The sequence below is a fragment of the Aquarana catesbeiana genome, linkage group LG02 (genome assembly GCF_042186555.1).
Source record: "Aquarana catesbeiana isolate 2022-GZ linkage group LG02, ASM4218655v1, whole genome shotgun sequence".
Lineage (NCBI taxonomy): Eukaryota > Metazoa > Chordata > Amphibia > Anura > Ranidae > Aquarana > Aquarana catesbeiana.
In genome coordinates this window covers 517,414,768-517,486,856 of record NC_133325.1, presented here as the reverse complement: position 1 = coordinate 517,486,856, position 72,089 = coordinate 517,414,768, and positions in this window count along the sequence as shown.

The following is a 72,089-nucleotide window of genomic DNA, read 5'->3' as shown; positions in this document are numbered from 1 at the left end:
ACGCTATAACTTTTGCGCAAACCAATAAATATACGCTTATTGACATTTTTTTTACCAAAGACATGTGGCCGAATACATTTTGGCCTAAATGTATGACTAAAATTGAGTTTATTGGATTTTTTTTATAACAAAAATTAGAAAATATTATTTTTTTTCAAAATTTTCGGTCTTTTTCTGTTTATAGCGCAAAAAATAAAAACCGCAGAGGTGATCAAATACCATCAAAAGAAAGCTCTATTTGTGGGAAGAAAAGGACGCAAATTTTGTTTGGGTACAGCATTGCATGACCGTGCAATTAGCAGTTAAAGCGACGCAGTGCCAAATTGGAAAAAGACCTCTGGTCCTTAGGCAGCATAATGGTCCGGGGCTCAAGTGGTTAAATAACTTCATTATATTATAGAGTTAGGACAGGTAATGTATACATTATATGTTTTGCCGCATTAAAATATTAAAAACTCTTTTTTTCATCACATTTATGTTATCCATCATTAACCACTTCAATACCGGGCGCAATGACAATTGCGCGGTCAAGCAACACAGTACCCAAACTAAATTTTTATCATTTTCTTCCCACAAATAGAGCTTTCTTTTGGTGGTATTTGATCACCTCTGCAGTGTTTAATTTTTGCGCTATAAACGAAAAAATACCAACAATTTTGAAGCAAAAAAACTGATGGCCACTACTGATGGCCACTGATGGGCGGCACTGATGGCCACTGATGGGCGGCACTGAAGAGGAGCTACTGACAGGCATTACTGATTGGCACTTTGATGGGGCACTGTCGGGCATTACTGATAGGGCACTGATTGGCACTTATAGGCGTTTATAGACGGGGACAGGCTGGCAGGTGATGGGCACTATATGTCAGTGTTACATTGTATAACCCTGTATGTTGTGGTCGTTTAGGTGCTTATCTAATAGTTTTTTTAAACTATCGATGCTCTGCGCTGAGACCACCGCCTGTGGAAGGGAATTTCCCCATCCTTGCCAATCTTACAGTAAAGAACCCTCTACGCAGTTTAGGGTTAAACCTCTTATCTTATTTTAATGAGTGGCCACGTGTTTTGTTAAACTCCCTTCCACAAAAACGTTTTATCCCTATTGTTCCCCAGTGCTGGCAGCACTCATGCAGCCCCAGACCATGACACTCCAACCACCACGCTTGACTGTAGGCAAGACACACTTGTCTTTGTACTCCTGACCTGATTGTACTCCTCACCTTTTACTCCTCACCATCTGAACCAAATAAGTTTATCTTGGTCTCATTGGACCACAGGAAATGGTTCCAGTAATCCATGTCCTTAGTCTGCTTGTCTTCAGCAAACTGTTAGCAGGCTTTCTTGTGCATTATCTTTAGAAGAGGCTTCCTTCTGGGACGACAGCCATGCAGACCAATTTGATGCAGTGTGCGGAGTATGATCTGAGCACTGACAGGCTGACCCCCCACCCCTTCAACCTCTGCAGCAATGCTGACAGCACTCATACATCTATTTCCCAAAGACAACCTCTGGATATGACACTGAGCACAGAACATGTCCTGTTAAACCGGTGTATGGTCTGGGCCACTGTGCTACAGCTCAGTTTCAGGGTCTTGGCAATCTTCTTATAGCCTAGGCTATCTTTATGTAGAGCAACAATTCTTTTTTTCAGATCCTCCGAGAGTTCTTTTCCATGAGGTGACATGTTGAACTTCCAGTGACCAGTATGACAGTGAGAGCGATAACACCAAATTTAACACACCTGCTCCCCATTCACACCTGAGACCTTGTAACACTAACAAGTCACATGACACCAGGGACGGAAAATGGCTAATTGAGCCCAATTTGGACATTTTCACTTAGGGGTGTACTCACTTTTGTTGCCAGCGGTTTAGACATTAATGGCTGTGTTGAGTTATTTTGAGGGGACAGCAATTTGACACTGTTATACAAGCTGTACACTCACTACTTTACATTGTAGCAAAGTGTAATTTCTTCATTGTTGTCACATGAAAAGGTATGATAAAATATTTACAAAAATGTGAGGGGTGTACTCACTTTTGTGAGATACGGTATATAGGCAGCATTAACACAGCTTCATAGGTTGCAATGGCAACCCTGCCCATGCTCTAGGGGGCCGGTGTGGCTTCCCTGACTCATTCAGTTTTACACCTGGACAGGAGGGGTAGCATATACTGGAACCCTCCTGCAGCCGCTGAAAGCCTGCTTTTCTTCCTCTTCCTCCCACTGGCATTCAGCATCTGCAAGAGGAAAATGGAGGGGATCGGTTCCTGTATATGTCGCCTCCACCACCCCTCCTGTCCAGGTTACTTTTATTTCTGCTGCCTTGGCTCCTGGGTGCTCCCCTGTTCCTCCCTCCCCCCTCTCTTGCCAGCTGCTGCAAGGGATGTTTCAGGATGGAGAGTGGGGAAGGGGCCGGTAAATATGTCATTTACCGGGTCCTTCCTTTTCTGAATGGACACAGTGAGTGATCGATACCGATCACTCACTGTGCTCATTCATAACTGAAGCCTAGTAAACTTTGTTTACTAGGCTTCTGTTTGTGAATGAATGGGAAGCTCTGTACAGAGCTTACATTCCTGTTAATTCATCCTCTGCAGTTGAGGCTGCAAAAATTGAGATTTACGGCTGTGTCCTCAATATCTTTTCTTTGCCTCAAAAGTGATACATCAGGGGTCTGTTTAGCCCCCCATTTCACTAAAGCCCAATGGGGCTGCTAAAAAAAAATTGTAAAAAAGAATAAATAAATGTGTAAAAAATTATTTTAAAAAAATCCCAAAAATAAAAAACGACTGACACGGTCCACTGTCCTACTGACACTATCCACTGCTCTACTGACATAGTCTACTGCCCTACTGACACCGTCCACTGCCCTATTGACACTGTCCACTTTTGGCATTTGTGACATTTGTTTTACTATATGTTAGTTTTCCTTGCTCTGATAGATGGCCCTGCCTCTCTATACTCCCATAGACTTCAGTATACAGTATAGTACCCAGGATCCCTCTTTTTCATACTTTGACCACTTGACCTCCAAAAGATTTACCTCCCTTCATGACCGGGCCATTTTTTGCGATATGGCACTGCGTTACTTTAGCTGACAATTGCGCAGTTGTACAACGCTATACCCAAATAAAATGTATGATCTTTATTTCCCACAAATAGAGCTTTCTTTTGGTGATATTTGATTACCCCTGCTTTTTTTTTTTTTTTTTTTTTTTTTTTTTATAAACAAAAATTTCAATTTTGGGGGAAAAAAAATTCTTTACCTTCTGCTATAAAACATATCTAATAAAAAACATCTAATTTCTTTACCAACTTAGGCCAATATGTATTCTGCTACATATTTTTGGTGAAATCCCAATAAGCATATATTGATTGGTTTGCATAAAAGTTATAGTGTCTACAAACTATGGGATATTTTTATTTACTAGTAATGGGGGCAATCAGCATCTTATAGCGGAACTATGATATTGCGGCGGACACTTTTGGGGAACCAGTGACACTAACACAGTGCTCAGTGCTAAAAATATTCACTGTACTAATGACACTGGCTGGGAAGGGGTTAACATTGGGCGATCAAAGGGTTAACTGTATGCCTTACCAGTGTTTTTCTAAACTTTGGGAGGTGCTTTTACTAGGGGAAGACATGGTTCCTAGTCTGTGCTTTGCAGAGACACAGGATCCATGCCTTTCCCCTGTCAGGACAGCAATCTGTCTTGTTTACATGGGCAGATTGCAGTACTGTCTTTGGCTGATGATCGGCGGGTGCCGGCGGACATCAAGTCCGTGATACCCGCTGATCAGCTTCCGCTGTGTGTAGTAGTGTGTATATATACGTGACTCTGCACACAGCGGCTGCCCTATAGCAGTTTTTGAGCGGTCGGCAAGTGGTTATGTTTAAGAAAAGGAATTAGTATCTGCAATAACATACACAAGAAGAGAGTGTAAGATTCTCCCCATCCCTGCATTCCTGCCAATACATCAGATAAACTAGTTCCTTTTGACACTCTAGTAGTCTTTGTAACTCTTTTTACCCTTCATATGTAAAGAAATAACTTTAGAGGGACATCTAGTGGCCCTGAGCATATCTGCACTTGTGTAGAGAGAAACATTTGTGACCAATTGAACAGTAATGGGAAAATCTAAGGATATCTACTTTAGAAATGGGTATTGTAAATGTATTATGGGTAGAAGTCAAATGTGGTGAATACATCTGTAGAGGTTTATGATATATTTTTGATGCAGCAAACATATAATGTATACACTACCAGCCTTAAAGTGGTATTAAACCCAAAAGCAAACATTTATTATAGTGCACCTTTATAAATTCTTAAATGTGATGGCTGCATTTGTTTTGATTTTTAGGCTTTCTTTCCTTTTATTTTTTTTTAACTGGTTATCTAGCAAGCCAGTAACTCTGTTGTTTTTCAACAGAACAAGTTATCTTGCAAATGTAGCACATAGTGTGTTAAGACAAACCATTTACCCCTAAGAGCTGGTTCACACTGGGACGACTTGTCAGGCAACTTAGCCGCCTGACAAGTCGCGTTCCGTTCTGTACAATGGAACCGTTCTAATAGGAGCGACGCAAGTCGTTCCGACTTAGAAAAAGGTTCCTGTACTACTTTGGGGGCAACTTGAGGCGACTTGCATTGACTTCTATAAAGAAGTCGTTTTGCAAGTCGCCGCTGCTGTCGTGTCCAGGTCACCTGAGGCAGTCGCGCTGCAAGTCATGCTGCCTCGGTGTGAACCGGCTCTAACAGGGGTGCTTACAATGATCAGCATTTATTGATATTTATATAGTTACATAGTAGGTGAGGCTGAAAAAATACACGAGTCCATCAAGTCCAACCTATGTGTGATTATATGTCAGCATTACATTGTATATCCCTGTATGTTGTGGTCATTCAGGTGCTTATCTAATAGTTTTTTTAAACTATCGATGCTCCCCGCTGAGACCACCACCTGTGGAAGGGAATTCCACATCCTTGCTGCTCTTACAGTAAAGAACCCTCTACGCAGTTTAAGATTAAACCTCTTTTATTATCTTAATGAGTGGCCACGTGTTTGTTAAACTCCCTTCCGCAAAAAAGTTTAATCCCTATTGTGGGGTCACCAGTACGGTATTTGTAAATTGAAATCATAACCCCTCTCAAGCATCTCTTCTCCAGAGAGAATAAGTTCAGTGCTCTCAACCTTATATCAGTACCCCCTTACATTATTGTATTTACATCATTGACTCCCCCCTCAGACTGGCCTGGCGGCGCTGTCACTGACTTCCTCTCAGGTGCACCTTGCAGGGATCAGTCAGTTGGCTCTAGCTTGGTGGTTCTGGTTTTCTTATAGTCTCCTCTCCACAGTCCACACATGTCTGACTTTTCCCATGACCCCCATCCCGGCGGTGCTCCCATTCTTAACTCCTCTCCAGACTCCCTCAGAGACTGCAGACATGATATAAGACAAGAGATGGTCAGAGGTTGCGGACATGATACAAGAGATTTTAGAGGCTGTGGACATAGTACAGGAGATGTCAAGATGTCAGAGGCTGCGGGCATGGTACAAGAGATGGTCAGAGACTGCGGACATGATACAAGAGATGGTCAGACTGCGGACATGATACAAGAGATCAATGTAGCCTCACCAGTGCCCATCAAATGCTGCCTCACCGTGCCCATCATTGCCACCTCACCATGCCCATCATTGCAGCCTTACCGTGCACTCATTGTAGCCTCCCTCACCATCATTGCCGCCTTACTGTGCCCTCATTGCAGCCTCCCTTACCATCATTGCCACCTTACTGTGCCCTCATTGCAGCCTCCCTCACCATCGTTGCCGCCTTACTGTGCCCTCATTGCAGCCTCCCTTACCTTCATTGCCGCCTTACTGTGCCCTCATTGCAACCTCCCTCACCATCGTTGCCGCCTTACTGTGCCCTCATTGCAGCCTCCCTTACCTTCATTGCCGCCTTACTGTGCCCTCATTGCAGCCTCCCTCACCATCATTGTATCACTGTACCAAACAATGTAGCCTCACCAGTCAGTGTGTGCATTAAGCACAGGGGGCATCTCCTGCTCCTGCTGTATCACGGAGCTCAGTGTTAAATGTTCGGCCGAGCTATGACAAAAGTCCCGCCCTCCTCCTAGACCAGCTTGTGTGATAGACAGAACGCTGCATCTATCACGCGAGCTGGTCTAGGAGGAGGGCGGGACTTTTGTCATAGCGCGGCCCAACATTTAACACTAGCTCCATGACACAGCAGTCTCCCGCTGTGTGTTACAACTAGGCAGGAGGAGCGCTGCAGCCACAGCATAGATTAAAGCAGCCCCAGGGCAGGCAGCCTACCGGGAAATGTCCCGGTATCCTGGTAGGCCAGTCCGGCCCTGGGCTTTTCTCCAATCAGCTGGTACCATTCCAGTCAGTAGAAATTAGGAACAATGGTCTGGAAATGACTTGACTGAGTTCCCTAAGTACCCTCGGATGCAAGCCATCTGGTCCCGGTGATTTATTAATGTTAAGTTTCCCAAGTCTAATTTTAATTCTGTCCTCTGTTAACCATGGAGGTGCTTCCTGTGATGAGTCATGAGGATAAACACTGCCGTTTTGGTTACTGAAGCCCCCCGATTTGCTTGTGAAGACTGAGGAGAAGAATAAATTCAATACCTTTGCCGTCTTCCCATCCTTTTTAACCAAATGTCCTTCCTCATTCCCTATGGGGACAATATGGTATGTTCTCCCTTTTTTACTGTTTACATACTTTAAAGAATTTCTTGGGATTTTTTTTGTTCTCCTCCGCTATGTGTTTTTCATGTTCTATCTTAGCCGCCCTAATTGCACCCTTACATTTCTTGTTGCATTCTTTATAAAGTCTGAATGCTGATGATGATCCCTTAACCTTGTATTTTTTTGAAGGACCTCTCCTTTGCTTTTATATGAATTTTTACATTGGAGTTAAGCCGTCCAGGACTTTTGTTCACTCTTTTAAAGGTATTACCCAATGGGATGCATTGGCTAATGCCCTTATTTAATATGCTCTTAAAGCAAACCCATCTCTCCTCCGTGTTCTTTGTTTCGTAAGATTTTATCCCAATTCATGCCTTCTAGCAAGGTTTGTAGTTTAGGGAAGTTGGCTCTTTTGACATTCAGTGTCTTTGTATTCCCCTTATGTTTCCTATTTGTGTGATTTTATACTGAAGCCAATTGACCTGTAATCGCTGTTTCCTAAATTGCCCCGTATTTCCACATCCGTGATCAGGTCTGTATCGTTGGTAATCAGTAGATCCAGTAACGCTTTATTTCTAGTTGGTGCGTCTACCATCTGAACCATGAAGTTGTCCTGCAAGACATTTAGGAACTGGCGAACCTTAGACGAATGTGTGGTTCCTTCCGCCCAGTGTATGTCTGGATAATTTAAAATCCCCCATTATGATAACACTTCCCATCCTTTCTGCTAATCCAACTTGTGATAGGAGATCCATCACCCCCTCCTCCCTCAGGTTAGGGGGCCTGTAACGAGCCCCTGCTCGCTCGGTTCCACTCTCCCAACACTCCTCTGCAGCTATTGAATCAGATTGCAACGTCTGATGGTTCGGTCATCCGATGCTTCGGGAATTGAACTAGAGCTATGTGCCAAATCCAGTTGTGATAGCTCAGAACAAACACCAGGCAGGCTGTATGTAAGTTCAACCAGGAATCTCTTTTATTGAAAGGAATACAGGCTCTTTTATACAGTAAAAGAGGAGGTGTATACCCCCTGCTCATATTACTCTGAACATACACCTGTGACCAGAAACCTAATTAACATGGGCTAATTAACTAATCCCTTTAGACAGCCTAGATGACTCAGACATGACCTTTAGGCCAGACTGGCCGTCTTGTAGCTCAGAAAACCCAATCAACATTATCACAAATCAACACCGAACTCTTCTTCACACAATAGCAGAGTTAATTAACACAAACAACAATGGGGATCTAATGACTCTTAGATCCCATACTAGACTTATTTACAATACACATTCTAGCAGGCAACAGACAGACAGGTGGTTGGAATTTACATCAGCATCTCCTAACAGTATTTGTCCCAGCATTATGAATCAGCCAGTATTTCTAATATGATAAATCCAGGGTCCCCAGAGTCTGTGTGTCCTGGGGGACCAGGACCCGAATCCACAGTAATTCCACCTCAAGGGTCCCCAGGCATACAGCTCACAAAGAGCACCGTTCCCCCAAATGCCAGGGCCCACGATCGATCGGCAAGAGGCTAGCATTCAGTCCCTTCCAAAAGTCTCTCTCCCGGCTAGGTCTGTCACAGGGCCTATAGCATACTCCCAGTATTTTCCCCTTAGCTTCATACCTCTGGAGCTCTACCCATAAGGATTCCACCCTCTCCCTAGCTCCCTTAGTGATGTCATCTCTCACATTCACTTGTACATTATTCTTGATATATAGGCATACCCCTCCCCTTTTTTACCCTCTCTATCCCTGCGATAAAGGGTATACCCTTGAATGGTTGCCAGCCAATCATGAGAGCTGTTGAACCAGGTCTCTGAAATTCTCACAAAATCCAAATCCTCTTTGTACAACAGTATCTTTAGTTCACCCATCTTGTCCGCCAGGCTCCTGGCATTGGTGAAGATGCCACGTAGTTTAGACCGGTCGCATACTATCCTCTTATTGGGTGTTCCGAGATTGCAACTAGGACTTGTTACTATACTTACCTTGGGTTCATGTGCTTTAGTCAACCTACCACTAATGCCCCCAATACTACCCTCTGGAATATGTTCCGTTCTGACTATCTCTACCTCTGGGCCCTCCCCCCGTCGCCTAGTTTAAAAACCCCTCTAACTTTTCGGCCATCTTCACTCCCAGCAGATCTGCACCATCCTCATTTAGGTGCAGTCTGTCCTTTCTACAGTAGTGGTGACCGACTGAGAAGGCGGCCCAGTCCTCCAGGAACCCAAACCCCTCTTTACTACACCAGTTCCTGAGAATACTACCTTGGAGGTCCTTTTTTCCTCAATTTAGCTCCCAAGTCCATAAAATCGTTCTTTAGGACACTCCATCTGCCTCTGACTTTGTCATTGGTGCCAACATGCGCCATGACAGCCCCTCCCAGTAATCTGTCCACCAGATCCGTGATGTGCCGAACCCGAGCACCCAGTAGACCACATACAGTTTGGCGCTTCAGGTCTTTGTTACAGATTGCCCTCTCTGTCTTTCTTCTAACAATTGAGTCCCCTACCACCAGAATCTGTCTTTCCTTTCCCTTCACTTCACCCCCCCCTCCCCCCACTCTCACTGGAGGAGTTCTTCCCCCGGCAGCTACAAAAATCCCCTTTTCCAGCAGTTCTGGTCCCTGACTGGTTTCACCAATGCCACTTAATGGAGTGTACTTATTGGGATGCTCTAAGCCCTGGATTATCCTCCCTGGCACTTCCCCCTCTACCCTTCCTGACTGTCACCCCTCCGCACTTTCCTAGTGCCTACACCTCTTTGTCTCCACCCGCCTCTGTGCTGGCACCTGCCATGTACGTTCCAGGCTCTTCTTTAGTATGGAGCGTCTTCTCAGTGCTGATAGTTGCTTCCCCAGATTCACAAACTGGGATTCCAGGGAAACAATGTGCTTACATTTTGCACAGCAGTATTCGCCCTCCATCGGATGATCAAGGAACGCATACATGCCGCAACATGTACACCGAGTCGCATCTCCACACCCGCCGGGCATCGTACCTACTAATTTAATGAGGATTGGGGATTATACCCTGTCCAAATTACCTAACTAGCTTCCTGACACTAATACTCGACAAGACAATAGACAGGTATTCGCAGACCCACGTGCACACAAGTACTAACAATCCACACACACTACTCAGACAACACTCAGGTACTCACAATACACAGGTACTGCCTGACACTAATACTTAATACAGCCCACGTGCACTCGTGTACTTATAATACACAGATACACACTCACCCTACACAGGTACTTGACCCTTGTTAAAACCTCTGGTTTTTAAATCACCACTTAGTCCAGTTCCACTAACTCTCGTTTTTAACTCACAACTTAGTCCAGCTCTACTTGGTCTAAGTTCCAGCAAGCTCAAAGATGAGTAGGCTCACAATGAGTTCTACAAAAAGTTATATAGACCTCAAGCACCTGTGACCAATTAACCACTCCCCTTAATTAGTAGGCTGAAGGAAGCAAAGAAAAAAAGGCCATTTAAAAAGTGACAGAAAATGGTGTTAAAAAGCTACAAGGAAAAGCCCCAAAAAGAACCTAAAATTGCAACACAGCAATCACCAGCAGTCAAAAGCAAAACTTGTTCACACTCTCCACTCAAGGTCCCCACTGTTTAGCTTCCAACCAGCAGTCTGCAGTCATGTAAAACTATTATCCCAAAAGACTGTTGCTGTGACTGTTTGTGTAACTGCAGTGTGAACTGGAGTTTGTCTTTAGTTTGTTAGTGTATCTAAACCTGCTGTATAGTCAGGTTGAAAAAGGCACTAGTCTATCTAGTTTAACATTAAAACACACACACACATTTTGGATATTTCCTGGAACAACTACCCCTGGTGTTATTACCTCTAAATATTAACATCCTGTTATAGTTTGTGCATTTGGGAATGCATCCAGCTCTTTAAAAAAAAAAAAAAAAAAAATCTACTGAGCTGGTCAGAACTAGTTCTTGAGGGAATATGTTCCACATTTTCACCACTCTTATGCCCCATACACACGATCGGACATTCCGACAACAAAATCCATGGATTTTTTTCCGACGGATGTTGGCTCAAACCTGTCTTGCATACACACGGTCACACAAATCTTGTTGGAAATTCCAAACGTCAAGAACGCGGTGACGTACGACGAGCTGAGAAAAGTGAAGTTCAATAGCCACGCGGCTCTTCTGCTTGATTCCGAGCATGCGTGGAACTTTGTGCGTCGGAATTGTGTACACATGATTGGAATTTACGACAATGGATTTTGTTGACGGAAAATTTGAGATCCAGATCTCAAATTTTATGTGACGGAAATTCCGATGGAAAATGTCCTATGGAGCCTACACATGGTCGGAATTTCCGACAACAAGCTCCCATCGAACATTTTCTGTCAGAAAATCCAACCGTGTGTATGGGGCATTACTGTGTGCCTTTCCATATGTGAAGGTTAAATTTTTCTCCAGATGCCCCCTACTCCTATGTAATGACCTGAAAGTGAGTAACTCTACACCAAACTCATTAAATGGACCACTTATGTATTTATACATGTTGATAATATCCCCCTTAATCGCCTCTTTTTAAGACAGAATACATTCAATTCAGCTAATCCTTCCTAATAGCTGAGCTCCTCCATGCCTCTTATCAATTTGGTCTCTCTGCACTTTAGCCAGTCCTCCCATTATCCCTTTTGTGAACTGGTGCCCAAAATTGCACTGCATATATTATAGATGAGTTATTACTAATGATTTGTACAGGGGCAAAATTATATCTCTCTCTCTGGAGTCCATACCTCTCTTAATACAAGAATGTATTTTGCTAGCTTTAGAATAGGGATGAGCCGAACCCCCCCAGTTCGCCCCAGAACCCGTGAATGGACCGAAAATTCGCACAACGTTAGAACCCCATTGAAGTCTATGGGACTCGAACGTTCGAAATCAAAAGTGCTTATTTTAAAGGCTAATTTGCATGGTATTGCCCTAGAAAGGGTTTGGGGACCCGGGTCCTGCCCCAGGGAACATGTATCAATGCATAAAAAAGTTTTAAAAAGGGCCGTTTTTTTCGGGAGCAGTGATTTTTAATGATGCTTAAAGTGAAAAAATACGTGAAATATTCCTTTAAATATCGTACCTGGGGGGTGTCTATAGTATGCCTGTAAAGTGGCACGTGTTTCCTGTGCTTAGAACAGTCCCTGCACAAAATGACATTTTTAAAGGAATAAAAGTAATTTAAAACTGCTTACGGCTTTAATGTAATGTCCGGTCCCGGTAATATGGATGAAAAGCAGTGAGACAAATGGCATGGGTACCCCTCCCCCCCCCCCCCCCCAGTCCATTACCAGGCCCTTTGGGACTTGTATGGATATTAGGGGAACCCCGCACCCAAATTAAAAAAAGGAAAGGCGTGGGGCCCCAGGCCCTCTGAACAGCAGTATACAGGCTGTGCAAACAAGACAGGGACTGTAGGTTTGTTGTTAAGTAGAATCTGTTTGTAATTTTGAACTGGTACATTTTTAAAGTGTAGCTCCAACCAAAAAATCTATTTTTAAGTTTTTGGAAAACATAGGGAAGGGTTATCACCCCTGTGACATTTGTTTTGCTGCCTGTGCACCTCTTCAGAAGATTTTACCTCACTTTCTGTCCCAATGACAAATGTTTTTTGACAATTTGGGGTTTTTAGTGAAACATGGATTGGTGATAAAGCATCAGTGGAAAGGAGACACATTTAAACCATATTAACTCTTACAGAAGAGAATTTCCCTTTCTAGGGGTAGTTTTCATCTCACTTCCTGTTGTCTCCTTCCGTTTGCAAGTAGGAGTTGTTTGTAAGTTGGATGTTTGAAAATAGGGGCCTGCCCTATATACTCTGCAGAAATTGGGGCCTTAGGTGTTGGTGTTGCCACAACACTGTAAGCCCTCACAGTTACTCTTGGTGGGCGCAGGAACGGGCTCTGCTGTGAAATATTAGATCAAGAATTGTAATTACATGCCCCTGTTGAACAGTGTCAGAAAAACTGGGCCTTTGGTGGTGGTAGTGCTGGTGCCACAACACTGTAAGCCCTCACAGTTACTCTTGGTGGGAGCTGGAACGGGCCCTGCTGTGAAATATTAGATCAAGAATTGTAATTACATGTCCCTGTTGAACAGGGGCAGAAAAATTGGGCCTTAGGCATTGGTGCCACAACACTGCAACCCCTCACAGATACTCTAGTTGGAGCGCAGGAATGAGCGCTCCTGTAAAATATTGCATCAAAAATTGTAATTACATGCCCCTGCTAAACAGGGGCTGAAAAATTGGGCCTTAGGCACTGGTGCTGGTGCCACAACACTGCAACCTCTCACAGATACTCTAGTTGGAGCGCAGGAACTAGCCCTGCTGCAAAGAATTGCATCAAAAATTGTAATTACACGCACCTGTTAAACAGGGGCTGAAAAATTGGGCCTTAGCCACTGGTGGCGGCGCCCAGAACCAAAAATATTCTTACAAGCTATCAGCATGATCATTGAGGAGGAAGAGGATAGTCACTCAGCATAACAGGATAGTCACTCAGCATCAGCATAGGCAGTCTTGAAGGGATCTGACATTTAAGAAAAAATTATTCGGTTACATCAGCATCAGGTGCTTGGTAGCTAGTGGTGATCCAAGACTGATTAATTTTTATGACCGTCAGTTGATCGACTGAGTCGGTGGACAGGCGCACCCTGTGATCGGTTACAAAACCTCCAGCAGCACTGAATGTGCGTTCCAAAAGAACGCTGGATGCAGGACAGGCCAGTAGATCAATTGCATACTGTGCAAGCTCTGGCCAGTGATCCATCCTCAATACCCAGTAACCCAGAGGATTTTAGGTGGGAAAGGTGTCCAAGTCAGATCTTGCCCCTAGGTATTCCTGCACCATGTAAAACACACACTGGCGATGGTTGCTGGAACTGATCATACCTTGGGACTGCGGAATAAAAAATTGTCTGAACGCATCGGTCAGATGGCCACCTTCTCCACTGCTCCTTCTTTGACTGACCGAAGCCTCAGCAACACGTTGTCCAGGAACAAGAGTTTGTAACCTCCCAGTCTCTGGGAACGCATTGCACAGACCTTTCTGCAAGGCCTCCCGAAGATGTTTCATCCTCTGCTCTCTCTGTGACGGCAAGATAAGGTCCGCAACCTTACCCTTGTAACGTGGATCAAGGAGGGTTGCCAGCCAGTATTGATCCCTCTCATTGATACCACAAATACGAGGATCCTTCCGCAGGCTTTGCAGGATCAGGGAGGCCATGCAGCGTAGGTTTGCTGAGGCACTCGGTCCGGAGTCCTCTGGGTCACTAGGGACGACATGATCTGCAGCCACCTCCTCCCAGCCATATACAAGTCCATGAGTTTCTTGGGACTGTAAATGATCCCTTTAAGACCGCTGCTGATGCTGAGTGCCAGGCTCCACCTCCATGCTGACACAATCCTCCTCTTCCTCTTCTTCCTCCTCCACGTCCTCTTTCTGTGTGATCGGTGGGCACGCAGGAAAACTGTCTGGATAAAGGGGGCTTTGAGAGCTAATGAAGTTCTCCTCTTCCTGCCTCTGTTCTGCCTCAAGTGCCCTGTCCATTATTCCACGCAGCGTGTGCTCCAACAGGTGGACAAGGGGGACAGTGTCACTGATGCATGCACTGTCACTGCTCACCATCTTCGTGGCCTCCTCAAATGGTGACAGGACAGTGCATGCATCCCTGATCATGGCCCACTGGCGTGGGGGAAAAAAAAACAAGTTCCCCTGACCCTGTCCTGGTGCCATAGTCGCACAGGTACTCATTGATGGCCCTCTGCTGCGTGTGCAGCCGCTGCAGCATGGCCAACGTTGAGTTCCGCCTGGTGGGCATGTCACAGATTAGGCAGTTCTTGGGCAGGTTAAATTCCTTTTGGAGGTCAGCCAGCTGAGCACTGGCATTATATGACCGGCAGAAATGCACACAGACTTTCCTGCCCTGCCTCAGGACATCCTGTAAGCCCGGGTACCTGCCCAAGAACTGCTGCACCACCAAGTTAAGGACGTGAGCCAAACAGGGCACATTTGTCCCTGTCGGAGGACGGAGAGGAGGTTGGTGCCATTGTCGCAAACCACCATTCCTGCCTTAAGTTGGCGTGGCATCAACCACCTCTGAACCTGCCCCTGCAGAGCTGACAGAACCTCTCCCCCATTGTGGCTCCTGTCCCCCAAGCACACTAGTTCAAGCACCGCATGGCATCTTTTGGCCTGCGTAGTTGTGTAGCCCCTTGAACGCCTACAGAGCACTGCTGGTTCCAAGGACAAAGCACAGGAAGAGGCCATGGAGGAAGAAGAAGAGGAGGTAGTGGAGGAGAGAGGTGTGTCAGAATCACCAGTAGTAGCATTTTGGAGGGGTGGTGGCGGAACAACCTCCAACACTACTGCACCTTGTCCTGCATCTTTCCCAGCTGCCAGCAGAGTCACTCAATGCGCCCTGAAACTTAAGTAACGTCCCTGTCCTTGCCTGCTGGACCATGAGTCAGCGGTAATATGCACCTTACCGCTGACTGCCCTGTCCAGCGAGGCATGGACATTGCCTTCCACATGCCGGTAGAGAGCCGGAATCGCCTTCCATGAGAAAAAGTGGTGTTTGGGTACCTGCCACTGAGGAACCGCACATTCCACAAACTCACGGAAAGGGGCAGAGTCTACCAACTGAAAAGGTAGCAGTTGAAGTGCTAGCAATTTTGCCAAGCTAGCATTCAACGACTGGGCATGTGGATGGCTGGGAGCAAACTTTTTTCGGCGGTGCAGCAGCTGGGGCAGGGAAATTTGCATGGTCCAATCTGACGTCGCTGTACCGATAGCAGATTGCCCACAAGTACTTGGCTGTGACACACGTAATTCTATACCTTCATTCCTCTTAGTGCAGGTCTCAGAGAGGACTGAAGGTATAGTGGGGTTGGAGATCTCAGCTGATGAGGAGCAAGGAGAGGTCCTCTTTGTTCTTTGGTGTGGGTCTTTTAGGTACGCTTGCCAATGAACTGCATGGCAGGTTAACATATGTCTGGTCAAGCATGTGGTGCCCAAGCGGGAGATGTTTTGGCCATGCGAGATATGCTTGAGACATATGTTGCAATCTGATGCACTCAACTCAAAAAAGGCCCACACCAAAGAACTTTTGGAATAACGCGCAGAGACAGCAGCGCCCTGCACATGCAGAGCTTTGCGGTGTGATGCAGTCAGTGTGCTGACCTTAAGCTGGCCCCTGGAGGGCATCCTGCCTTGTTGGTGATGTGCCTCCTCCTCCTCCTCCTCCTCCTCTCTCCTATCAGGCACCCATGGGGAGTCAGTGACCTCATCATCCTCTTCCTCCTCATCACTGGAGCAAACCTGGCAGTATGCTGCAGCAGGGGTAACATGACTGCCAGATTGCTGTCCTTCTTGGGCACCCCCTCTGTCTGGGCTCACGTTACTGCCTTCCTCTAGTTGAGTACCATCATCGGAGCCTTTAAAACGCTGGGCATCCTCCTGGAGCATGTACCCAACACTGGTCAAACAGTTCGGGGGACTCCTCAGGAGGACATGGTGGGGCTAGGGAAGGAGTGACTGATTCCATTGAGCCAAGGGAAGAGGCCGGGTTGGCAGCTGCTTTGCCAAAGTACCCTGAGCATGGGTGAGAGGATGAGGAGGATGAGGACGGCTTGGTCATCCACTTGACCAAGTCTTCCGCATGTTGTGGCTCAACATCGCCAGCTGCAGAAAAAAAGGCCAAGCGTGTCCCACGGCCACGTGCTGATGAGGATGCACCGTGTCCACGACCAGCACATATATATATAATGTAGCTGCCTGCGGTAGTGATAGGATCAGAAAAACACCAACAATCTTCTACAGGTAGCTTTAGCTGAACACTGTGCAGAGGTCGCACTACACTAACTTGTAGCTTTAGCGGAACAGTGTGCAGAGGTCGTAATACACTAACTTGTAGCTTTAGCTGAACACTGTACAGAGATCGCACTACACTAACTTGTAGCTTTAGCTAAACACTGTGCCGAGGTCGCACTACACTAACCTGTAAATAATGTAGATGCCTGCGGTAGTGATAGGATCAGAAAAACACCACCAATCTTCTACAGGTAGCTTTAGCTGAACACTGTGCCGAGGTCGCACTACACTAACATGTAAATAATGTAGCTGCCTGTGGTAGTGATAGGATCAGAAAAACACCACCAATCTTCTACAGGTAGCTTTAGCTGAACACTGTGCAGAGGTCGCACTACACTAACTTGTAGCTTTAGCTGAACACTGTGCAGAGGTCGCACTACACTAATGTGTAAATAATGTAGCTGCCTGCGGTAGTGATAGGATCAGAAAAACACCACCAATCTTCTACAGGTAGCTTTAGTTGAACACTGTGCAGAGGTCGCACTACACTAACTTGTAGCTTTAGCTGAACACTGTGCAGAGGTCGCACTATACTAACTTGTAGCTTTAGCTGAACACTGCGCAGAGGTCGCACTACACTAACGTGTAAATAATATAGCTGCCTGCGGTAGTGATAGGATCAGAAAAACACCACCAATCTTCTACAGGTAGCTTTAGCTGAACACTGTGCAGAGGTCGCACTATACTAACTTGTAGCTTTAGCTGAACACTGTGCAGAGGTCGCACTACACTAACGTGTAAATAATATAGCTGCCTGCGGTAGTGATAGGATCAGAAAAACACCACCAATCTTCTACAGGTAGCTTTAGCTGAACACTGTGCAGAGGTCGCACTATACTAACTTGTAGCTTTAGCTGAACACTGCGCAGAGGTCGCACTACACTAACGTGTAAATAATATAGCTGCCTGCGGTAGTGATAGGATCAGAAAAACACCACCAATCTTCTACAGGTAGCTTTAGCTGAACACTGTGCCGAGGTCGCACTACACTAACATGTAAATACTGTAGCTGCCTGCGGTAGTGATAGGATCAGAAAAACACCACCAATCTTCTACAGGTAGCTTTAGCTGAATACTGTGCAGAGGTCGCACTACACTAACTTGTAGCTTAAGCTAAACACTGTACAGAGTTCGCACTTCACTAACTTGTAGCTTTAGCTGAACACTGTGCCGAGGTCGCACTACACTAACCTGTAAATAATGTAGATGCCTGCGGTAGTGATAGGATCAGAAAAACACCACCAATCTTCTACAGGTAGCTTTAGCTGAACACTGTGCCGAGGTCGCACTACACTAACATGTAAATAATGTAGCTGCCTGCGGTAGTGATAGGATCAGAAAAACACCACCAATCTTCTACAGGTAGCTTTAGCTGAACACTGTGCAGAGGTCGCACTACACTAACTTGTAGCTTTAGCTGAACACTGTGCAGAGGTCGCACTACACTAACTTGTAGCTTTAGCTGAACACTGTGCACTGTAAATACTGTAGCTGCCTGACTTTGATACTAATAGGATCAGGAGAACACCAGCAATTTTCTTCAGGTAGCTGTAAATACTGTAACAACACCTGCCTGCCTATCAGTAGGAAGATAATAACAGGAATGGATCTAGCTAAACTGAATACAGTGTGTGTGTGTATGTGTATATATATATATATATATATATATATATATATATATATATATATATATATATATATATATATCTATCCTGGGATGCATATATATATATATATATATATATATATATATATATATACACAATACACTGTAAGTGCAGCTAACTGACTGACTGTCCTGCCTAATCTATCTAACTTAAATCAAATGACACTGTCTCTCTGTCTCTCAATGCTGGAACACACTACAGGGCCGACGTGCAGGTGGCCTTATATAGTGTGGGGCGTGTACTGAACCCCCTGAGCCATAATTGGCCAAAGCCACCCTGGCTTTGGCCAATTACAGCTCGCTGTACAGATGGCGCTGTGATTGGCCAAGCATGCGGGTCATAGTGCATGGTTGGCCAATCATCAGCCAGAAATGCACTGCGATGCTGCAGTGAATTATGGGCTGTGATGCGTCACTCGAATTTGTCGCGAACAGCCCATATCGTTCGCAATTCGGCGAACGACCGAACAGACATGGGTTCTACTCTAACACAAAGCTCATCCCTACTTTAGAACCTGCAGCTTGGCATTGCATGCTATTGTGTATATTATCTACCAGAACCATTGATTCCCCCAGCTGTACTCCTCCTAGTATGTATGATGCATGCATATTTTTAGCCCCCAAGTGCATAACTTGACACTTATCAATAGTAAGTGTGGCCTCATTTGCCACATACAGTAGCTGCCCAATTAACTACTTGCCGACCAACCGCCGCAGTTTTACTGCGGCAGAATGGCACGGCTGGGTGAAACAACGTTATGTAACGTCGCTTCGCCCTGTGGCAACTAGGGGAGTGCCCGCTGCTCTCCCCCAGAGCCGATGCGAGTGCCCAGCAGCCGCCATCACCGCCGGGCTCCCGCGATTGCTGCTGACACACTGAGAACCGGGATCTGTGTGTGGGTGTAAACCGTTTCCGGTTCTCTGAGGGGAGAAGTGACTGATCGTCTGTTCATACAAAGTATGAACAGCGATCTGTCATCTCCCCTAGACAGTCCCCTCCCCCCCTTCAGTTAGAACACAGAGGTAACACAACCCCTTGATCGCCCCCTAGTGGTTAACCCCTTCCCTGCCAGTGACATTTTTTACAGTAATCCATGCATTTTTATAGCACTGATCGTTGTGTAAGTGCCAATGGTTCCAAAAGTGTTCGATGTGTCCGCCATAATGTCGCAGTCCTGATAAAAATCGCAGATTGCCACTTTTACTAGTAAAAAAAAATATATAATAATAAAAATGCCATAAAATTATCCCCTATTTTGTAGACGCTATAACTTTAGCGCAAACCAATCAATATACGCTTATTGCGATTTTTTTTTTTTTTTCTCCAATATATGTAGAATACATATCGCCTAAACTGAGGAAAAAAATAGTTTTTTTTATATATTTTTGGGGGGATATTTGATATAGCAAAAAAGTAAAAAATATTGCTTTTTTCTTTTTCAAAATTGTCGCTCTTTTTCTTTATAGTGCAAAAAATAAAAACCGCAGAGGTGATCAAATACCACCAAAAGAAAGCTCTATTTGTGGCAAAAAAGGACATCAATTTTGTTTGGGTGTAACGTCGCACGACCGCGCAATTGTCAGTTAGTGATGCAGTGCCGAAGGTCAGGAAGGGGGTAAAACTTCCGGGGCTGAAGCGGTTAAACTGTGCATTGAGGTCAGCTTGTAAATTGGAGACATCCTGTAAGGACGTCATTCTACAGCATACACATAGTGTCATCTGCAAATACTGAAATGGTACTTTTAATCCCAGACTCTATATCATTTATAAATATGTTAAAAAGTAAGGGTCCCAACACTGAGCTTTGATGTACATCAGTTATAACCGTAGGCCATTCTGAGTATGAATCATTAACCACTTCCCGCCCAGCCTATAGTAACATGACGGCCAAGTGGGAGCACTGCTATCCAAGGTGAATGTCTTATGATATCCTCCCAGGATTGTGCCTTGCGTGCACCCCACGGGCCGCGCTGCGGCACGATCTGTCACCAGTCATCTGTCTACCAGACACATGATGACAGATCAGTGTACCAGGCCACTGCCGGTAACATGTGACTGCTGTGACCAATCACAGTAGATCAAATGGCAATTGTACACAATGAATGGCTTCCATTCATAGCAATTCATTGTGTACTATTGTGTTGATTTCTGTGATTGCTTGGTACAGACAGAGCCAAATCGCAATGCATCTGTACCATGTGATAGCTGTGGCCAATCACAACTTCACAATAGTATACACTTTCCAAAAAGGGGTCATTTGGGGAGTAAATGTCATTGAAAGTGTGACAGCATTGAAAGCTGAATATTGGTCTGGGCAGGAAGGGGGTGAGCGTCCGATATTGAAGTTGTTAATCACTACTCTGAATACAGACTTTTAGCTAGTTTTCTATCCATTTACAATCTGAATTTTCTAAACTTGTAGACTTTAATTTATACATTAGTCGCAGGTGGGGGAACTGTGTCAAATGCTTTGCCAGAATCCAAGTATACTACTGTATATCCACAGCCACTGCTTTGTTTAAGTTGTTGCTTACCTCCTCCTAAAAAGAAATCAGATTTGTTTGACAACTTTGGTCTTTCATGAATCCATGGTGATTATTGCTTAAAATATTTGCTAGCTAAAACTCTTCTATATGCAAAAAAAACTCTTCTATGTGGTCTTTAAAATAAACTCTCCAGTATCTTCCCCACTTTTGAAGTTAAACTACTGGTCTTTAGTTACTGGGTAAAGACTTTGATCACTTTTTAACCACTTGCTGACTGTATACTGTAAATATACAGCAGCAAGGCGGCTCCTCTTGGTAGGATCACGTACTTGTACGCCATACTGCACTTTCAGGTCTGGGGCGTGCAGGTGCGCTTCCGACAACCCGCTCCTGCTGTGATTGGACACAGCAGGAGTCAATTAGCATATCCGGTGGATGCGATGTCTGCTGGGACCCGCCGATCGTTCGGGACACAGACAGAATGGCCTATATAATGGCCTATATAATCAAGCCTGTAGCTATACTGCTGGTCTCTTCCTCCCTATTATTATACATATGGAGCTAAACCCAAGAAATATAATTACCAGAGGGAGAGTTTTGTTTATCATACTATCTTTTCCTTCTGATATGTGTCATTTTGAGTCTGAATTTTGGGATTATTAATGACAATATAATTAATGATGTTAACCCTTTCTAAAAAGCAGTGGCATAATAATAAAAAATACCATCAGCTTTATGGCTATAACCTAGAGCCTCTCACTCTGCTTGATATCATATAGAAAGTAGTTTATAACAACCTAGAATGCTTATAGCAGTCAAATGCGATTTATTAATTCATATAAATCCCCCCCTCTCCCCCCCCCCCCTTCGCCCCTTTTTTCAGAGTTACAGTGAGGATTTGGCAGGGCCTTCCTCTCATTTGGGGGCCTTTGCGGAGCTATCCCTGAACCCAGGGGAGAGCCGCCATGCCCAGTTTTCTGGTTAATTGGTGACCACCGCTTTTTAGCAATCACCTCTTTCGATTAATACAAAAGTCTGCGTTTTTGCACTTTCTGTGCACAGCATTTTTTTTTCTTTAAGGACTGGATTCTGGTATGTATGTTGGACATTGTTGTTATGAATTGTCCATTTTACACAATATCCCAAATATGTAAAACTGTTCTTACTTGTCTTTTCAGAATACGCCTTCTCTTTAATATATAACTTCTCTTGACAATACGCCTCTGAAGAAGGGACATCATCCTGAAACATGTCAGGCCTATAGAGAAATATGTATTTACGGATAAAAGTATACAATGTTCAGTATGAAAGGAAGTTTACTGTATAGGCACTTTTGTGCAGATGTATGTTTAGTCTGTCCTGTTTTTATGCTTCTTTTTTCTAACAAAATAAATAAGAATTTTATTATAAAACGCAATTGTTCTGTTCGCCCAAAAAGTCCCGCCGTACTGGGGGGTACGTTGATCCCCTTTTAGGGTTCCTACTCTTCTATAAGAGTAACTATGAGGGGTTACAGTGTTGTGGCACCACCATCAAAGGCCCAATTTTTCTGCCCCTGTTCAACAGGGGCATGTAATTACAATTCTTGATATAATATTTCACAGCAGGGCCTGTTCCAGCACCCACCAAGAGTAACTGTGAGGGCTTACAGTGTTCTGGTACCACCAACACCTAAGGCCTGATTTTCTGCAGGGTATATAGGGCAGGCTGTATAGTATATACAGGCGATCCCCTACTTTCAAACATCCAACTTATAAACGACTCCTACTTACAAATGGAGGGAGACAACAGGAAGTGAGAGGAAATCTACCCCTAGGAAGGGAAATTCTCTCCTGTAAGAGTTAATATGGGAAAAAGGTGTCTCCACTGATGCTTTATCACCAATCCATGTTTCCCTTATAACCCCAAATTTTCAAAATCCAATTGTCATTGGGACAGAAAGTGAGGTGAAATCTTCTGAACAGGGGCACAGACAGCAAAAAAAAATGTTACAGGGGTGATAACCCTTCCCTATGTTATCCAAAAAGCTTAAAAATTGATTTTTTTGGCTGGAGCTACACTTACAAAAATGTACCTGTCCCAAATTACAAACAGATTCAATGTAAGAACAAACCTAGAGTCCCTGTCTTGTTTGAACCGCCTGTATACTGCTGTTCAGAGTATATAGGGCCTGGGGGCCTCACGCCTTTTCTTTTTTTAATTTGGGTGCGGGGTTACCCTTAATATCCATACAAGACCCAAAGGGCCTGGTAATGGGCTGGGGGGGGGGTACCCATGTCGTTTTTCTCAATAATTTTCATCCATATTGTCGGGACCCAACATTACATTACAGCCGCAAGCAGTTTTAAAAGACTTTTATTTCTTTAGAAATGTCATTTTGTGCAGAGACTGTTCTAAACACTGGAAACACGCGCCACTTTACAGGCATAGTATAGTTACCCCCAGGTACAATATTTAAAGGAATATTTCACTGTTATTTTTTCACTTTAAGCATTATTAACCACTTGACGACCGCCTCACGCCGATTTACGTCGGCAAGGTGGCACAGACAGGCAAAATCACGTACATATACGTGATTTGCCTTCCGCGGGTGGGGGGTCCGATCGGACACCCCCCCCGGTGCCCGAGGCGGTCGTCTTCTGTCCCACGGCGATCGGAGATGAGGGGGAGGCCATCCGTTCGTGGCCCCCCCCTCGTGATCGCCGCTGGCCAATCACATCATTCCTTTGCTGCTGTATGCTAAACAGCAGCTAAGGAAATTATGTCATCTCTCCTCGGCTCGGTAATTTCCGTTCCGGCCCGAGGAGAGAAGACAGGTATGTGAGTGCACCAACACTACACACACAGTAGAACATGGCAGGCACACTAAACACCCCGATCCCCCCCCGATCGCCCCCCGACCCCCCCCCCAATCACCCCCCCCCCCCCTGTCACAAACTGACACCAGCAGTTTTTTTTTTTTTTTTTTTCTGATTACTGCATTGGTGTCAGTTTGTGACAGTTACAGTGTTGGGACAGTTAGTATTACCCCCCTGTAGGTCTAGGATACCCCCCTAACCCCCCCTAATAAAGTTTTAACCCCTTGATCACCCCCTGTCACCAGTGTCGCTAAGCGATCATTTTTCTGATCGCTGTATTAGTGTCGCTGGTGACGCTAGTTAGGGACCTAAATATTTAGGTTCGCCGTCAGCGTTTTATAGCGACAGGGACCCCCATATACTACCTAATAAATGTTTTAACCCCTTGATGGCCCCCTAGTTAACCCTTTCACCACTGATCACCGTATAACTGTTACGGGTGACGCTGGTTAGTTTGTTTATTTTTTATAGTGTCAGGGCACCCGCCGTTTATTACCGAATAAAGGTTTAGCCCCCTGATCGCCCAGCGGTGATATGCATCGCCCCAGGCAGCGTCAGATTAGCGCCAGTACCGCTAACACCCACGCACGCAGCATACGCCTCCCTTAGTGGTATAGTATCTGATCGGATCAATATCTGATCCGATCAGATCTATACTAGCGTCCCCAGCAGTTTAGGGTTCCCAAAAACGCAGTGTTAGCGGGATCAGCCCAGATACCTGCTAGCACCTGCGTTTTGCCCCTCCGCCCGGCCCAGCCCAAGTGCAGTATCGATCGATCACTGTCACTTACAAAACACTAAACGCATAACTGCAGCGTTCGCAGAGTCAGGCCTGATCCCTGCGATCGCTAACAGTTTTTTTGGTAGCATTTTGGTGAACTGGCAAGCACCAGCCCCAGGCAGCGTCAGGTTAGCGCCAGTAGCGCTAACACCCACGCACGCACCGTACACCTCCCTTAGTGGTATAGTATCTGAACGGATCAATATCTGATCCGATCAGATCTATACTAGCGTCCCCAGCAGTTTAGGGTTCCCAAAAACGCAGTGTTAGCGGGATCAGCCCAGATACCTGCTAGCACCTGCGTTTTGCCCCTCCGCCCGGCCCAGCCCACCCAAGTGCAGTATCGATCGATCACTGACACTTACAAAACACTAAATGCATAACTGCAGCGTTCGCAGAGTCAGGCCTGATCCCTGCGATCGCTAACAGTTTTTTTGGTAGTATTTTGGTGAACTGGCAAGCACCAGCCCCAGGCAGCGTCAGATTAGCGCCAGTACCGCTAACACCCACGCACGCAGCATACGCCTCCCTTAGTGGTATAGTATCTGAACGGTTCAATATCTGATCCGATCAGATCTATACTGGCGTCCCCAGCAGTTTAGGGTTCCCAAAAACACAGTGTTAGCGGGATCAGCCCAGATACCTGCTAGCACCTGCATTTTGCCCCTCCGCCCGGCCCAGCCCACCCAAGTGCAGTATCGATCGATCACTGTCACTTACAAAACACTTAACGCATAACTGCAGCGTTCGCAGAGTCAGGCCTGATCCCTGCGATCGCTAACAGTTTTTTTTGTAGCTTTTTATTGAACTGGCAAGCGCCAGCGGCCTAGTACACCCCGGTCGTAGTCAAACCAGCACTGCAGTAACACTTGGTGACGTGGCGAGTCCCATAAGTGCAGTTCAAGCTGTTGAGGTGGCAAGCACAAGTAGTGTCCCGCTGCCACCAAGAAGACAAACACAGGCCCGTCGTACCCATAATGCCCTTCCTGCTGCATTCGTCAATCCTAATTGGGAACCCACCACTTCTGCAGCGCCCGTACTTCCCCCATTCACATCCCCAACCAAATGCAGTCGGCTGCATGAGAGGCATTTCCTTTATGTCCTCCCGAGTACCCCTACCCAACGAACCCCCCCAAAAAAGATGTTGTGTCTGCAGCAAGCGCGAATATAGGTGTGACACCCTCTATTATTGTCCCTCCTGTCCTGACAATCCTGGTCTTTGCATTGGTGAATGTTTTGAACGCTACCATTCATTAGTTGAGTATTAGCGTAGGGTACAGCATTGCACAGACTAGGCACACTTTCACAGGGTCTCCCAAGATGCCATCGCATTTTGAGAGACCCGAACCTGGAACCGGTTACCGTTATAAAAGTTAGTTACAAAAAAAGTGTAAAAAAAAAAAAATATATAAAATAAAAAAAAATAGTTGTCGTTTTATTGTTCTCTCTCTCTCTCTATTCTCTCTCTCTTGTTCTGCTCTTTTTTACTGTATTCTATTCTGCAATGTTTTATTGTTATTATGTTTTATCACGTTTGCTTTTCAGGTATGCAATTTTTTATACTTTACCGTTTACTGTGCTTTATTGTTAACCATTTTTTTGTCTTCAGGTACGCCATTCACGACTTTGAATGGTTATACCAGAATGATGCCTGCAGGTTTAGGTATCATCTTGGTATCATTCTTTTCAGCCAGCGGTCGGCTTTCATGTAAAAGCAATCCTAGTGGCTAATTAGCCTCTAGACTGCTTTTACAAGCCGTGGGAGGGAATGCCCTCCCCCCCACCGTCTTCCGTGTTTTTCTCTGGCTCTCCTGTCTCAACAGGGAACCTGAGAATGCAGCCGGTGATTCAGCCAGCTGACCATAGAGCTGATCAGAGACCAGAGTGGCTCCAAAAATCTCTATGGCCTAAGAAACCGGAAGCTACGAGCATTTTATGACTTAGATTTCGCCGGATGTAAATAGCGCCATTGGGGAAGCATTTTATCACACCGATCTTGGTGTCATCAGATGCTTTGAGGGCAGAGGAGAGATCTAGGGTCTAATAGACCCCAATTTTTTCAAAAAAGAGTACCTGTCACTACCTATTGCTATCATAGGGGATATTTACATTCCCCGAGATAACAATAAAAATGATTAAAAAAAAAAAAAAAATGAAAGGAACAGTTTAAAAATAAGATAAAAAAGCAAAAAAATAATAAAGAAAAAAAAAAAAAAAAGCACCCCTGTCGCCCCCTGCTCTGGCGCTAAGGCGAACGCAAGCGGCGGTCTGTCGTCAAACGTAAACAGCAATTGCACCATGCATGTGAGGTATCGCCGCGAAGGTCAGATCGAGGGCAGTAATTTTTGCAGTAGACCTCCTCTGTAAATCTAAAGTGGTAACCTGTAAAGGCTTTTAAAGGCTTTTTAAAATGTATTTATTTTGTTGCCACTGCACGTTTGTGCGCAATTTTAAAGCATGTCATGTTTGGTATCCATGTACTCGGCCTAAGATCATCTTTTTTATTTCATCAAACATTTGGGCAATATAGTGTGTTTTAGTGCATTAAAATTTAAAAAAGTGTGTTTTTTCCCCAAAAAATGCGTTTGAAAAATCGCTGCGCAAATACTGTGTGAAAAAAAAAAAATTAAACACCCACCATTTTAATCTGTAGGGCATTTGCTTTAAAAAAATATATAATGTTTGGGGGTTCAAAGTAATTTTTTTGCAAAAAAAAATAACTTTTTCATGTAAACAATGAGTGTCAGAAAGGGCTTTGTCTTCAAGTGGTTAGAAGAGTTGGTGATGTGTGACATAAGCTTCTAAATGTTGTGCATAAAATGCCAGGACAGTTCAAAACCCCCCCAAATGACCCCATTTTGGAAAGTAGACACCCCAAGCTATTTGCTGAGAGGCATGTCGAGTCCATGGAATATTTTATATTGTGACACAAGTTGCGGGAAAGAGACAATTTTTTTTTTTTTTTTTTTTTGCACAAAGTTATCACTAAATGATATATTGCTCAAACATGCCATGGGAATATGTGAAATTACACCCCAAAATACATTCTGCTGCTTCTCCTGAGTACGGGGATACCACATGTGTGAGACTTTTTGGGAGCCTAGCCGCGTACGGGACCCCGAAAACCAAGCACCGCCTTCAGGCTTTCTAAGGGCGTGAATTTTTGATTTCACTCTTCACTGCCTATCACAGTTTCGGAGGCCATGGAAAGCCCAGGTGGCACAAACCCCCCCCAAATGACCCCATTTTGGAAAGTAGACACCCAAAGCTATTTGCTGAGAGGTATAGTGAGTATTTTGCAGATCTCACTTTTTGTCACAAAGTTTTGAAAATTGAAAAAAGAAAAAAAAAAAGTTTTTTCTTGTCTTTCTTCATTTTCAAAAACAAATGAGAGCTGCAAAATACTCACCATGCCTCTCAGCAAATAGCTTGGGGTGTCTACTTTCCAAAATGGGGTCATTTGGGGGGGGTTTGTGCCACCTGGGCATTCCATGGCCTCCGAAACTGTGATAGGCAGTGAAGAGTGAAATCAAAAATGTACACCCTTAGAAATCCTGAAGGCGGTGCTTGGTTTTCGGGGCCCCGTACGCGGCTAGGCTCCCAAAAAGTCCCACACATGTGGTATCCCCATACTCAGGAGAAGCAGCTAAATGTATTTTGGGGTGCAATTCCATATATGCCCATGGCCTGTGTGAGCAATATATCATTTAGTGACAACTTTGTGCAAAAAAAAAAAAAAAAAAAAAAGTGTCACTTTCCCGCAACTTGTGTCAAAATATAAAACATTCCATGGACTCAATATGCCTCTCAGCAAATAGCTTGGGGTGTCTACTTTCCAAAATGGGGTCATTTGGGGGGGTTTTGTGCCACCTGGGCATTCCATGGCCTCCGAAACTGTGATAGGCAGTGAAGAGTGAAATCAAAAATTTACACCCTTAGAAATCCTGAAGGCGGTGCTTGGTTTTCGGGGCCCCGTACGCGGCTAGGCTCCCAAAAAGTCCCACACATGTGGTATTCCCATACTCAGGAGAAGCAGCTGAATGTATTTTGGGGTGCAATTCCACATAGGCCCATGGCCTGTGTGAGCAATATATCATTTAGTGACAACTTTTTGTAAATATATATATTTTTTTTTTTTTTGTCATTATTCAATCACTTGGGACAAAAAAAATAAATCTTCAATGGGTTCAACATGCCTCTCAGCAATTTCCTTGGGGTGTCTACTTTCCAAAATGGGGTCATTTGGGGAGGTTTTGTACTGCCCTGCCATTTTAGCACCTCAAGAAATGACATAGGCAGTCATAAACTAAAAGCTGTGTAAATTACAGAAAATGTACCCTAGTTCGTAGACGCTATAACTTTTGCGCAAACCAATAAATATATGCTTATTGACATTTTTTTACCAAAGACATGTGGCCGAATACATTTTGGCCTAAATGTATGACTAAAATTTAGTTTATTGGATTTTTTTTATAACAAAAAGTAGAAAATATCATTTTTTTTTCAAAATTTTCGGTCTTTTTCCGTTTATAGCGCAAAAAATAAAAACTGCAGAGGTGATCAAATACCATCAAAAGAAAGCTCTATTTGTGGGAAGAAAAGGACGCAAATTTCGTTTGGGTACAGCATTGCATGACCGCGCAATTAGCAGTTAAAGCGACGCAGTGCCAAATTGGAAAAAGACCTCTGGTCCTTAGGCAGCATAATGGTCCGGGGCTCAAGTGGTTAAAAGCACTGCTCCCGAAAAAAGGCTGTTTTTTTTTGCATTGATACATGTCCCCTGGGGCAGGACCCGGGTCCCCAAACACTTTTTAGTACAATAATAGTACAATAACTTGCATAATAGCCTTTTAAAATTCGCACTTTCACGTTCGGGTCGCATAGACTTTAACAGTGTTTGAATGTTCGTGCACACTTTCGGTCCATTTGCATGTTCTGCCGCAAACCAAACCGGGGGGGGGGTGTTCGGCTCATCCCTAATACACAGCAAACTGCACTAAAAAGTACCAAACAGGCTGCAGGTGACCCCGTCTCTCTATTCAGCTCTTTTTCCAATCTGTAACACGCACTCTCTACCACTTCTGCTGGCAGCCGTGTCCTCTCCTCTTAAACTCTCTTACCTTCACGCCTCACTATATATACATACAGTGGGGACGGAAAGTATTCAGACCCCCTTACATTTTTCACATTTGTTATATTTGCTAAAATCATTTAAGTTCATTTTTTTCCTCATTAATGTACACACAGCACCCCATATTGACAAAAAAACAGAATTGTTGACATTTTTACAGATTTATTCAAAAAGGAAAACTGAAATATCACATGGTCCTAAGTATTTAGACCCTTTGCTGTGACACTCATATATTTAACTCAGGTGCTGTCCATTTCTTCTGATCATCCTTGAGATGATCTACACCTTCATTTGAGTCCAGCTGGGTCCAGCTGTGTTTGATTATACTGATTGGACTTGATTAGGAAAGCCACACACCTGTCTATATAAGACCTTACAGCTCACAGTGCATGTCAGAGCAAATGAGAATCATGAGGTCAAAGAACTTGCCTGAAGAGCTCAGAGACAGAATTGTGGCAAGGCACAGATCTGGCCAAGGTTACAAAAAAAGTTAGCTGCACTTAAGGTTCCTAAGAGCACAGTGGCCTCCATAATCCTTAAATGGAAGACGTTTGGGATGACCAGAACTCTTCGTAGAGCTGGCCGTAAGGCCAAACTGAGCTATCGGGGAGAAGAGCCTTGGTGAGAGAGGTAAAGAGGAACTCAAAGATCACTGTAGCTGAGCTCCAGAGATGCAGTCGGGAGATGGGAGAAAGTTGTAGAAAGTCAACCATCACTGCAGCCCTCCACCAGTTGGGGCTTTATGGCAGAGTGGCCCGACGGAAGCCTCTCTTCAGTGCAAGACACATGAAAGCCCACATGGATTTTGCTAAGAAACACCTGAAGGACTCCATGGTGAGAAATAAGATTCTTTGGTCTGATGAGACCAAGATAGAACTTTTCGGCCTTAATTCTAAGCAGTATGTGTGCAGAAAACCAGGCACTGCTCATCACCTGTCCGATACAGTCCCAACAGTGAAGCATGGTGGTGGCAGCATCATGCTGTGGGGGTGTTTTTCAGCTGCAAGGACAGGACAACTGGTTGCAATCGAGGAAAAGATGAATGTGGCCAAGTACAGGGATATCCTGGACGAAAACCTTCTCCAGAGTGCTCAGGACCTCAGACTGGGCCGAAGGTTTACCTTCCAACAAAACAATGACCCTAAGCACACAGCTAAAATAACAAAGGAGTGGCTTCACAACAACTCTGTGACTGTTCTTGAATGGCCCAACCAGAGCCCTGACTTAAACCCAATTGAGCATCTCTGGAGAGACCTAAAAATGGCTGTCCACCAACGTTTACCATCCAACCTGACAGAACTGGAAAGGTTCTGCAAGGAGGAATGGCAGAGGATCCCCAAATCCAGGTGTGAAAAACGTGTTGCATCTTTCCCAAAAAGACTCATGGCTGTATTAGATCAAAAGGGTGCTTCTACTAAATACTGAGCAAAGGGTCTGAATACTTAGGACCATGTGATATTTCAGTTTTTTTTTTTTTTTTTTAATAAATCTGCAAAATTGTCAACAAATCTGTGTTTTTCTGTCAATATGGGGTGCTGTGTGTACATTAATGAGGAAAAAAAATGAACTTAAATGATTTTAGCAAATGGCTGCAATATAACAAAGAGTGAAAAATTTAAGGGGGTCTGAATACTTTCCGTCCCCACTGTAATATACATATATACAGTATATTACACTGCCTTCTATGGTCTCCCTATTACTGCTCTTACCAACTCTTGCTAATTCTACAGCCATATACTGATAAAACTTCCAGGACTCTGGGGCATGTCCCCTCATATAAATCACACTCCCACATTTCCTTCCTCACTCTCCTGCTTCTCCTAAACTCTAGTGACCTATCTCTGAACTCTGGGCCTCCATTTGGCTTTGCGCGATGCTCCTATCTCCCTACACCCTCTAGCAGCAGCCACAACCCTCAAAACTTAGCCTCCATTCCTCTTCTCACACTCCAATGGCAACACCTTTGACCTTGTCTTCTCCTATCTATGCACTCCGTTCAACCTCTCCAACAACCCTCTCCCACTTTCTGATTACCACCTTATTAGTTTTGCTCTCTCCCTGTCTTCCACCAGCTCTCCTTCCAACAGCCTAATACCCCATACAAATGATCGGACATTCGGACAAAAAAAAGTGGATTTTTTTCCGAAGGATGTTGGCTCAAACTTGTCTTGCATACACAAATGTTGTCGGAAATTCCGAACAGCCAGAACGCGGTGACGTTTGTACACGTACGACGTGACTAAAAAACGGGGTACAATAGCCAGTGCACCACCAATTGGGCTCCTTCTGCTAATCTCGTGTTAGTAGAAGTTTGATGAGAGACGATTCGCGTTTTTCAGCCTCGTGCTTTTCAGTTCGTTTCTGCTTGTCAGTTTGTGCTTGTGGGTTCGTATCTGTTCCTCAGTGCATTCTGTCAGTTTGTTCCTGTTTTCAGTGCGTTCTATTTAATAGTTAATATCTGTTTTTCAGTGAGTTCTTATCCACTCGTTTCTGATTTTCAGATCATTTTTCTCAGGTACTTTCTGATTTTCAGTACGTTCTGTTAGTTCGTTCTGACCAGCCGACCGTTTTATAGCCATGTTGTGGGTACGTACTCGTCGTAGAGTTCGTGCTGTGCAAGGGCTTGCTGTTTGAGTTCTTGCTTTGACCCAAGTCCAGTCCATGAACAGGGCGAGGAGGAGTTCATGGACGAAGAATTGGTTGCTCCAGCATGACCAATTCTCTCATATTCCTTTTTTGCGGGAGATCCAGGAGAATAATCCTGATTTCAGGAATTATCTCAAGATGACGGACCCGTTTTCACCGTTTTTCACCTTCTGTTGGCTTTGCTGTCCCCTTATATTACGAAGCAGGACATACCATGATTGTAATATGCTGTGGATGTCCTCTTTGTCCTCATGCATTCTGGAAGCTTTTAATGCTCCTTTTTTGCCCTTCATGCAAATTTGCCTTCACTAACCTCCCCAGCATGCTATCCTGGGCCCATACACACCTAGCCTAGTCACTTAACAATGTATTTTGTCAGCTCCATTGTAGTGCTAACCCTAAACACCCCCTAAAATGTGTACAAATGTTATTATTGGCCTTTAAATTCAGGCATAGTGCAAGATTTTTAATTTTTGGGGGGGCCCAAAGTCATTTGGAACCCCCCCATCGCTAAGTCAGCTGATACCAATCCTCTATCTGCTGACTTTGCTAAACCTATACACATTATACCTCTTTTGTGGTCAGATTTATGGATGAATTCACCAAAGCATGTAGTGCAACGGCCTGCCTGAATACTTTCAAATGGTACTGTTTCAAGTTTTTTGTTCTATTATCTTGATAGGTAATTGCAGAATGTAAAATGTGCTTCAATTTGTACAGTGTGTATTCATATTTTTGTATTATGACACTTCTTACCTGTCCAGTGGGCTGCCAATAGTGTAAGTAAGGATGGGCTGGCCAAAGTAACACACATTATTTAGGCATTCAGCTCTCAATGAAGTGGAGAGGGTTACCTGTCCAAAACCTCTCCCCCTCCCCCCTAAAATTTTTACAATGGGCCATCAGAGGGGGTGAGGAATCTGATAAGTGGACCTTATACTTTTGTCTTTAAATACTCGTTAAAATAAATGTTATATTTATGTTGGCCAAGAATGTTTGTGTCTAATCTGCTTGCAATGTTATGTGCAAAAGTAATCATTTTTATTTTTCTTGTTTGACTCCACAGTTTGATTCAAACCCACAGAAATGGCAGACAGTGACTTCCTAGTTTGCCCAGCAGTGGGACTTTCCCAACTGCGGAGTGGCAATAGATGGGAAGCACATCCACATAGTCCCACCCCCCAACTTGGGGTCATACTATTACAATTATAAGGGGTTTAATAGTGTTGTGCTGTTGGCGGTGGTGTCGGCGAAATACAAGTTCCTGTATGTGGACGTGGGGAAAAATGGCCGGATGTCAGATGGTGGAGTCATCGCCCAGACAGAGTTCTACAGACGCCTCCAGAATGGCGGCTTGGGCTTGCCACCTCCGGAAGACAACGTGGCAGGACTCCCATTTGTCTTTGTGGCTGATGAAGCATTTGGGCTGGGTGACCATCTGATGCAGCCATTCCCGATGAGGACCCTCACCCCGGACCAGAGGGTTTTTAATTACCTGCTGGCCAGAGCCAGAAGAGTGGTGGAGAATGCGTTTGGAATAATGGCCAGCTGGTTCCGCCTATTTCTCACAGCGATCAACATGGCGGAATATATACTGAATCATATTGTCCGTGCATGCTGCATACTCCATAATTTCTTAAGGAAAAATGCAACAAACTATGTGGCCTCAGTTGGGACTGAGGCCGGCTTTCAAAATCAAACAACCTTGATGGCTCTTGAAGTTCGCCGTCCTGGCTTGCCCCCCCAAATCGCCAGCGAAGTTCGACCATTGATATGCCAGACTATGTGTAAAACATTTTTTAAATACATTTTTATTTTATAAACTGAACTTTCATTTGATTTACTGCTTGTGTTTCTTATCTGTCTCCTAGGTTCTCCAATGGCCTTTTTTGGCCATTTTCTTCAATAGTGCAAACGTAATTTATTTGATACATAAGGTGACATTCTCTTCTTCAGCTAACTATTATGTTGTGGGTCTGCTACACACAAACACATTGTTTTTGTTGTTAATGTAATGTGATGCCTTAATGAAAAAAATAATCATCCTTTTCAGCTCCATGAATTAATTGCTTTGAGTCTAAAATGGCCTGATTGGGGCAAATGTTAGAGCACTGTGGGGTTTGTTTACTAAAGGAAAATTCACTTTGCACTACAAGTGCACTGAAACTGCCATGAAAGTGCACTTGTAGTGCAAAGTGGATTTGCCTTTAGTAAATACCCCCATTGTCACTGTAACAACTTACTCCAAAAACTGGTATTGAGCATTGAAAGAAGAAGCCACACATTGTTGAGTATAAAACATTTTACTCCGTGCACATTCACATGTGCGTTAGAAATTTTTTTTTAACAAACCAACATCTTTGGTGTATAACATTTATGTGTAACAGTATATAGCCTTTTTTTGGTTAAACGGGCATGTTTAAAACCATAAAACATACACAACTCAGGAACTTACAAAGTTCAACTTTGATAAATTGAAGGCAATATGTGACATTAGTATGTCAAAACTGTGTTGATCTTGCCCTCATCAGATGGGGTGATGTCACCCCTGTAAAAGCTAAATTTTGAAGATGCACACAAATTGGGAGTCAAAATGTGAATTTCCCTCCTGATCCCATGCCTAATGTCAACATGTGCTAGCTCCCATCATGGGGGATCAATGGACGTGTTTCGGGGGTTCAACCCCTTCCTCTCATCTACTTTAGTTGCGAGGAAGGGGTTGAACCCACAAAACGTGTACATTGATATCCCGTGATGGCAGATAGCACATGTTGACACACTGTGTGCATCTTCAAAATTTGGCTTTCAAATTACTTTAAAACTTTAGTAAAAATAAAAAAATATAATGACAATCTGTTACATTTTTGGATGTTTTAGATTCTGCCTAAAACATCAATGATGTTGAGTCTTTTTTCAACATCATTGATGTTTTCTTTGACCTTCTCTAATTCCCGATTGCACACCATGATCTCCCCGATGGGGATCTGTGCACTTGCACTGTTGAAATGAGTTTCTTCTTCCACAACATCCACATTACCTAAAAATAAAAAAAAACACACCATGTATTATTAATATGCATGCATACATCTATTACCTGAAGCTGTGATCTCAGACACTGACATGTTGTGGTCACTATTTCACCCAATTCATGAACCTCTCCTCCCTCCACATCTTCTTCAGGGTGTTTAGGAAATTCCCCTTCTTCTTGGAAGTGTCCTACAATTGTCTGTTTTGGCAGAGTTCCAAGCTGAAGACATGATTTTTTCCCTTTCTTAAAGCTGAAATACTTACCTTTTTTGGTAAAGTATCACACATAGAGAGACCCCTAGTATCCACTGGAGCATCTGTGTGGGACACCCTGAAAAGGGTGTTCTGGTGTCCCACACTAGTGCTCCTGCATCCAGATGTGTAAACAGCTGCTGAGTGTCCTCTCCTTACACTGAATCAAGTTTGCATTTCATTCTAGTTACAAACCCATTCAGACAACAATGTACTACACTTATTTTAATACAAATAGGCATGAACAAATGTAGTTAACCTGCATCTGCCAAAAACATCGTATTAGTGGTCGAACAAACGATGTTTACTACAAACAATTACTGTGCCCACGAACCTGAAACTTGCCATTTTAAACTGTACAACAGTAAAGAAAAGCACATGGGCCAGCTCTAAAGTACTAATAATAGTAGGAACACACGACAAATACTTACTTTTTTGCAGCACTCTCTTGATCCTTCTGAACTGATCCTGCTCCCTCAATTTGAGGTTTGACCAGCATTTCCTCAATTGCTCCTTGGATCGTCGTAGCCCAAAATTCCTCTGCAGACTTCTCACAACTTTGGTCATGATCTTGGCCTTTCTAAAATTTTGGTTTCTGTGCGGTCCATACTTCCCATCATAGTCGGCCCTCTTCAAGATGTCCACCATCTCTACAAAGGACATATTTGAGGCCTTAAATCTCCTCCTGGATCGGGACGTTTCTGGCTCAGGGCTTTCGTCGTCCTCCTCGTTGTTGCTATTCTCACGAACCTGTTGTCTCTCCGCCATGTGCTCTCCCACTGCGCCGAAAGAGAAGGGGCGGGGAATACACTAGAAAGAAGGTCAGGGGCAGAGTTTCACGCATGCGCAGTATATATAAAGCATAACACGTGTGCGTCATACGTACGATCTGTGAGCAGAGGACAGAGTAGCATAAGCGCCGATCATGCAAACGAAGGTACAATTTTAACATGGGGCATCAATGGTTAGTGGCCTATACTGCTTTTATAGATTGAGGCCTATATTGGGACAAGATCAGGAGAGTTTAGCCTGACATTAGGGTTTATGTTGTGTCTTTCAGAGAAAATTGATACATTTAATGACCATGACTTCCTCCCCAACTTCATTGATAAGTACAGGAAGCTGCCCTGTCTGTGGCAAGTGAAACACCAATTTTATAACAACAAACTAAAGAGGAAGGCAGCGCTGGATCAACTGTTGGAATTAGTGAAGCCGGTGATTCCCATGGCAGACATCACCTATTTGAAGTGAAAAATTGGTGGCCTGAGGAGCATGTATAATAGGGTGCGCAAAAAGGTCCAGGATTCCATGAGATCAGGAGCAGTAGCAGATGATGTTTATGTCCCCAGGCTCTGGTACTATGACAGACTACGTTTTTTGTCAGACCAGAGTGAACCCAGGCCATCACTCTCAACCCTTCCTTCCACTCTTCCTTCCACCTCAGATGAGGCTTCCAACGTACAATCTGGGCCTTCCACCCAGGAAGAAGATGTGGAGGAGCCCAGCTTGAGCCAGGTATAGCATTGTTCAACATATTTCTTGTCAAAAAATGAATGATGTTAACTAGATGTTATTATTAATCACTAATTTCTGATTTAACAAAGTGGTTTACATATCAATAGACAATCGTAGCCAAAAATGATTGGGACAAGAATGAAAAATGCTGGGGTCAGAATGATAGTCTTTTCTATTTGTTAACATTCAATTGTCCCATTTTCATTCACAGGAAAGTCTCAGCCAGGAGGAGGCTGTGGAAAGTGGCAGCTAGGAGGTGGTTGTGGAAAGTGGCAGCCAGGAGGTGGCCGTGCCCAGCAGCCTGACTTAATCCCAGGTTCCTCCCATCCACCTTCCAACAAAAAGGACCAGGAAGGTGAAGAACCTGGAGGAGTCAGCGACTAATTTGATTCGGCAGGCTACTTCGGTACTCACAACCACCCCTAGTGTCCAGGAGTCCTTTGCGTGTATGAGGGCTAGTAAAATGCAAGTAATGGAGGAGGGCCAACTCCTCATCTGTGAGGAGGTCATATTTCAGGCCCTAAATAAGGGGGTGAGGGGTGAACTCACCAGTAAAAGCCACGTTTGTGAGTTGGACCATATGACTCCTCCGCCACCTCCAGCAACACCTCCAACACCACAGCCACAGCCTGGAAGCAAGCGTGCAAGGAAATCTTGAGAGTGATGGCCTGGGTTCGGTGTGGTCTGGCAAAAGATGCAGGTTGTTGTAAGACCACATCCTCGGCACATACATGTCATCTGCTGCTGCTCCCGATCTCTCTGAGTCCTGGACCGGATTGTGCTCCCTATTAAATGGATTCCTCAGGCTACCAATTTTGCCTGTCAAATAATTGATGTCTGCCCTTGGGTACAAAGGCTTCACCAATTCCAACTGTTTCTCCAGCGTTGCCTTCCTCTTTATTTTGTTAGGACCCCTAATTAATTTTTAATTTTTGTTTGGACAAATACTTGGCTATGTGTTTTACTTCAAAAAGGACAGTTTTTTGTGAGTAGGCAGGTACGTTTCAAAAATACAATGTCAAATTAACAAGGGACACCAACATCAACCAACCTCTTTGAGGTTAATAAATACAAGATAATAATGCTGTTGTGGTAACTTGACACACAAAACGACAAGAAATATTATGGAGATCACTATAAAAAAAAAGTAGATCACTATAAAAAAAATAAAATAAAGATTATTCTAGAGATCTTGCGAAAAAAGACAAACAAAAACAAAGATTATTCAGGAGATCACAAGAAATAATAAGAAGTCAGTTTGTCAGAACTGTGTGTGAATATCAGCAGCAAAGCAACTTCATTATTCTAGCATTATAAAGAAGAAGAGAATGCGCTGCATTGAAAGATTTCAAAATTTGCAGCGTGACGAATGTGCTATCTCCATCATGAACGCTAGTTTTACAAGACCGAGCGCTTCCGTCTCATACTTAAATCTGAGCAGGCGTGGAATGTGGTGCATCGGAAAATTTGTTGTCGGAAAATTTGAGAACCTGCTCTCAAACATTTGTGAGCAGAAATTTCGACAGCAAATGTCCGATGGAGCATATACACGGTCGGACTTTCTGACAACAAGCTCACATTGAACATTTCCCATCGGAAATCCCAATCGTGTGTACGGGGCATAACAGTTACCCGTAGAAACCTTCACCACCTCAACCCTTCTCTTCTCTACTCTGCTACTGACCATCTCTATGACAAAATCTCACTCCTGTCCTGCCGCAACCTAGTCACTTCCATCTATAACAGCTCACTGTCATCCTCCCTAGACAAGCCTGCCCCCTTTTACTACACACAGAATCAGGCCCTGTCTGCTACAACCCTGGCAAACAGATGACACCAGGAGTCTCAGAAAACGTAGCTGTGCTCTATAGCGCCTATGGCGTAAGGCTAAGTCCCAGGAAGACTTCAACCCATATAAATCAGCTCTCCTAAAAAATACTATTCCTGCCTCCTCATTGCCAAGCAGACCTATTTTATCACTCACATTCTCATCTAGTCCCCGTCAACTCTTCTCTACCTTTAACTCTCTACTCTGGCCTCCACCCACTAACTCACTCACTGCCCAGGAGATTGCCAATCACTTCTAAAATAAGATTGATGCAATTCATGAGGAGATCTCCAATGTACAGAAACCTCCCCCACTTAACACCCCACGTCCACAGGTACAATCAATAATTCCCTAGTTCAACCCGCTAATAATAACGAGGTTGCTGAACTTTTTTCTAACACCCATCTAACCGCCTGCCTCCTGGATCCTGCTCCCTTGCAAATGCTACGCTCACCCTCTGACTCTATTCTACACTCTACACTCTCTAACTCACATCTTCAATCTCTCCCTCTCTTCTGGTATCTTCCCCAACTCTCTAAAACATGTGCCAGTCACCCCCATCCTTAAAGAGCCCTCACTGGACCCCACCAATCTCCCCATCTAGGCCCCATCTCCTTACTTTTCCTCCAAACTCCTTGAACGGCTGGTCTACAACCATCTGAGCGTCTATCTGATTAAGAACAAACTTCTTGATCCCCTTCAGTCTGGATTTCACCCTCAACGCTCCACAGAAACTGCACTACTTAAACTCACAAATGACCTACTAACTGCTAAAACCAACTGACACGATTCTGTACTACTCCTCCTGGACCTCTCTGCTGCCTTTGACACAGTGGATCACCCCCTCCTCCTCAAAAAACTCTACTCCCTTGGTCTCTGTAACTGTACTCTTCACTTCTCATCCTACCTATCCCAATGCACCTTCAGTGCCACTTACAACTCTTCTCCTCTCCTCTTCCTTTCTGCGTCGGGGTCCCCCGAGGCTCTGTTCTTGGACCTCTCCTTTTCTCAATCTACACCTCCTCCCTGGGTCAGTTAATTGTCTCCCATGGCTTTCAATATCATCTCTACATTGACGACACCCAAATCTATCTCTCCAACCCTCAGCTCACCCCATCAGTCTCCTCACGCATCACCAACTTACTAACAGACATATCAGTCTGGATGTCACATCACTTCCTCAAACACAACCTATCCAAAACAAAGCTCATGATATTTCCTCCCCCACGTTCCTCTTCCCCTGATTTCTCTGTCAAAATCAACAGCTCAGCTATCAACCTGGGATTAACTTAACACCTGGGAGTAACTTTAGTACCTGGGAGTACCTAAATACCTAGGAGTACCTGGGAGTAACTTAATACCTGGTAGTGTTGGATACCAATAATAAGTCTTTCTTATTATCCCTACTAGAATAGAGCGTAAAATGTCCAAAAGGATTTGTGATGCCACTCAGTGCACATCCTGCTCCATGTATGCGTTCCTTGATGAACCAATCGAGGGTGAATACTGCTGTGCGAGATGTGGGCAAGTTGTTTCTCTGGAAGCCCAGATCCTGGTTCTGGAGAATCAGGTGGCAACACTGAAAAGCATCGGCAACATGGAAAGGAGCTTGGACATTACCCAGCAGGTGCTGGCAGGGGCCAGTGAAGAGGACGTTGGAGACATGGAGGCATAGGCGGTGGAGACATGGAGGTAGGTAGCTGGGTGACAACTAGAAGGAGGGATGGGGGGAGAACGCTAGGGAGGCTAGTCCTGAGCTGGTACAGCCCAAAAAATATGCCAGGTTGCATGATGCTGGGGATATAAGCTCAGGGGTGGCAGTGCTGGAGCAGGCGCCCTCCCCTAGCTGCCCCGGGGAGTGACGGCTCCAGTAAGGAGGGGGCAGAGATACAGGAAAGGCTAGACAAGTGCTGGTAGTAGGGGACTCAGTTTTTAGGAGTACAGAGAGGGCAATCTGTCAGACCGTGGTTGCCAAACAGTATGTTGTTTACCGGGTGCCCAGGTTTAGCACATCGCAGATCGGGTGGACAGATTATTGGGAGGGGCTGGAGAGAACCTGATGGTCATGGTACACGTTGGCATCAATGACAAAGTGAGTGAAAGGTGGAGAGTCCTAAAAAATGATTTCAGGGACTGCAGGGACAGCTGCAGCCTGGAGGGCCACGAGGTAAGAACTCATCCCTAGCACATGGCATCTGTCCCATAAATACTCTCCCCCAGAATGCACAGCGGCAAGAACCTCCCACTGGGCTGTTTCTGAAAGAAGTATATTCATTAAAGTTTCATTAGGTTGTTATTCGCACACTGTTCCATGGTACCAGTGACACCTACTGGCAACAGTGGGAACTGCACAACCAAGTCAATTCCAGAACAGATCCAATAAACTATACACATTCAATCTGAGCTGGTTACAGCTCAGCCAAAAACTAAATATACATGCGAGCACCTGGTCAAAAGGAGCAGGGCACTACATACATAAATATATCCGCAAGTTAAATATACAGAGGCACTTCTTGTCAACTCCTTCATTGGATTCTAGAGGTACAACACAGAGTGGCATTTTACACTCTGGCCTCTCCAACCTGTCACTTTTCAATTCCCCGAACAACACATCCCATTCCATCAACATATTTAAAGATCTGGTTCTCCATGATCTGGACAAACTCCCCATTAAGAGAATACATCAGGACCCAGCTATCACGCCAGGCATTAACACCCTTTGTGATAGAAAAGATTTGATCATCCGCCCCGCCGACAAGGGCGGCGGGATAGTGGTCTTGGATAAGAAAGACTACATTGCGGAAATGAACAGACTACTTGAAGATCGAACCACATACAGAGTCCTCTCTAAGGATCCGACTGTAGAATATAAACGAGTCCTTACGGCCCTTGTTGATGAGGGATTCTCTCTCAATATTCTCAATCAAAAAGAGAGAGTTTCTCATCCCTTCAGCTCCTCGAATACCCGTTATCTATTACCTTCCGAAGGTACACAAAAACTCGATCAATCCCCCGATCGTCCGATCATGAGTGGGATAGATTCTGTTACCTCAAGGATCAGAAGGTATATACAGTCAGGTCCATAAATATTGGGACATTGACACAGTTCTAATTTTTTTGACTCTATACTCCACCACAATGGATTTGAAATTAAACAAACAAGATGTGCTTTAACTGCAGACTTTCAGCTTTAATTTGAGGGTATTCACATCCAAATCAGGTGAACGGTGTAGGAATTACAACAGTTTGTATATGTGCCTCCCACTTTTTAAGGGACCAAAAGTAATGGGACAGATTAACAATCATCCATCAAACTTTTACTTTTTAATACTTGGATGCAAATCCTTTGCAGTCAATTACAGCCTGAAGTCTGGAACACATCACCAGACGCTGGGTTTCATCCCTGGTGATGCTCTGCCAGGCCTCTACTGAATCTGTCTTCAGTTCCTGGTTGTTCTTGGGGCATTTTCCCTTCAGTTTTGTCTTCAGCAAGTGAAATGCATGCTCAATCAGATTCAGGTCTAGTGATTGACTTGGCCATTGCATAACATTCCACTACTTTCCCTTAAAAAAACTCTTTGGTTGCTTTCGCAGTATGCTACGGGTCATTGTCCATCTGCACTGCGAAGCGCCGTCCAATGAGTTCTGAAGCATTTTGCTGAATATGAGCAGATAATATTGCCCAAAACACTTCAGAATTCATCCTGCTGCTTTTGTCAGCAGTCACATCATCAATAACTACAAGAGAACCAGTTCCACTGGCAGCCATACATGCCCACACCATGACACTACCACCACCATGCTTCACTGATGAGGTGGTATGCTTTGGATCATAAGCAGTTCTTTTCCTTCTCCATACTCTTCTCTTCCCATAACTCTGGTACAAGTTGATCTTGGTCTCATCTGTCCATAGGATGTTGTTCCAGAACTGTGAAGGCTTTTTTGGATGATGTTTGGCAAACTCTAATCTGGCCTTCCTGTTTTTGAGGCTCACCAATGGTTTACATCTTGTGGTGAACCCTCTGTATTCACTCTGGTGAAGTCTTCTCTTGATTGTTGACTTTGATACACACACCTACCTCCTGGAGAGTGTTCTTGATCTGGCCAACTGTTGTGAAGGGTGTTTTCTTCACCAGGGAAAGAATTCTTCGGTCATCCACCACAGTTGTTTTCCATGGCCTTCCAGGTCTTTTGGTGTTGCTGAGCTCACCGGTGCGTTCTTTCTTTTTAAGGATGTTCCAAGCACTTGATTTGGCCACACCTAATGTTTTGCTATCTCTCTGATGGGTTTGTTTTGTTTTTTTCAGCCTAATGATGGCTTGCTTCACTGATAGTGACAGCTCTTTGGATCTCATATTGAGAGTTGACAGCAACAGATTCCAAATGCAAATAGCACACTTGAAATGAACTCTGGACCTTTTATCTGCTCCTTGTAAATGGGATAATGAGGGAATAACACACACCTGGCCATGGAACAGCTGAGCAGCCAATTGTCCCATTACTTTTGGTCCCTTAAAAAGTGGGAGGCACATTTACAAACTGTTGTAATTCCTACACCGTTCACCTAATTTGGATGTAAATACCCTCAAATTAAAGCTGAAAGTCTGCAGTTAAAGCACATCTTGTTTGTTTCATTTAAAATCCATTGTGGTAGCATATAGAGCCAAAAATATTAGAATTGTGATTATGTTCTCAATATTTATGGACCTGACTGTAGATTTCTATCTCCAGCCTCTTGTCAAACAAATGCCCTCATACCTTAAAGATACTCGAGCTACGATCAACCTACTAGAAAAAGTGGATTACCATGATCGTCTTCTCCTTGCGACTGCGGATGTGTCCGCACTTTATACATCCATCCCACTAGATTTGGGTCTGGCGGCAGTTGATCTGTTTCTCTCTAAAGATTAAGGTCTACCCCTAATCCATCGCAATTATATCATGGAGCTACTTAAGTTCGCACTGGAACACAATTACTTTTGGTTTCAGGAGGTATTCTACTCCCAAATCAAAGGCGTTGCTATGGGGGCCAAATATGCCCCCAGTCTGGCCAACCTTTTCATGGCCTTATGGGAGGAGGATGTCGTCTATGCCCACAGACCACCAAAGTTGGTTTTGTGGGCTAGGTATATAGACGACATCCTCCTCCTTTGGAAAGGTTTCTTTTGGGCCAGTTTCTTCATCTACGACAAAATTGTAGTAACATTGAGGACTTCCAGTCTCAATCTCAGACCCTCAAGGAGAAGTTTGTGGAGAAGGGATATAAACCTTCTGACCTTGATGTTGTTATTCGAGAGGTCAGGGGTGTAGACAGGAACTCTTTGTTGGTTGACCAACCCAAGGTACAAGAGGAGAGTCAATTTAAATGGTCCTTATTTACCTCGTTTTATGTACAGCACAAGGAAATTAAGAGGATATTTAACAAGCATTGGAAGGTTTTATTAAAAGATCGTGTGTTGGGCCCCGTTTTACCCGACCGGGCGGGCGTTAATTTACGTGGTGCCCGTTCCGTTCAGGGTGATATTGCCCCTAACACTATAGATCACCCTTGTGTGGTTTCCTTCTTTCAGGACTGCAAGGGATATTTCCCCTGCAGAAAGTGCAACGTATGCCCTCCGTCCAGTACTGTGCTGCCTCCAGCTCTTTGCTCTGCTGTACACACTGTGAGGAATCAGTACTTCAAGAACACAGCGGAGCATACAGATTTTTGTTAAAAACAGAAACAGTGGTGCATGCTGCAAACAAAAAGGATCTCCAGGAACAGATGCTCTCTTTTCCATTTATGGTTAACCACGTTGCTGAGAGTTTGATGTCCCGCCATTGTGCCATTATTCCATCTGACATCGAGGCCCTTGATGTCTCATCATAGTGACACTACTTGGTTCCTTGATGGTGGGCTGGAGCAACCAGTTTTAAAAGCTTACCCAGACCCTCTGTAGTGGGGGGTCATGGGTCTCTGGTAAGTGGCCAGTATCTTCATTGGTGGTGGTGGACCAAACACTTTATCCTTAGCCATCAGGATTTTAACCACATTTTTATCAACACCTGGGTGATTTATCCCATTTACCTATATGGACTTTATTAAATTACTTTGCAATTTTCACTATTGCACATGGAATATGCACCTTTGTATGTTCATTTAATGCATATGTTTAGTGATGTGTACTATATATGTTTCATATACCTTTTACCTGTTTTTTCACTAAATTATGGACAGATGTCATTTGCATAGTTTGTTTCATTAGCGCGGTTCCATTTTTTCCAAATGTTCACTTTATGTCTGTGTTATACATAGGAACTTGCAGCTTTGTTTTATTATTTTTTGTTTACACGTTTTTCACCTATGCGCAGTTTCAACCTTCTTTTTCTGATAACGTATGTCTGCACAATATATGTGGGAGACGTAGATCTGATACTTTTTATTCTACAGTAACCTCTAAGTGCTACAATATGAAACATTTCACCACATGCGCCACCAGACATATTGTCTATCTTATTACATGTCCATGTAAGAGAAAATATGTCGGACGCACAACAAGGGCTTTTTCTACTAGGGTGAATGAACACATTGCGAAAATTAAAAAGGGCTGCATCAAGCACAGTGTCCCTCGTCATTACCTTGAGTGCCATGACAGGGACCCTACTGGCACCTCCTTTCAGATTATTGATAAGTTTGGCCCATATTGGAGGGGTGATTCTCGGCTCGAGACCTATTGGATCTACGAGTTGAGGTGCTACTCGCCCTATGGTATGAATGTAGATTGGGCCATCAATTGCTTCATTAACCGGACATGAGTGGCGCCTCTCCTTGTGGTCTTGAGCTGTGACACACCTCCACTAGTGTTTTTATGTTTTTTCCATATTTTCCATTTCCTTTTTAGTTTGAATCTTCCATAGGGGGCGTATTAGTGTTTTTTAAAGCCTTATATGATATTTCTCAATACAAATTTTTGGGTTTGTGTTGTTTTTCATTTTTTCCTCTCTTTATATTTTTTTGTTTTTCATTTTCTGGTTGGCAGGATCCCGGGCATCCCTTTAGGATATTGTGCTAATACTGCACGAGGGTGGTCCATACTCACTGTTTGTGGTGTGAATGCCCCTGCATCCGTTATGGGTAGCCGTGATACCATCCTCACCCAAACTCCGGTTTTTGTTGTGTTCCCTCTCCATAAGACAGCATTGTGGCGTGAACATACGCTTGTTGCATGTGTTCGGGCATGTATTATTGCTTGCTCCTTTAAATGGCTCTACCCGAGGAATTTCCTACATTGTAAGAAAATAGAAATAAGGCAACTTATATGCAGGCCTTTATATCCACAATTACTTTTGGCCACCGACATATTTTATTTTTTTCTATTTTTATTTTCCATTATTCATTTAATATTCTCAGATTGTTTTGATTTGGTATTCATAATGCCTAGTGTATAATATTTATTTATTATAACTTTACAAATTCTGCCAGTCCCTCTTTGTTATGCCCTCCGTGTCTGGCGCCGTGCTTATGGTGTCGGCGCTGGGCGTAGGTGGGTGGGGTTGGGCAGATCGCCCCCCGTGAGGGATCCATTACTAGACGCTGAGTAGAGGTGACGCGGCGTCTCGGCCGGACTGTCTCCTGTACTCACATGAGGCTTGGAACGCAAGCCTCCTGTGTGTGGGTGGATATGATTACCAGACGCCGATTGGAGGTGACGTGACGTCTTGGCCTGGTGGTTTCCTGCGCCCACATGAGGCTTGGAACGCAAGCCTTTTATATGACACCATTGCCCCTTACTGCCTCGAGATATACAGCCGAAGTTTGCTTTATTTTTGTGTCTTAGACACTACTGGCTCTTTTATTATCTTTAGCCTCTCTGATCTGGGTGGTTATGACTGTGGATGCTTCCTAATATGATTTAGCCATATACATATATATGTATATAACTTTTTACTTCCGGTTCTGCCATGATGGGGGTGGACTTGTCTAATTTTTATTCATTGTATAGTCTATAAGTAAGAGCAATGTGGGGAGGCTATTTCATGCCCCTGTTGAAGACTTTTCAGTCGAAACGCGTAGGGATAGCATCTTTAGCTTCCCACATTGCCAATTTTATTTTATTTTTACAGTGATCACTTTTTATCCTTGTATGGTGTTTTATTCCAATAAATCCCAATTTGGTTGACCTGCGCCATGTGGAGTTCCCCTTTTTCTTTTTCCCATGTTTGAATGCTGATGACCATCCCTGGACCATCCTTTCCTGGAAACGGGCATTGTGAGTGACGGCCATCAAATTTTCGTCTGGGATCACCTTCCCTCTTGTGTCCATCGATGCTCACGGCTTACAAGCTACTGTCTGGCTGGACATCATAGAAGATCCTCCCTATGCCTTTCTGACGCACTGCTATAAGGTATGTTTGTCCTACTGATCTGGTAAGGGTACCCATCCTTCCTTATTGAATATCCATACGTCTTCTGGTGTTCACCTCTGCTTTGAAATTTGAGGAGATATCCCTTCATTGTTACTTCACATGTGGACTTTCATATTTTGCTGTTTCATATTTCACATATGGACATTTGATTATTATTTTTTCCATTTTTATTCTTACATTTTTTGCACTTTAATGTGTGTTTGTCGTATATTTACATGTTTACCATTGCATGTTTTTCTAGCGCTGCACTTTTTTATTTGTATTTCTCAAAGAGAAAAAATGGCCTTTAAACAATATAAAGGGGATGTGTCACTGTCAGCATTCCAATACTACATGGAATGCAATAAGAAGTGTAAGAACGAAATCAGGATGGCCAAAAAGGACTACGAGAGATACATAGCCGAGGAGAGTAAATAAAAAACCAAAGAAATTTTTTAGATACATTAACAGTAAAAAGGCAAAATCAGAGCACAATGTCCACATAAAAGACAAGGAAGGGAGAATAGTTACGGATGACACAGAGAAGGAAACTGCACTAAATGCCTTCTCCTCAGTTTTTACACAGGAAAAGGAGTGGTATACCGACCGCAACAGTACTGTTAGTGACATATTACAGGGCATACCCTCATGGCTAACAGAGGCCAGAGTGAAGGAAAGACTTAACAAACTTAATACAAATAAATTAGCAGGACCAGATAGCTTACACCAGAGAGTCCTCAGAGAACTATGTGAGGTTATAGCCAGACCATTGTTCCTAATGTTTGCATACTGACAGGATTGGTACTGATTGGAGAAAAGACAATGTGGTACCAATATTCAAAAAAGGACAGAGACAAATCCCTGGAAACTACAGGCCAGTCAGCCTAACATCAATTGTTGGTAAATTATTGGAAGGGATGATAAGGGACTATATCCAAAAATTTACTGAGGAAAAAAATATCAGTAGTTATCAGCATGGGTTTACGAAGGCTCGTTCTTGCCAGACCAATCTGTTAACATTCTACAAAGTGAGCTGCCATCTAGACAGGAGAAAGCCTGTGGGTTTAGTGGATCTCGCAAAGGCATTCGATACAGTCCCCATAAAAGATTAATTTACATGCTGAAGTCTACAGGCATTGACCATAAGGTTTTTTCTTGGGTAAAAAACTGGTTACAAAGGCGTGTCCAAAGGGTAGTGATAACTAATGTGTACTCAGAGTGGTAAGCGGGGTGCCCCAGGGTTCTGTTTTGGGACCAATTCTATTCAATTTTTTCATAAATTATATAGCGGATGAGATAAATAGCTTAATCTCAGTTTTTGCAAACGATACAAAATTAAGCAGGGCAATAACTTCACATCAGGGTATAGAAATTTTACAGAAAGACATGAACAAAATAATGGAGTGGGCAAATACATGGCAAATGAGGTTTAATGTGGAATAATGTAAATTAATGCACTTGGGGGCAAAAAACATAAATGCAAACTACTCACTAGGGGGAGAACCACTGGGGGAATCAAGGATGGAGAAAGATCTGGGAGTCCTAGTAGATGACAGATTGAGCAATAGCATGCAATGTCAAGCTGCAGCTACCAAAGCCAGCCGAATATTAGCATGCATAAAAAAATGGATATACTCCAGCGATAGAACGATAATTCTACCATATAGTTATAAAACTCTGATTAGACTACATCTAGAGTATTCTGTCCAGTTCTGGTCACCAGTCCTCAGAAGGGATGTGCTGGAACTGGACAGAGTCCAAAGAAGGGCAACCAGTCTAATAAGTGGACTGGAGAGCCTTGATTACAAGGAACAACTACAAACAAAATACCAACTTCCCTATACTACGAACCTTGCTAGAAGGCATAAATTGGGATAAAATCTTAGGAACAAAGAACACGGAGGAGAGATGGGTTTGCTTTAAGAGCATATTATTATTTAACATTAACCAATGCATCCCATTGGGTAATAAATTTAAATGAGCGAACAAAAGTCTTGGATGGCTTAACTCCAATGTAAAAATGCATATAAAAGCAAAGGAGAAGGCCTTAAAAAAAATACAAGGTTGAGGGATCATCATCAGCATTCAGACTTTTTAAAGAATGCAACAAGAAATGTAAGGGTGTAATAAGGACGGCTAAGATAGAACAAGAAAGACACATAGCAGAGAAGAGCAAAAAAAAAAAAAATTTTTTTAAGTATGTAAACAGTATAAAAAGGAGGACAGACCATATTGGACCCATAAAGAATGAGGAAGGACATCTGGTTAGAAAGGATGGGGAGATGGCGAAGGTATTGAATTTTTTCTTCTACTCAGTCTTCACAAGGGAATCGGGGGGCTTCAGTAACCAAAACTGCAGTGTTTATCCTCATGACACATCACAGGAAGCACCTCCATGGTTAACAGAGGACAGAATTAAAATTAGACTTGGGAAACTTAACATTAATAAATCACTAGGACCAGATGGCTTGCACCCAAGGGTCCTTAGGGAACTCAGTCAAGTAATTGCCAGACCATTGTTCCTAATTTTTGCTGACAGTCTATTGACTGGAATGGTACCAGCTGATTGGAGAAAAGCCAATGTAGCACCAATATTTAAAAAGGGCCCAAAATACATCCCTGGGAATTACAGACCAGTTAGCCTAACATCAATAGTATGTAAACTCCTGAAGGGGATGATAAGGGACTATATACAAGATCTTAGTAATGAGAACGGTATCATTAGCAGTAATCAGTATGGATTCATGAAGAATCGGTCTTACCAAACCAATCTATTAACCTTCTATGAGGAGGTGAATTGCCATCTAGATAAAGGAAGGCCTGTAGACGTGGTGTATCTGGATTTTGCAAAAGCATTTGACACGGTTCCCCATAAACGTTTACTGTACAAAATAAGGTCAGTTGGCATGGACCATAGGGTGAGTACATGGATTGAAAACTGTCTACAGGGGAGAGTTCAGAGGGTGATGATAAATGGGGAGTACTCGGAATGGTCAGGGGTGGGTAGTGGGGTCCCCCAGGGTTCTGTGCTGGGACCAATCCTGTTTAATTTGTTCATAAACGACCTGGAGGATGGGGTAAACAGTTCAATCTCTGTATTTGCGGACGATACTAAGCTAAGCAGGGCAATAACTTCTCCGCAGGATGTGGAAACCTTGCAAAAAGATCTGAACAAATTAATGGGGTGGGCAACTACATGGCAAATGAGGTTCAATGTAGAAAAATGTAAAATAATGCATTTGGGTGGCAAAAATCTGAATGCAATCTATACACTGGGGGGAGAACCTCTGGGGGAATCTAGGATGGAAAAGGACCTGAAAATGCCAAGCTGCTGCTAACAAAGCAAATAGAATATTGGCATGCATTAAATAGGGGATTAATTCCAGAGATAAAACGATAATTCTCCTGCTCTACAAGACTCTGGTCCGGCCGCACCTTGAGTATGCTGTCCAGTTCTGGGCACCAGTCCTCAGGAAGGATTTACTGGAAATAGAGCGAGTACAAAGAAGGGCAACAAAGCTAATAAAGGGTCTGGAGGATATTGGTTATAAGGAAAGGTTGTGAGCACTGAACTTATTCTCTCTGGAGACGAGATGCTTGAGAAGGGATATGATTTCAATATACAAATACCATACTGGTATTCCCACAATAGGAATAAAACTTTTTCGCAGAAGGGAGTTTAACATGACTCGTGGCCACTCATTAAAATTAGAAGAAAAGAGGTTTAACCTTAAACTATGTAGAGGGTTCTTTACTGTAAGAGTGGCAAGGATGTGGAATTCCCTTCCACAGGTGGTGGTCTCAGCAGGGGGCATTGATAGTTTCAAGAAACTATTAGATAAGCACCTGAATGACTGCAACATACAGGGATAAACAATGTAATACTGACATATAATCACACACATAGGTTGGACTTGATGGACAACCTCACCTACTATGTAACTATGTAACACTAAATCTATTCTCACATGAGAAACGATGATTGAGAGGAGATATGATAGCAATTTACAAATACCTCAATGGCAATCCCAGCATAGGAAAAAACTATTCAGTCTCAAGGAGTGTAAGAGGACATGGGGACACACAATGAGATTGGAGGAGAAGCAGTTTAACCTTAAACTGTGCAGGGGGGTTTTCACTGTCAGGGCAATAAGGATCTGGAACTCTCTTCCACAATTGGTGGTAGCTGCGGGGAGTATTGATATTTTTAAGAGACTCTTGAATGTGCATCTTAACCACTTCAGCCCCGGAAGATTTTACCCCCTTCCTGACCAGAGCACTTTTTACAATTTGGCACTGTGCTGCTTTAACTGGTAATTGCGCGCTCATGCAATGCTGTACCCAAATAAAATTTGCATCCTTTTTTTCCCACAAATAGAGCTTTCTTTTGGTGGTATTTAATCACCTCTGCATTTTTTATTTTTTGTGATATAAACGGAAAAATACTGAAAATTTTGAAAAAAATGATATTTTCTACTTTTTGTTATAAAAAAAATACAATAAACTCAATTTTAGTTATATAGTCTACAGACTAGGGTACATTTTCTGGAAATTACGCAGCTTTTAGGGCAGTACAATCACCCCCCCCCCCCCAAATGACCCCATTTTGGAAAGTAGATACCCCAAGGAATTTGCTGAGAGGCATGTTGAGCACTTTGAATATTTTATTTTTTTAAGTGATTGAAAAATGACCAAAAAAAAAATGTACGCAAAGTTGTCACTGAAATGATATATTGCTCACACATGCCATGGGCACCCCAAGGTATTTGCTGAGATGCATGTTAAGTATTTTGCAGATCTTGCTTTTTGTCACAAAATTTTGAAAACTTTCCTTTTCTTTCTTAATTTTCAAAAACAAATGACAGCTGAAAAAATACTCACCATGCCTCTTAGCAAATACCTTGGGGTGTTTACTTTAAAAAATGTGGTAATTTGGGGGGGGTTGTGCTATCTTGACATTTCAGGGCCTCTGAAACAGTGATAGGTAGTGAGGAATAAAATCACCATTTTACGCCATTAGAAATCCTGAAGGCGGTGATTGAGTTTCGGGGTCCTGTTCCTGGCTAAAAAGTCCCACACATGTGGTATCCCCATACTCAGGAGAAGCAGAAGAATGTATTTTGTTGCGTAATTCCACATACACCCATGTCATGTGTGAGCAATATATCATTTAGTGAAAACTTTGTGTTAAAAAAAATAAATAAATAATTTTCCCGAAACTTGTGGCAAAATATAAAATATTCAATGGACTCGACATGCCTATCCGCAAATAGCTTGGACTGTCTACTTTCCAAAAAGGGGTCATTTGGGGGGGGGGGGGTTGAACTGTCCTGGTATTTTATGCGCAACATTAGAAGCTTATGCCACACATCACCCACTCTTCTAACCACTTGAAGACAAAGCCCTTTCTGACACTTTTTGTTTACATGAAAAAAAAAAAAATTTTTTTGCTAGAAAATTACTTTAAACCCCCAAACATTATATATTTTTTTAAAGCAAAGCCCTACAGATTAAAATGGTAGGTGTTGCAATTTTTTTTTCACACAGTATTTGCGCAGCGACTTTTCAAATGCAATCTTTTTGGAAAAAATCTTTTTTATTTTAATGCACTAAAACACACTATATTGCCCAAATGTTTGGTAAAATATAAAAGATGATCTTATGCCGAGTGCATAGATACCAAACACGACATGCTTTAATTGCGCACAACTACATACATTTTTAAAAGCCTTTACAGGTTACCACTTTAGATTTACAGAGGAGGTCTACTGCTAAAATTACTGCCCTCAATCTGACGTTCGTGGTGATACCTCACATGCATGGTGCAATTGCTGTTTACATATGACACGAGATGCAATGTTCACCTTTGCGCGTGAGCACGGGGGGGGGAGAGGTACTTTTTTTATATTATTTATTTTGCTTTTTTTTTTACACTGTTCCTTTAATTTATTTATTTTTATTCTTTTATAATTTTTATTGTTATCACAGGGAATGTAAATATCCCCTATGATAGCAATAAGTAGTGACAGGTACTCCTTTTTTAAAAAAATGGGGTCTATTAGACTCTAGATCTCTCCTCTGCCCTCAAAGCATCTGACCACACCAAGATTAGTGTGATAAGATGCTTTCCCAATTGCGCTGTTTATATCCGGTTAAACCGAAGTCATGAAATGCTCGTAGCTTCCGGTTTCTTAGGCCATAGAGATGATTGGAGCCGTTCTGGTCTTCGATCTGCTCTATGGTCAGCTGGCGGAACCACCGGCTGCATTCTCAGGTTTCCCAGTGGGGCTGGAGAGCCCGAGAAAACCATGGAAGATGGCGGGGGGCGTTCCCTCCCACTGCTTGTAAAAGCAGTCTAGCGGCTAATTAGCCGCTAGGATTGCTTTTACATGAAAGCCGACCACTAGCTGAAAAGAATGATGCCAAGATGATACCTAAACCTGCAGGCATCATTCTGGTATAACCACTCAAACTCCAGCAACATACCAGTACGTTGCTGGTCCTTGTTGGGCATATATTGTAATGTTCTTTTTTTTCATGCAGCCTGTGGGCTGAACGAAAAAAAGATTGATTGGTGGGTATCCCCACCATTAGAATACCGCCCTGCATCCACCCACTTTGAATGATGGGCATACATGCACCGTTTTTTGTTTTTTTTAACTGTGGTTATGAAATCACCTCCTACAGCGATGGAGTCGCGGATTTACGTATCGTGAGAGCAAAGGCTGTTGCTGTCAAGATAAATAAATCAGTGCTGCAGCTGAATGGCCTACCTGAAAAGAAAATAACAATAAAACACAGTAAACAGTAAAGTATAAAAAAATTACATACCTGTAAGGCAAACATGATAAAACATAGTAACAATAAAACATTGCAGTTAAAAAATACAGTAAAACAGAGCAGAACAATAGAGGAAGAACAATAAAACGACAACTATTTTTGGCTTTTTTATTTTATATTTTATTACATTTTTTAACTTTTTTTTTTTTACACTTATTTGTAACTCTAATGCCCTGTACACACGGTCGGATTTTCTGACGGAAAATGTGTGATAGGACCTTGTTGTCGGAAATTCCGACCGTGTGTAGGCTCCATCACACATTTTCCATCAGAATTTCCGACACACAAAGTTTGAGAGCTTGCTATAAAATTTTCCGACAACAAAATCCATTGTCGGAAATTCTGATCGTGTGTACACAAATCCGGCACACAAAGTGCCACGCATGCTCAGAATAAATTAAGAGACGAAAGCTATTGGCTACTGCTCCGTTTATAGTCCCAACGTACGTGTTTTACGTCACCGCGTTTAGAACAATCGGATTTTCCAACAACTTTGTGTGACCGTGTGTATGCAAGACAAGTTTGAGCCAACATCCGTCAGAAAAAATCCATGGATTTTGTATTCGGAATGTCCGATTAATGTCCGACCGTGTGTACAGGGCATAACCGTAACAGTTCCAGGTTTAGGTCTCTCAAAATGTGATGGCATCTTTGGAGACCCTGTGAAAGTGTGCCCTAGACTGTGCAGTGCTGTACTCTACGCTAATACTCTACTAGTGTGTGGTAGCGTTCGAAACATTCACCGATGGAAAGACCAGGTTGGCCAGGACAGGAGGGACAATAATAGCTGGTGTCACGCCTATATCCGCATTTTCCACAGACACAACATCTTCTTTGGGATGATCGGTGGGTGGGGGTACCACTGAGGACATACAGAAAATGCCTCTCATGCAGCCGTCTCACTTCATTTGGATTGGGAAATTGGGCCACAGCACCGTCTGGAAACAGAAGGGCGGTGATAATCTCTACCTGGAATTTAAGGAAGGATCCAGTTCGTTCTGACGCATTGTATAGCACATAAGCGTTCAGCAGAGCCAATTGAAATAGGTATACAGACACTAGGGATGAGCCGAACACCCCCCTGTTCGGTTCGCACCAGAACATATGAGCAGGCAAAAAATTTGTTCGAACACACGAACACCGTTAAAGTCTATGGGACACGAACATGAATAATCAAAAGTGCTAATTTTAAAGGCTTATATGCAAGTTATTGTCATAAAAAGTGTTTGGGGACCCGGGTCCTGCCCCAGGGGACATGGATCAATGCAAAAAAAATTTTTAAAACGGACGTTTTTTCGGGAGCAGTGATTTAATGCTTAAAGTGAAACAATAAAAGTGTAATATTCCTTTAAATTTCGTACCTGGGGGGTGTCTATAGTATGCCTGTAAAGGGGCGCATGTTTCCTGTGTTTAGAACAGTCTGACAGCAAAATGACATTTCAAAGGAAAAAAGTAATTTAAAACTACTCGCGGCTATTAATGAATTGCCGGTCCGACAATACACATAAAAGTTCATAGATAAAAACGGCATGGGAATTCCCCACAGGGGAACCCCGAACCAAAATTTAAAAAAAAAAATGACGTTGGGGGGTCCCTTCAGGTCATCTCAAAGGACATATTTGATGCCTTAAATCGTCTCCTCCGGGATCGTGACGTTTCTGGCTCTGGGCTTTCCTCCTCCTCCTCGTTGCTGTAATTAGCATGCACCTGCTCTGTCTGCGCCATGTCGTCTTCTGCACTGCGCCGAACGAGAAGGGGCGGGGAATAGACTAGAAAGAACGTCAGGGGCTGGCGGAGTTTCACACATGCGCAGTGTATATAAAGCGTAACACGCGTGTGTAGTACGTACGATCTGTGAGCGGAGGAAGGATCGGAAGCGCCGATCGTGATAACGAAGGTAACATTTAAACTTGGGCCTATACTGCTTATAGATTGAGGCCTATATTGGGACAAGATTAGGAGACTTTAGCCTGACATTAGTGTTTGTCTTGTGTATTGCAGATAAAATGGATGACTTCAATGACCACAACTTCCTCCCCCTGTTCATAGACAAGAACAAGGAGCTGCCCTGTCTGTGGCAGGTGAAACATCCGTTTTATAATCATAAACAAGAGGCAGGCAGTAAATAATAAGGTGATTCTGCGCAGATATTAAAATAGTGCCAAAGTAATGAATTAAAATATTTTAGGAGAGTATTTAAATTATGTCCATATCGTATAGAACCACGTGGTATTTAGGAAAAAATATATAAAGTATATGAAAAATATAAAAAGTATATACAAATATTTAAAAATATTATCTCTCAAATGGGAAATATTCAATCAATAATCTATATGGCAATAATAATGTCCATATGTGAATTCTCAGTGCCTGGCAGGCAATAGTATCAACAATAAACAAATAAATATATATCCAAACATATGGAATTAGATGGATGAAATAAGTATAGTCTGGTCTTGATAAGTTTCACTTTAAAAGTGTATGACAGTGATAAGGGGCAATCTGTAGGAAGCCCAACCAGTATTATAGTGGGTAGAGGATAATAAAGTCCTATGAATATAGGATGAGGTAAGGGTGATCGTTCCAAATGTTTCTGCTGCAGCTCCTTTATGTGTCTGGTCTCCCAGAACTATTACCACGAGATTAGTGATAGCATGCAATTACCACCGTCACCACTGGGGGGATCCCTCGGTTTTCCTAAGCAGTGATCATCTCTCCTCTGGATGGCATATCGTGATGCCGTTTCCTCTCTCCTAGTTACGTTCAGTCTCTCTCTCCTGTTAGATGGGATGGCACCTCCGTGAAGAGGAGACAGGGAGAGAGAAAAGGGGGGGGGGGGGGGGCTCCAATAGTGCAGTATGTCAAGTTTATTTTAAAAAATGTATTTATTAGAAGGCATATACTCTTACACAAAGCAAAATTAAAAAACACAGGGAACAAATTAGGCGTTGTTCCTCGCCTTCTCACGTCACTTCCGGTCACGGCTCTATCCGGCCAATTCCTTTGCTCACTTAAGAGGCAGGCAGTGCTGGAGAAACTGCTGGAGTTGGTGAAGCCGGTGGTCCCCACGGCAACCACCCCCTATTTAAAAGCCCAAATTGGTGGCCTGAGGAGCACTTATCTTAGGGAGCGCAAGAAGGTCCAGGATTCCCAGAGATCAGGAGCTGCAGCAGATGACGTTTATGTCCCCAGGCTGTGGTACTATGAGAGACTGCGATTTCTGTCAGACCAGACTGAAGTCAGGGAATCCCTCTCAACCCTTCCTTCCACTCTTCCTTCCACCCTATCTTCCACCCCAGCTGAGGCTTCCGATGTCCAACCTGGGACTTCCAGCCAGGAAGAAGTGGAGGAGCCCAGCTTGAGTCAGGTATAGCATTCTTCTACAGATTTCTGGTCAATAAATAAATGATGTTTACTACATGTTATTATTGATTACTAATTGCTTATTTAATAAAGTGTTTTACATATCAATAGACAGTAGTGGGCAAAAAGAATTGGGACAAGAATGAAAAATGTTGGGCTTAGAATGATAGTCTGTTATATTTGTTAACATTCAATTTGCAACAGTCATGAGGTGAAAATTGTGTGTAATTGATGAAGAAAAAACTAAAACTATGTCCCTTTTTCATACACAGGAAGACCTCAGCCAGGAGGAGGCTGTGGAATGTGGCACACAAGAGGAGGCTGTGGAATGTGGCACACAGGAGAAGGTGGGGGTTAGTGGCTGCCAGGAGGGGGTAAGTGGCAGCGAGGAGAAGGCCAGGCCCAGTAGGAGCCTCACAGAATCGCAGGTTCCTCCCCTCCGTCTTCCAAACAAAAGACCCAGGAAGGGGCGTAACGTGGAGGATTCAGCACTCAGGCTGATTCAGGAGGCTTCTGCGTCCCTCAGAACCACCCCCACTCGTGAAGAGGCCTTTGCCTCCATGGCTGCCACCAAACTGCAGGACATGCAGGAGGGCCAACGCCTCATGTGTGAGGAACTCATTTATAAAACATTAAATACGGGGTTGAGGGGCGAAATCACACCCAATACCCACCTGAGTGAGTTGGACCATCCTCCTCCTCCTGCCACAACTCCACCACCACAGACACAGCATGGAAGGAAGACCAGAGAGTGAAGGCCCTGGGTTCAGTCTGGTCTGACAAAAGATGCAGGCTCTTGTATGACCACAGCCTGGGGGACATACATGTCATCTGCTGCTGTTCATGATCTCTTGGACTTCTGGACCAGATTGTACTCCCTTATATATGGACTCCTCAGGCCACCAATTCTGCAGTAAAATAATTGATGTGTGCCCTGGGGGCCAGAGGCTTAGCCAATTTCTGCTGTTTCTCCAGCGTTGCCTCCCTCTTTCTTTGGTTAGGACCACTTAATAAATTTTTAGTTTGATTTATTATACTCGCCTATGTGTGTTTTCCTTCAAAAAGGACAGTTTGTGAGGAGGCAGGTACATTTCAAGAATACTGTCAGGTCTCACACTTACCAGACCGGTGAGTCCGCTTGGGCAGAGGGTAGGCTCCCTTACGTATCCGACTTGGGACCCCTGATAGAGTAGACAGGGAGCCCACGAGTGCAGAGTGGTATGAGGGCCTGGTGTAGGGATCCGGATGCCGGAAGAGAGGTGGTCCTCTGAACAGCAGGTAGTATTCAGGAACACTGGAAACAGATGCTGAGCAGGAGCTGTTAGACTGGTCACACACAGGCAGAGGTCGGCAACGGGCTGGCAGCAGACGTACAAGAGGAGCAAGTAGAAGCGGGGTCAAACAAGCCGGGGTAAGGTTCAGGCAGCAGTCAGGGAGGTCCAGTAGGCAAGCCAGGTCATATCAGATCAGAACTCAGGAACACAGGAACACAGAGAGGGTAACGGAACTTGGCACAAGAGCTGTTGATCAGGCAGCACTGAGCAGAGATTGCAGCAAGCCTAAATAGGCTGATTGGCGCCAAACGCCGCGCACGTGCCGATACGCATAGACGCCCGCGCACGCGCCCGAGCGCGCCCCCGGACACCGGCGCGCACACCAGCACCACCAGGCACACGCATCCCAATGCCCATAGGCGGACACGCGCCCGGGCACCACTGCACACCATGGCCAGCTGGATCAGACACACCAGTGCCCCCAGAAGCACGCGCCCCAGCACACAGAGGAACGCGCGCACCAACGCGCCCCAGCGTGGACCAACACCCGACCAGGTAACCTCTCTGACAGTGCCCCCTCCTCAAGGGCAGACTCCAGATGCCCAGTTGGGCCAACTTGGAGGCATGTGAATCTTTGAATGCTTACAAGAGCTCTCTGGCGTGCAAGTTGCTTTCTGGCTCCCACGAGTTGTCTTCAGGCCCATAGCCTTTCCACTTTATGAGGTATTGGGTTTGGTTGCGCCTTCTTCTGCAATCTAAAATTGCTTCCACTTCAAACTCCTCCTCGCTGTTAACTAGGATAGGCTTGGGTGGACCGACACTACGGCCAACTAAAGAATTGGGAGTAACCGGTTTCAAAAGAGACACGTGGAAGACTGGGTGAACTTTCAGAGAGTTAGGCAGGTCAAGTTCATAGGCCACGTTGTTAATTTTTCTCCTTACCAAGAAAGGACCCAAGAACTTAGGGCCTAGTTTTTTGGACGGACAGGCCAATTTCAGATTAGCGGTGGATAACCATACTGGGTTGCCAGGTTCCAAAACAAGCTCTCCACGCCTCTTCCTGTCAAACATCCTCTTGTAGTATTCCTGAGCCTTGGCCATGGTATCCTGTAGTAGTTTATTGTTTGTTGAAAAGAAATCCAAGGTTTCGGATACTGCAGGAACGGAGCACTCGGGTATTGACCCAGGCAAGAAGGACGGATGGAAGCCATAGTTGGCATAGAATGGTGTCTGGTAGCTGAATGCAAGGAGTTGTATGAAAACTCAGCGATAGAGAGCAGGGAGGCCCAAGCGTCCTGGGAGAATGCAGAAAAACAGCGGAGATATTGCTCCAGAGTCTGATTCGTCCTTTCAGTTTGCCCATTTGACTGGGGATGATAGGCCGAGGAGAATGCTAATTCGATTTCGAAGTAGCCGCAGAGGGCTTTCCAGAATCTGGAGGTGAACTGAACACCTCGGTCAGAAACTATGTTCGTTGGCACTCCGTGTAATCTAATAATTTCTTTAATAAAGATACTAGCTGTTTCCATAGCCGAGGGGATACCCTTCATGGGAAGGAAATGGGCCATCTTAGACAGCCTATCTACCACAACAAAGATGGAGGAAAAAAAACCTTCTGATGGGGGGAGTTCAACGATAAAGTCCATTGAAATCATGCTCCACGGCCTCGCTGGGACCGGTAAAGGTTTTAATAGACCCCACGCCCTCGCCTGGCTGTTCTTGCTTCTGGCGCAGGTATTACAAGAATCAACATACTCCTTACAATTCTTAATAAGGTGAGGCCACCAGAAGGTACGTTGTACTAAGTCGATTGTTTTTCATGCGCCAAAGTGTCCGGCCAACTTATGGTCATGGCAAAGTTCTAACACCCGTACCTTTAGCTCCTCAGGGACCACAATTTTGTTTTCACGCCAAAACAGCCCGTCTTTGGCACAGGCTTCAGCAGGTGGTGTCATCCCCATAGAGGCCCGTCTAATTTGAGAGACAAGATCTTCTTGAAGAAGCAGGAAATTCCCAGAAGGGAGAATGGTGTCTGGAGGTAGGGCTTTTTCTGAGTTGTGGAACATGCGAGAGAGTGCATCAGACTTGACATTCTTGGAACCGGGTCTGTAGGTGATGTGGAATTGGAATCGGGAAAAAAAAATGCCCATCTGGCCTGCTGAGGTTTTAGTCTCCTAGCCGTTCTCAGGTATTCTAAATTCTTATGGTCCGCGTAGACCAGAATGGGGTGAGCAGCACCCTCCAGAAGATAACGCCATTCCTCTAAAGCAGCTTTAATGGCCAGAAGTTCCCGATCTCCCACGTCATAATTCCTCTCTGAAGATGAGAGTTTACGTGAGAAAAACCCCACAGGGTACAGGAGGGCTTTGGCGCCTTGCCTTTGCGAGAGCACAGCTCCTACCGCAATTTCGGATGCGTCAACTTCTAATACGAAAGGTAGGGCTGGATTGGGATGCTTAAGAATGGTGGCTGAGGTAAACAGAGCCTTGAGTTCTTCGAAGGCCATCTGCGCCTTAGGAGTCCAGCAAAACCGGGTTCCTTGTCAGATGAGCTCAGTGATGGGGGTAATTATCGAAGAAAATCCTTTGATAAACTTCCTATAGAAATTGGCGAAGCCAATGAAGCGCTGTACTCCTTTCTTATCTGCAGGTGCAGGCCAATCCAGGATAGCGGATACTTTTTGAGGGTCCATCTTGATACCCTCGGGAGAGATGACCAGGCCCAGAAACTGAATAGATTGGAGCTCAAACTCGCATTGTTTGAGTTTGGCATAGAGCCCATGTTGCCTGAGTCGGGTAAGTACATTTCGTACGTGCCTGCGGTGGTCGATCAGGGAAGCGGAGAAAATCAGAATATCGTCCAAATAGACTATGACATACAGGTCCAGAAAGTCATGGAAAACATCATTGACGAAGTGTTGGAAGGTTGCTGGCGCGTTACACAGGCCAAAGGGCATGACGAGGTACTCGAAGTGCCCGAATCGAGTACGAAAAGCCGTCTTCCACTCATCCCCCTCTCTTATGCGAATCAAATTGTAAGCTCCACAGAGAAACTGTAGCAGTCCCTAATCTTTGAAACAGTTCAGGTACTAAGGGTAGCGGGTATCTGTTTTTGATGGTAATTTTATTCAACTCCCGGTAGTCGATACAGGGGCGTAGGGAGTGATCCTTCTTCTCAACAAAGAAGATGCCTGCACCTGCTGGAGATGTGGAGGGGCGAATGAATCCCTTCTTCAGGTTTTCATCAATATAGGCCTTCAAGGTGCCCAGCTCCTGCTCAGTTAATAGAAAAATCCTTCTGAAAGGAGCTTCAGTTCCGGGTAAGAGTTCTATTAGGCAGTCGTAAGGCCTGTGTACTGGGAGAGTCTCTGCCCCCTTCTTGCTGAAAACATCCAGGAAGTCCCGGTAGGGCTCGGGAAAGGATTGACAAAGCTTGGTGTCAGAGTCCAAGCAAAGACACTGGGATGATGTTATGGGTGTTCCATGTAGACAGTGCTGTTTGCAGTAATTGGAGAGAAATTGAATTTTTCCTGTGGACCAGTCAATGCTGGTATTGTGAGCCTGCAGCCAAGGCATTCCTAGGATGATTGGAAAGAGAGGAGATGACATCCAAGCATAAGAGTTACTGGTGTTCCGGGCCTATAGTGGCCAGTAAAGTAACGGTCTCCTGGGTAACTGGACCGGAGCTGAGGGTGGAACCGTCTGTTAGGAATACTGCAAGTCCCTGGGCCTTGGGTTGGAGAGGAATACCATGGTTATCAACGAAGGTTCGGTCAATGAAGCCACTGCATGCTCCAGAATCAATAATGACCGTCACCGGGATGTTCCTTCCAGGAAGCTGTAACATAACAGAGTGTCAAATGATTACCAGATCTGGGTAAGACAGGTGCACATAAAGAAGAGGACGGCAGGCACTTACGTTTCTTGTTGGGGCAAGCCCTCACAAAATGTCCTTGTTCTCCGCAGTACAGACATAAATTGTGGGTACGTCTGCGCATCTTTTCTTCGGGGTAAGGGATGGACGGAGCAGACCAAGCTGCATGGGTTCTGGAGCTTCTGTAGCCGGAGCAGAAGAGGCGGGAAGAAATTGATTAGGAGAACTGGGAACCCTGGGCAGCATCCAAGTAGTACGAGGGTGGCTAATGGACCTTTCTGAATGTCTCTCTCTCAGGCGGCGGTCAATCTGGATAGACGAGTTGATGAGCTCATCCAGAGTCTGGGGTATCCCAACACGTGCCAGTTCATCTTTGAGGGGGTCGGATAACCCCATCCAAAATTGGTGACGCAGGGCAGCGTCATTCCACTCTGGATCAGAGCTCCAACGTCTGAACTCTACGGCGTAATCTTCGGCCGCTCTGCGACCTTGCTGCAGGGAATGCAAGGTGGCCTCAGCAGTGGCCGTTAGTTGGGGGTCCTTATATAGCTGAGACATCGCTAGGAAGAAGTCATCCAGGGAATCCAGGGATCTGGATTTTTGCTCCAGTAGACGGTGAGCCCAAGTTTGAGGCTCGCTGGTCAGTAGTGATATGATGAAACCCACCTTTGTGGCATCCAGGGAAAACGTGCGGGGTTGTAAGGCAAAATAGAGCTCACACACGTTGCGGAACGCCCGGTATTTGCAACGTTCACCAGAGAACTTTTCGGGTGTGGGCACCCTGGGCTCCGGAGGGAGCATTACTACAGAGGGTGCTGAGAAAGGTCCAGCAGACGCTGTTCCCTGAAGAGATGCTGAGAGAGCCTGGACCTGTCCCTCTAATCTGGTATAGCCTTCTTGTAGGCTTTTGACTGCCTGGGTGAGGCCCGCTGGGTGCCTACAGAGTTCATCCATGGGGGAGGCCCCCTGCCCGGACTCGGTCATGGCTGCCTGATACTGTCAGGTCTCCCACTTACCAGACCGGTGAGCCCGCTTGGGCAGAGGGTAGGCTCCCTTACGTATCCGACTCGGGACCCCTGATAGAGTAGACAGGGAGCCCACAAGTGCGGAGTGGTATGAGGGCCTGGTGTAGGGATCCGGATGCTGGAAGAGAGGTGGTCCTCTGAACAGCAGGTAGTATTCAGGAACACTGGAAACAGATGCTGAGCAGGAGCTGTTAGACTGGTCACACACAGGCAGAGGTCGGCAACGGGCTGGCAGCAGAAGTACAAGAGGAGCAAGCAGAAGCGGGGTCAAACAAGCCGGGGTCAGGTTCAGGCAGCAGTCAGGGAGGTCCAATAGGCAAGCTGGGTCGTAACAGATCAGAACTCAGGAAAACAGGAACACAGAGAGGGTAACGGAACTTGGCACAAGAGCTGTTGATCAGGCAGCACTAAGCAGAGATTGCAGCAAGCCTAAATAGGCTGATTGGCGCCAAACGCCGCGCATGTGCGCGCGCCAATACGCACAGAAGCCCATGCACCCGCACGCACCCGAGCACTCCCCCGGACACACCAGTGCCCCCAGAAGCATGCGCCCCAGCACACACAGGAACGCGCGCACCAACGCGCACCGACGCCCAACTAGGTAACCTCTCTGACAAATACAATGTGAAATTAACAAGAGACACCAATACCAAGCAACCTCCTTGAGATTAAATAATACAAGATAATAATGGTGTTGTGGTAACTTGACACACAAAACCCACCAAAACTATTCTGGAGTAAAAAAAAAAAAGAAAAAAAAAAAGCAAGGCTTTAAAAAAACAAAAAAAAAAATTAATATAAAAACATCCAAAAAATAATATTTTTTCGGTAGATGTGACAAATAAAAATATTATATTGATGAAATCACGATAAATAATAAAGAAAGAAGTTTTTGAGAAGTCTGTGTGAATATGAGCAGCAAAACAACTTCATTCTTCTAGCATTGTAAAGAAGAAGAGAGCGCGCTGCATTACACATTTTAAAACATTGCAGCGTGACGAAAGTGCTATATCCATTCCGAATGCTAATTTTACCAGACCGAGCAGTTCCGTCTCGGAATTTATTCTGAGCATGCGTGGCACTTGCGTCGGAATTGATGCGATCAGATTTTGTTGTCGGAAAATTTTATAGCCTGCTCTCAAACTTTGTGTGTCTGATGGAAAAAGTCAGATGGAGCCCACACATGGATCCTTTCCGATAACAAGCTCCGATCGCACATTTTCCGTCAGAAAATCCAAACGTGTGTACGGGCATTAGCGTTCGCAGGGATCAGTTATGTGTGTTGTGTTTTGTAAGTGACAGTGATCGATTGATACTGCACTTGGGTATGCTGGGCTGGGTGGAGGGGCTAAACGCAGTTGCTAGGTATCGGAGCTGATCCCACTAACGCTGTGTTTTTGGAAACCCTAAACTATTGGAGCCGCTAATATAGTTCTGATCAGATCAAAAATATTGATCCGTTCAGACACTATACTAGTAAGGTAGGTGTATGGTGTGTGCATGGGTGTTAAAGCTACTAGCACTAATCTGACGCTGCCCCTAACTGACACTAAAACCTAACTGATGTCACCCGCCAGGTGATCAAAAGGTTAAACCTTTATTGGGTAATATATGGCGGGTACCCTGATGCTATAAAAAACAAACTAACTAACCAGCGTCACCCGTGACACTAATACGGTAATCACTGGTGAAAGGGTTAACTAGGGGGCAATCGGGGGGATAAAACCTTTATTAGGTAATATATAGGGGTACCTGACACTAGTGGTGTACTAAGTGGGGGGCGGGGGGGAGCGGTCCACCCTGGGTGCCATACATTGTAGGGGGGTCTGTACTGTAGGGGGGGTCTGCACTGTAGGGGGGTCTGTACTGTAGGGGGTCTGCACTGTAGGGGGGTCCGTACTGTAGGGGGGTCTGCACTGTGGGGGGTCTTCACTGTAGGGGGGTCTGCACCGCGATCAGTCTCGGCTTGGCTGTCTCACACAGCCGAGCAGAGGTGAAGCCACCGCCCCTCCTCCTTTATGTTTACACATGGGGAGGGGACCCGACCAGTGCTGCGCATGTCCCGCCTGATCATCTGAGGACTGAGGTACATTATGGGTCTAAAGGGGGGGTCTGTATTGTGGGGGGGTCTGTACTGTAGGGGGATCTACACTGTAGGGTGTCTGTATTGTAGGGGGGTCTGCACTGTAGGGGGGTCTGTATTTAAGGAGGGATCTGCACTGTAGGGGAGGTCTGCACTGTAGGGGGGTATGTACTGTAGGGGGGTCTGCACTGTAGGCAGGGGGTCTGTACTGAATGGGGGGTCTGCACTGTAGGGGGTGTCTGTGTAACATACAGGGGTCCAGAGCTGTGGGGGTCTGCACTGTAGGGAGGGGTATGCACTGTAGGGGGGGTCTGTACTGTAGGGGGGTCTTCACTGTAGGGGGGGTCTGCACCACGATCAGTCTCGGCTTGGCTGTCTCAAACAGCCGAGCAGAGGTGAAGCCACCTCCCCCTCCTCCTTTATGTTTACACATGGGGAGGGGACCCGACCAGTGCTGTGCATGTCCCGCCTGATCATCTGAGGACTGAGGTACATTATGGGTCTGTATTGTGGGGGGGTCTGTACTGTAGGGGGGTCTGTATTGTGGGGGGGTCTGTACTGTAGGGGGGTCTGTATTGTAGGGGGGTCTGTATTGTAGGGGGGTCTGTATTGTAGGGGGGTCTGCACTGTAGGGGGGTCTGCACTGTAGGGGGGGTCTACACTGTAGGGGGGTCTGTATTGTAGGGGGGTCTGTATTGTAGGGGGGGTCTGTACTGTAGGGGGGTCTGTATTGTAGGTGGGGTCTGAATTGTAGGGGGGTCTGTACTGTAGGGGGGTCTGTACTGTAAGGGGGATCTACACTGTAGGGTGTCTGTATTGTAGGGGGGTCTGCACTGTAGGGGGGTCTGTATTTAAGGAGGGATCTGCACTGTAGGGGAGGTCTGCACTGTAGGAGGGTATGTACTGTAGGGGGGTCTGCACTGTAGGCAGGGGGTCTGTACTGAATGGGGGGGTCTGCACTGTAGGGGGGGTCTGTGTAACATGCAGGGGGTCCAGAACTGTTAGGGGGTGTCTGCGTAACATACAGGGGTCCAGAGCTGTGGGGGTCTGTGTAATGTAAAGGAGTCCTGAGGTGCAGGGTGCTGTGCAATGTAGATGTCCTCTCTCCTGAACGAAAAAGGATTCCAGGAGGAGAGATGACATCACTTCCCCTGCCTGTGATTACACTTACAGGCAGGGGAAGCATTTCCTTTGCCAGAACCGATCAGCAGGTCCAGGCCAGAAATCATTGGCCTGGACCTGAAGACTGATCGGTTCTGGAACTAATCTGATAATCACGTGGGCGCCATATGGGTACGGGGTTTCGCCCAGTGGTGCCATTCTGCTGACGTATATCGGCGTGAGCCGGTTGGGAACCGGTTAAAGAACACAACATACAGGGATATGGGAAATAATTATAGACACTGACACGCGTGCACCCACACAGGTTGAACTGGATGTACTATTGTCTTTATTCAACCTTACCTACTATGTAACTATGTAACCCGTTCCCCCATGCCTAGGTCCTAGGTGTAATCCTGGACTCTGAACTATCCTTTTGGCCCCACATCCGGTCGCTGTCCAAAGCTTTCTGCCTCACCCTCCGCAACATCTCCAAGATACGCCCCTTCCTAACCAGTAATACCACAAAGCTTCTAATCCACAACCTGGTCATCTCTCATCTCGATTACTGCAACTCCCTCCTCATTGGCTTACCTCTAAATAGAAGAAACAGTACAGATGTGCGAGACAGGACTTTATATATGCTTCTGAGAACTTTTTACACCAAAAATATAGATAAAAAAGATATTTCTTTAGACTTTTTACACTAATAAAAATATGTCCAACAGCATGAAAGCACACAATTTGCAATATAGCCATGTAAAATACAAACTATGAGGTCACATAGGTATATATATTCTTGATAGGCTTGATCTGGTTGACACATTTCACAGGACTTTCGCTTCTTCAGGACCATACAAGCATATATAGTGTGTGACTTCATAGGGTGTGCATGGCTCATGTCAGCATCATTAGAGTAAAAACAAGGACTGATGTAGAGGATCTGTATAGTATAATATATATCAAGCTCCAGATGTAGACGTGTGCCTACCGGCTCATGGGAGTAACCCACCACTGGATAAACATCTAAAGCAATGATAGATGTTTGGGGTAAAAGAGAGGTCGAATGTAACCTGAAAGAAGCCTTACTGGATGTAGAGGGTGCAAAGGTAAAAGTTTGTTCAAAGAATGGTGTGCCAAATATTCCAAAAGTCATCTCAGATACACAATGGGGTCATCTATACATTGCTCGCTCCACGAACGCTCTCTACATCATTTGATGTATGATGTAAGGGGTATGAATACTTTTTTAAGGCACTGTATATATACACATATACGGCATATGAGGTAAATGAGGTGAAAAATAGGAAGTTAATGCAAGAAAAAGAGAAAGGCCACTCTATAAATTATTATAATGTATGTTTTGTGTATGTTGCAGTATTTTCTGGGATGGGGAGAGTAATTTACTATAAAAGATTAGGGGGTGTTTAACAGATTTTTCCTAAGTGTGTTGTCCTCCCAAAATAGTGAGAAGGTTGACAAATATATATCTACTTTAAATATATATATATTGCTACTTTAAAAAGATCAGTTTGCTAAATTTGAGTTGCAGGAATGAAAATGGACAGATGCACCCAGATTATGTCCATCAGGCACACTCCTAGGAAGCCTTGAAGTTTTTCTGATAAGGCACAAGAGTCTGAACTTTGTTTTTCTCAAGACTGACATCTCTTGAAGTTTTGAGTAGACTTGTAATGCATTTGTGTCATGCGCTAACTGACCTGCATTCCCGAGTGTCTTGTCAGATCCTGAGAAAAAGGACATTCAACAGTGTCTCAGTATCCAGAGACTGAGAAATGGTCAAGCAGCACTTTGCCAAGCCTCTACATCCTCATCGGGAGGATCCCCTCCAGGTCCTGCTGACTACTGCTATGTCAAGGATGAGAGTAAGCCCCCCTGTATTCACACCTCCTGTTTCAGACAAGTTTTACCCCCTCTGAGATGACAGCAGTTTATGTGGTTATGTGGTTTCTGCAATTGGGTCACCTGCCGAAAAAAAATATGTCATTGGTAAAACAAGCTGCCCCTTGAGCCAAATGAAACCTTCCAACAAGAAAGTTGTTGTTGCTGCTACTGCTTCTGTACTGCCTTGTAGCCTGAAAAAAATTGCTTAAGCCCAGCTGGCCCCTTTCATGTTGTCGTCTCACAAGCAGGCCTTCCATCTGGTGAAGAGTTATTACCTTGCTACTGTATTCAGCTGTTGCTCAAGCTCTGTGGAACAACAATGCTTTGGTACAATTAGAAATATGAACTTGGACTGTCAGTTAGGTGTGTAGCCATATTCCTGCAACTGTGCAAGTGGACTTCCATCAACATGATTAATTTTTATATGGACTCTAAGTGGGTGGACTCTCTCTCTAGGGATGTTTAGTGTAGTAGGAACACTTCACGCTCCTGGAGAAACTAGCTTTATCCCAACCCTGCGTATTTTACTGAATGCTCAATTTAGATGATTACATTGATGAAGGGTTAGGTTAAATGTTTTTACTGATTATTTTTTTGAAGAAAGTCCTTCGGGTTGAGTAGATAAACTCACTGTTTAAAAATGCATTTTTGATTATAAATGAATTTTCATCTCTGGCAACTGTGCCACTGCTTTAGCAGGACTATGTGCAGGTAAGAAGGTATGTCCTCCCATAAAAGGAAGTTGCCAGAACTTTTGTACACTGTAGAGAACTCCTTGAGGTAACTGAGGCCCACAGTTGACAAACTTAGGAAAGACATGATTATTGTATGAATGAGCATTAGATGTTTGCTAATGCAAACAAAAGGGAGGAATTTTAAGGAAGTAGGCCTTAGTAGGCCAAAGATTCATAACTATACTATAACTGCTGTTTTAGACATTATAGTTCAAACCTGTGTCATAACCTCCCTGGGACCTTTAGATAGCTAAAACAAGCAAGCTAAGAATGTTTCATGACTTGGCCATTTGTGAACATATGTTTGTTGCTTATCTTGTACCATACTTGGTAATCTATCTCCAATCAGTCGTGCTGACAAAACTGCTAATAACTGTAAACATTGTCAACCAATCAGATATGTGCCTAAATGCAGTATACTGTATAATAGCCCTGTGAAATGACAGCGGGGGCTTCTCCTAGAGAGAGGCTCCCTCCGCATGTGTAGCTGAATAAGCTTATTTTTGTTCACCGTGAGGATGAGCGCTTTTGATTATTTTCACAACATCCTTCCTGCATTGTGGTCAGTGGCAGTGAAATTTAGCCCCACTCCACATAGTGATCAGTGGCAGTGATATTGAACCCCCCTCCCCCCATAAATTGTGGCCAGTGGCAGTGATATTTAACCACTTCAGCCCCGGACCATTATGCTGCCTAAGGACCAGAGGACTTTTTCCAATTTGGCACTGCGTCGCTTTAACTGTTAATTGCGCGGTCATGCAATGCTGTACCCAAACTAAATTTGCGTCCTTTTCTTCCCACAAATAGAGCTTTCTTTTGATGGTATTTGATCACCTCTGCCGTTTTTATTTTTTGCGCTATAAACGGAAAAAGACCAAAAATTTTGAAACAAAATGATATTTTCTACTGTTTGTTATAAAAAAAATCCAATAAACTCAATTTTAGTCATACATTTATGTATGTCAATAAGCGTATATTTATTGGTTTGCGCAAAAGTTACAGCATCTACAAACTAGGGTACATATTCTGGAATTTACACAGCTTTTAGTTTATGACTGCCTATCTCATTTCTTGAGGTGCTAAAATGGCAGTGCAGTACAAAACCCCCCCAAATGACCCTATTTTGGAAAGTAGACACCCCAAGGAAATTGTTTTTTTTGTCCCAAGTGATTGAATAATGACAAAAAAAAAAAAAAAAAATATTTACAAAAAGTTGTCACTAAATGATATATTGCTCACACAGGCCATGGGCCTATGTGAAATTGCACCCCAAAATACATTCAGCTGCTTCTCCTGAGTACAGGGATACCACATGTGTGGGCCTTTTTGGGAGCCTAGCCGCGTACGGGGCCCCGAAAACCAATCACCGCCTTCAGGATTTCTAAGGACGTAAATTTTTGATTTCACTCCTCACTACCTATCACAGTTTTGAAGGCCATAAAATGCCCAGATGGCACAACCCCCCCCCCCCCCCAAATGACCCCATTTTGGAAAGTAGACACCCCAAGCTATTTGCTGAGAGGCATGTTGAGTCCATGGAATATTTTATATTTTGACACAAGTTGCGGGAAAGTGACAATTTTTTTTTTTTTTTTGCACAAAGTTGTCACTAAATGATATATTGCTCACACAGGCCATGGGCATATGTGGAATTGCACCCCAAAATACATTTAGCTGCTTCTCCTGAGTATGGGGATATCACGTGTGGGACTTTTTGGGAGCCTAACTGCGTACGGGGCCCCGAAAACCAATCACCGCCTTCAGGATTTCTAAGGGTGTAAATTTTTGATTTCACTCTTCACTGCCTATCACAGTTTTGGAGGCCATGGAATGCCCAGGTGGCACAAACCCCCCCCCAAATGACCCCATTTTGGAAAGTAGACACCCCAAGCTATTTGCTGAGAGGCATGGTGAGTATTTTGCAGCTCACATTTGTTTTTGAAAATGAAGAAAGACAAGAAAAAACATTTTTTTTTCTTTTTTCAATTTTCAAAACTTTGTGACAAAAAGTGAGGTCTGCAAAATACTCACTATACCTCTCAGCAAATAGCTTGGGGTGTCTACTTTCCAAAATAGGGTCATTTGGGGGGGTTTTGTGCCACCTGGGCATTCCATGGCCTCCGAAACTGTGATAGGCAGTGAAGAGTGAAATCAAAAATTTACGCCCTTAGAAAGCCTGAAGGCGGTGCTTGGTTTTCGGGGTCCCGTATGCGGCTAGGCTCCCAAAAAGCCTCACACATGTGGTATCCCCGTACTCAGGAGAAGCAACAGAATGTATTTTGGGGTGTAATTTCACATATTCCCATGGCATGTTTGAGCAATAAATCATTTAATGACAACTTTGTGCAAAAAAAAAAAAATTGTCTCTTTCCCGCAACTTGTGTCACAATATAAAATATTCCATGGACTCGACATGACTCTTAGCAAATAGCTTGGGGTGTCTACTTTCCAAAATGGGGTCATTTGGGGGGGGGTTTGAACTGTCCTGGCATTTTATGCACAACATTTAGAAGCTTATGTCACACATCACCCACTCTTCTAACCACTTGAAGACAAAGCCCTTTCTGACACTTTTTGTTTACATGAAAAAATTATTTTTTTTTGCAAAAAATTACTTTGAACCCCCAAACATTATATATTTTTTTTAAAGCAAATGCCCTACAGATTAAAATGGTGGGTGTT